The following is a 71809-nucleotide window of genomic DNA, read 5'->3' as shown; positions in this document are numbered from 1 at the left end:
TCAGGAGAGGAGACAGTGCGGTCAGGAGAGGAGACAGTACAGTCATGAGAGGAGAGGAGTCAGTACAGTCAGGAGAGGAGAGGAGTCAGTACAGTCATGAGAGGAGAGAGTACAGTCAGGAGAGGAGTCAGTACAGTCAGGAGAGGAGAGGAGTCAGTACAGTCAAGAGAGGAGAGAGTACAGTCAGGAGAGCAGACAGCACAGTCAGGAGACGAGAGGAGACAGTACAGTCAGGAGAGGAGACAGTAAGGTCAGTAGAGGAGAGAGTACAGCGAGGAGAGGAGCCGGTACAGTCAGGAGAGGAGAAAGTACAGTCAAGAAAGGAGAAAGTACAGTAAGGAGATGAGACCGCACAGTCAGGAAACGAGAGGAGACAGTACAGTCAGGAGAGGAGAGAGTGCAGTCAGGAGAGGAGACAGCACAGTCAGGAGACGAGAGGAGACAGTACAGTCAGGAGAGGAGAGAGTGCAGTCAGGAGAGGAGACAGTACAGTCAGGAGAGGAGACAGTACAGTCAGGAGAGGAGATAGTACAGTCAGGAGAGGAGACAGTACAGTCAGGAGAGGAGAGAGTGCAGTCAAGAGAGGAGACAGTACAGTCAGGAGAGGCGGCAGTACAGTCAGAAGAGGAGGCAGTACAGTCAGGAGAGGAAACAGTACAGTCAGGAGAGGAGACAGTACAGTCAGGAGTGGAGGCAGTACAGTCATGAGAGGAGCCAGTACAGTCAGGAGATGAGAGGAGACATTACAGTCAGGAGATGAGAGGAGACAGTACAGTCAGGAGAGGAGAGAGTGCAGTCAGGAGAGGAGACAGTACAGTCAGGAGAGGAAACAGTACAGTCAGGAGAGGAGAGAGTGCAGTCAGGAGAGGAGACAGCACAGTCAGGAGACGAGAGGAGACAGTACAGTCAGGAGAGGAGAGAGTCCAGTCAGGAGAGGAGACAGTACAGTCAGGCGAGGAGAGAGTGCAGTCAGGAGAGGAGACAGTACAGTCAGGAGTGGAGGCAGTAGAGTCAAGAGAGGAGAGAGTACAGTCAGGAGATTAGACAGTACAGTCAGGAGAGGAGACAGTTTAGTCAGGAGAGGAGAGGAGACAGTAGAGTAAGGAGTGGAGAGGAGGCAGTAAAGTCAGGAGAGGAGACAGTACAGTCAGGAGAGGAGAGGAGTCAGTACAGTCAGGAGAGGAGAGGAGTCAGTACAGTCATGAGAGGAGAGAGTACAGTCAGGAGAGGAGTCAGTACAGTCAGGAGAGGAGAGGAGTCAGTACAGTCATGAGAGGAGAGAGTACAGTCAGGAGAGGAGACAGCACAGTCAGGAGACGAGAGGAGACAGTTCAGTCAGGAGAGGAGAGAAGACAGTACAGTCAGGAAACGAGAGGAGACAGTACAGTCAGGAGATGAGAGGAGCCAGTACAGTCAGGAGATGAGAGGAGACATTACAGTCAGGAGACAAGAGGAGACAGTACAGTCAGGAGAGGAGAGAGTGCAGTCAGGAGAGGAGACAGTACAGTCATGAGAGGAGAGAGTGCAGTCAGGAGAGGAGGCAGTACAGTCAGGAGAGGAGACAGTACAGTCAGGAGTGGAGGCAGTACAGTCAAGAGAGGAGAGAGTACAGTCAGGAGATTAGACAGTACAGTCAGGAGAGGAGACCGTTTAGTCAGGAGAGGAGAGGAGACAGTAGAGTAAGGAGTTGAGAGGAGGCAGTAAAGTCAGGAGAGGAGACAGTGCAGTCAGGAGAGGAGTCAGTACAGTCAGGAGAGGAGAGGAGTCAGTACAGTCATGAGAGGAGAGAGTACAGTCAGGAGAGGAGAGAGTACAGTCAGGAGAGGAGACAGTACAGTCAGGAGAGGAGACAGTACAGTCAGGAGAGGAGAGAGCGCAGTCAGGAGAGGAGACAGTACAGTCAGGAGAGGAGGCAGTACAGTCAGGAGAGGAGGCAGTACAGTCAGGAGAGGAGACAGTACAGTCAGGAGTGGAGGCAGTACAGTCAAGAGAGGAGAGAGTACAGTCAGGAGATTAGACAGTACAGTCAGGAGAGGAGACCGTTTAGTCAGGAGAGGAGAGGAGACAGTAGAGTAAGGAGTGGAGAGGAGGCAGTAAAGTCAGGAGAGGAGACAGTACAATCAGGAGAGGAGAGGAGTCAGTACAGTCAGGAGAGGAGAGGAGTCAGTACAGTCATGAGAGGAGAGAGTACAGTCAGGAGAGGAGACAGCACAGTCAGGAGACGAGAGGAGACAGTTCAGTCAGGAGAGGAGAGAAGACAGTACAGTCAGGAAACGAGAGGAGACAGTACAGTCAGGAGATGAGAGGAGCCAGTACAGTCAGGAGATGAGAGGAGACATTACAGTCAGGAGACAAGAGGAGACAGTACAGTCAGGAGAGGAGAGAGTGCAGTCAGGAGAGGAGACAGTACAGTCATGAGAGGCGAGAGTGCAGTCAGGAGAGGAGGCAGTACAGTCAGGAGAGGAGACAGTACAGTCAGGAGTGGAGGCAGTACAGTCAGGAGAGGAGGCAGTACAGTCAGGAGAGGAGGCAGTACAGTCAGGAGAGGAGACAGTACAGTCAGGAGTGGAGGCAGTAGAGTCAAGAGAGGAGAGAGTACAGTCAGGAGATTAGACAGTACAGTCAGGAGAGGAGACCGTTTAGTCAGGAGAGGAGAGGAGACAGTAGAGTAAGGAGTGGAGAGGAGGCAGTAAAGTCAGGAGAGGAGACAGTACAATCAGGAGAGGAGAGGAGTCAGTACAGTCAGGAGAGGAGAGGAGTCAGTACAGTCATGAGAGGAGAGAGTACAGTCAGGAGAGGAGTCAGTACAGTCAGGAGAGTAGTCAGTACAGTCATCAGAGGAAAGGAGACGGTCAGGAGAGGAGAGAGTACAGTCAGGAGACGAGAGGAGACAGTACAGTCAGGAGAGGAGAGAGTGCAGTCAGGAGAGGAGACAGCACAGTCAGGAGAGGAGAGAGTGCAGTCAGGAGAGGAGACAGCACAGTCAGGAGACGAGAGGAGACAGTACAGTCAGGAGAGGAGAGAGTGCAGTCAGGAGAGGAGAGAGTACAGTCAGGAGAGGAGACAGTACAGTCAGGAGAGGAGAGAGTGCAGTCAGGAGAGGAGACAGCACAGTCAGGAGACGAGAGGAGACAGTACAGTCAGGAGAGGAGAGAGTGCAGTCAGGAGAGGAGACAGTACAGTCAGGAGAGGAGACAGCACAGTCAGGAGAGGAGACAGTAAAGTCAGTAGAGGAGAGAGCGCAGTCAAGAGAGGAGACAGTACAGTCAGGAGAGGAGGCAGTACAGTCAGGAGAGGAGGCAGTACAGTCAGGAGAGGAGACAGTACAGTCAGGAGTGGAGGCAGTAGAGTCAAGAGAGGAGAGAGTACAGTCAGGAGATTAGACAGTACAGTCAGGAGAGGAGACCGTTTAGTCAGGAGAGGAGAGGAGACAGTAGAGTAAGGAGTGGAGAGGAGGCAGTAAAGTCAGGAGAGGAGACAGTACAATCAGGAGAGGAGAGGAGTCAGTACAGTCAGGAGAGGAGAGGAGTCAGTACAGTCATGAGAGGAGAGAGTACAGTCAGGAGAGGAGTCAGTACAGTCAGGAGAGTAGTCAGTACAGTCATCAGAGGAAAGGAGACGGTCAGGAGAGGAGAGAGTACAGTCAGGAGATGAGAGGATACAATAAAGTCAGGAGAGGAGACAGTAAGGTCAGTAGAGGAGAGAGTACAGCGAGGAGAGGAGCCAGTACAGTCAGGAGAGGAGAAAGTACAGTCAAGAAAGGAGAAAGTACAGTCAGGAGATGAGACCGCACAGTCAGGAAACGAGAGGAGACAGTACAGTCAGGAGAGGAGAGAGTGCAGTCAGGAGAGGAGACAGCACAGTCAGGAGACGAGAGGAGACAGTACAGTCAGGAGAGGAGAGAGTGCAGTCAGGAGAGGGGACAGTACAGTCAGGAGAGGAGACAGTACAGTCAGGAGAGGAGACAGTACAGTCAGGAGAGGAGAGAGTGCAGTCAAGAGAGGAGACAGTACAGTCAGGAGAGGCGGCAGTACAGTCAGAAGAGGAGGCAGTACAGTCAGGAGAGGAAACAGTACAGTCAGGAGAGGAGACAGTACAATCAGGAGAGGAGGCAGTACAGTCAGGAGAGGAGACAGTACAGTCAGGATTTGAGACAGTACAGTCAGGAGTGGAGGCAGTACAGTCAAGAGAGGAGAGAGTACAGTCAGGAGATGAGACCGCACAGTCAGGAAACGAGAGGAGACAGTACAGTCAGGAGAGGAGAGAGTGCAGTCAGGAGAGGAGACAGCACAGTCAGGAGACGAGAGGAGACAGTACAGTCAGGAGAGGAGAGAGTGCAGTCAGGAGAGGAGACAGTACAGTCAGGAGAGGAGACAGTACAGTCAGAAGAGGAGAAAGTACAGTCAGGAGAGGAGACAGTACAGTCAGGAGAGGAGGCAGTACAGTCAGGAGAGGAGGCAGTACAGTCAGGAGAGGAAACAGTACAGTCAGGAGAGGAGACAGTACAGTCAGGAGTGGAGGCAGTACAGTCATGAGAGGAGCCAGTGCAGTCAGGAGATGAGAGGAGACATTACAGTCAGGAGACGAGAGGAGACAGTACAGTCAGGAGAGGAGAGAGTGCAGTCAGGAGAGGAGACAGCACAGTCAGGAGAGGAGAGAGTGCAGTCAGGAGAGGCGACAGTACAGTCAGGAGAGGAAACAGTACAGTCAGGAGAGGAGAGAGTGCAGTCAGGAGAGGAGACAGCACAGTCAGGAGACGAGAGGAGACAGTACAGTCAGGAGAGGAGAGAGTCCAGTCAGGAGAGGAGACAGTACAGTCAGGCGAGGAGAGAGTGCAGTCAGGAGAGGAGACAGTACAGTCAGGAGAGGAGGCAGTACAGTCAGGAGAGGAGGCAGTACAGTCAGGAGAGGAGGCAGTACAGTCAGGATTTGAGACAGTACAGTCAGGAGTGGAGGCAGTACAGTCAAGAGAGGAGAGAGTACAGTCAGGAGATTAGACAGTACAGTCAGGAGAGGAGACAGTTTAGTCAGGAGAGGAGAGGAGACAGTAGAGTAAGGAGTGGAGAGGAGGCAGTAAAGTCAGGAGAGGAGACAGTGCGGTCAGGAGAGGAGACAGTACAGTCATGAGAGGAGAGGAGTCAGTACAGTCAGGAGAGGAGAGGAGTCAGTACAGTCATGAGAGGAGAGAGTACAGTCAGGAGAGGAGTCAGTACAGTCAGGAGAGGAGAGGAGTCAGTACAGTCAAGAGAGGAGAGAGTACAGTCAGGAGAGCAGACAGCACAGTCAGGAGACGAGAGGAGACAGTACAGTCAGGAGAGGAGACAGTAAGGTCAGTAGAGGAGAGAGTACAGCGAGGAGAGGAGCCGGTACAGTCAGGAGAGGAGAAAGTACAGTCAAGAAAGGAGAAAGTACAGTCAGGAGATGAGACCGCACAGTCAGGAAACGAGAGGAGACAGTACAGTCAGGAGAGGAGAGAGTGCAGTCAGGAGAGGAGACAGCACAGTCAGGAGACGAGAGGAGACAGTACAGTCAGGAGAGGAGAGAGTGCAGTCAGGAGAGGAGACAGTACAGTCAGGAGAGGAGACAGTACAGTCAGGAGAGGAGACAGTACAGTCAGGAGAGGAGACAGTACAGTCAGGAGAGGAGAGAGTGCAGTCAAGAGAGGAGACAGTACAGTCAGGAGAGGCGGCAGTACAGTCAGAAGAGGAGGCAGTACAGTCAGGAGAGGAAACAGTACAGTCAGGAGAGGAGACAGTACAGTCAGGAGTGGAGGCAGTACAGTCATGAGAGGAGCCAGTACAGTCAGGAGATGAGAGGAGACATTACAGTCAGGAGATGAGAGGAGACAGTACAGTCAGGAGAGGAGAGAGTGCAGTCAGGAGAGGAGACAGTACAGTCAGGAGAGGAAACAGTACAGTCAGGAGAGGAGAGAGTGCAGTCAGGAGAGGAGACAGCACAGTCAGGAGACGAGAGGAGACAGTACAGTCAGGAGAGGAGAGAGTCCAGTCAGGAGAGGAGACAGTACAGTCAGGCGAGGAGAGAGTGCAGTCAGGAGAGGAGACAGTACAGTCAGGAGTGGAGGCAGTAGAGTCAAGAGAGGAGAGAGTACAGTCAGGAGATTAGACAGTACAGTCAGGAGAGGAGACAGTTTAGTCAGGAGAGGAGAGGAGACAGTAGAGTAAGGAGTGGAGAGGAGGCAGTAAAGTCAGGAGAGGAGACAGTACAGTCAGGAGAGGAGAGGAGTCAGTACAGTCAGGAGAGGAGAGGAGTCAGTACAGTCATGAGAGGAGAGAGTACAGTCAGGAGAGGAGTCAGTACAGTCAGGAGAGGAGAGGAGTCAGTACAGTCATGAGAGGAGAGAGTACAGTCAGGAGAGGAGACAGCACAGTCAGGAGACGAGAGGAGACAGTTCAGTCAGGAGAGGAGAGAAGACAGTACAGTCAGGAAACGAGAGGAGACAGTACAGTCAGGAGATGAGAGGAGCCAGTACAGTCAGGAGATGAGAGGAGACATTACAGTCAGGAGACAAGAGGAGACAGTACAGTCAGGAGAGGAGAGAGTGCAGTCAGGAGAGGAGACAGTACAGTCATGAGAGGAGAGAGTGCAGTCAGGAGAGGAGGCAGTACAGTCAGGAGAGGAGACAGTACAGTCAGGAGTGGAGGCAGTACAGTCAAGAGAGGAGAGAGTACAGTCAGGAGATTAGACAGTACAGTCAGGAGAGGAGACCGTTTAGTCAGGAGAGGAGAGGAGACAGTAGAGTAAGGAGTTGAGAGGAGGCAGTAAAGTCAGGAGAGGAGACAGTGCAGTCAGGAGAGGAGTCAGTACAGTCAGGAGAGGAGAGGAGTCAGTACAGTCATGAGAGGAGAGAGTACAGTCAGGAGAGGAGAGAGTACAGTCAGGAGAGGAGACAGTACAGTCAGGAGAGGAGACAGTACAGTCAGGAGAGGAGAGAGCGCAGTCAGGAGAGGAGACAGTACAGTCAGGAGAGGAGGCAGTACAGTCAGGAGAGGAGGCAGTACAGTCAGGAGAGGAGACAGTACAGTCAGGAGTGGAGGCAGTACAGTCAAGAGAGGAGAGAGTACAGTCAGGAGATTAGACAGTACAGTCAGGAGAGGAGACCGTTTAGTCAGGAGAGGAGAGGAGACAGTAGAGTAAGGAGTGGAGAGGAGGCAGTAAAGTCAGGAGAGGAGACAGTACAATCAGGAGAGGAGAGGAGTCAGTACAGTCAGGAGAGGAGAGGAGTCAGTACAGTCATGAGAGGAGAGAGTACAGTCAGGAGAGGAGACAGCACAGTCAGGAGACGAGAGGAGACAGTTCAGTCAGGAGAGGAGAGAAGACAGTACAGTCAGGAAACGAGAGGAGACAGTACAGTCAGTAGATGAGAGGAGCCAGTACAGTCAGGAGATGAGAGGAGACATTACAGTCAGGAGACAAGAGGAGACAGTACAGTCAGGAGAGGAGAGAGTGCAGTCAGGAGAGGAGACAGTACAGTCATGAGAGGAGAGAGTGCAGTCAGGAGAGGAGGCAGTACAGTCAGGAGAGGAGACAGTACAGTCAGGAGTGGAGGCAGTACAGTCAAGAGAGGAGAGAGTACAGTCAGGAGATTAGACAGTACAGTCAGGAGAGGAGACCGTTTAGTCAGGAGAGGAGAGGAGACAGTAGAGTAAGGAGTTGAGAGGAGGCAGTAAAGTCAGGAGAGGAGACAGTGCAGTCAGGAGAGGAGACAGTACAATCAGGAGAGGAGAGGAGTCAGTACAGTCAGGAGAGGAGAGGAGTCAGTACAGTCATGAGAGGAGAGAGTACAGTCAGGAGAGGAGAGAGTACAGTCAGGAGAGGAGACAGTACAGTCAGGAGAGGAGAGAGTGCAGTCAGGAGAGGAGACAGCACAGTCAGGAGACGAGAGGAGACAGTACAGTCAGGAGAGGAGAGAGTCCAGTCAGGAGAGGAGACAGTACAGTCAGGAGAGGAGGCAGTACAGTCAGGAGAGGAGGCAGTACAGTCAGGAGAGGAGACAGTACAGTCAGGAGTGGAGGCAGTACAGTCAAGAGAGGAGAGAGTACAGTCAGGAGATTAGACAGTACAGTCAGGAGAGGAGACCGTTTAGTCAGGAGAGGAGAGGAGACAGTAGAGTAAGGAGTGGAGAGGAGGCAGTAAAGTCAGGAGAGGAGACAGTACAATCAGGAGAGGAGAGGAGTCAGTACAGTCAGGAGAGGAGAGGAGTCAGTACAATCATGAGAGGAGAGAGTACAGTCAGGAGAGGAGTCAGTACAGTCAGGAGAGTAGTCAGTACAGTCATCAGAGGAAAGGAGACGGTCAGGAGAGGAGAGAGTACAGTCAGGAGATGAGAGGATACAATAAAGTCAGGAGAGGAGACAGTAAGGTCAGTAGAGGAGAGAGTACAGCGAGGAGAGGAGCCGGTACAGTCAGGAGAGGAGAAAGTACAGTCAAGAAAGGAGAAAGTACAGTCAGGAGATGAGACCGCACAGTCAGGAAACGAGAGGAGACAGTACAGTCAGGAGAGGAGAGAGTGCAGTCAGGAGAGGAGACAGCACAGTCAGGAGACGAGAGGAGACAGTACAGTCAGGAGAGGAGAGAGTGCAGTCAGGAGAGGAGACAGTACAGTCAGGAGAGGAGACAGTACAGTCAGAAGAGGAGACAGTACAGTCAGGAGAGGAGACAGTACAGTCAGGAGAAGAGAGAGCGCAGTCAAGAGAGGAGACAGTACAGTCAGGAGAGGAGGCAGTACAGTCAGGAGAGGAGGCAGTACAGTCAGGAGAGGAAACAGTACAGTTAGGAGAGGAGACAGTACAGTCAGGAGAGGAGACAGTACAGTCAGGAGTGGAGGCAGTACAGTCAAGAGAGGAGAGAGTACAGTCAGGAGATTAGACAGTACAGTCAGGAGAGGAGACAGTACAGTCAGGAGTGGAGGCAGTACAGTCAAGAGAGGAGAGAGTACAGTCAGGAGATTAGACAGTACAGTCAGGAGAGGAGACAGTACAGTCAGGAGTGGAGGCAGTACAGTCAAGAGAGGAGAGAGTACAGTCAGGAGATTAGACAGTACAGGAATGAGAGGAGAGGAGACAGTCCAGTCAGGAGAGGAGAGGAGACATTTAAGTCCAAAGTTACAGTAATTCTAGTTCTCCCATTTCCACTCCCAAACAGGTGTGCCAACCCAACACTCCTAGAGAAACATGGAGAGTTGTACAGACAGATACAAAGAAAGACAGAAAGGAAGACCAAAAAAGAGAAAGGCCCAATGGAAGAGAGAGGAAGAGGTAAGGACAGGAAAAGAAGAGGAGGGAGGAGGACCATCTGCCTCTGAGTTTCATAACAGAAAGACCTTGCCACCAAACCCTTTCTCTTTTTCCCTCTCTCCTGCTTTCTCTCCATCCCGCTCTCTCCCTTTCTGCTCTTTTTGGCCCAGGCTCGTCTCGGGTAGATGTCATCAGCCGGTCTGTCTTTCTGACACGCCTGCCTCCTCATCCTCTCCTCTTTCGTCTCATCATCCTACTTCCTCTCCTCATCTCAGACCCTCTCCTGTCCTCACTGTCACTCCATCACACCTCTCTCTCCCATTTTCAACCTCCTCCAGTCTCATCCACCCACCTAAAATCAATCAGAATATTATGTTGTGTGACAGCCTCTCAGACTGCTGGTAAAGGCTTCAACTAGTAGACAGAGCAGTCCTACCAACCCTCTCTGTTCAGTTGGTTCATCTTCACATGGATATGGCATGTGCTTGGTGATTTAAAGTTAGAAGAAGACTTCTCATAACAATGTTACCTCATACTAAGTGGTGCCACTCCCCGCGGCCGGGGGAAAGGCTGAGAGACAGAGGAGAATCAGCAGATTGTCATCATCTCTGTAGGATCAGGAAAGCTGTCCTTCTGCGTGTCTCAAACGACTGCTCTCAGATGAGGCCGACATTGTTTTAAAAAGACTAACCAGCTGCAGTTGCAATATAGCTCTACATCAGATAAAGGCAGGTCTGACCTGCAGGAGACAGGACAGGTTCAGTATGTCAGAGTGGACTACAGTATGTCTGTCAGAGAGATGAATGGTAGGGACAGCAGTCTCAGGGTTACTGTTACTGATAAGTGACCACCCTCTCTTCCCCTCTCCCCATCTAGTGTCCCCCCTGCAGATGTTGTTACGATCTTATCGCACTGATTCCCAGAAACACAACCCACGACCCAGAACCTCTCTCTCAACCTTTCCATCTTTTGCTGTCTTTATGTTTCTCCCTCTCTGTCCTTCCCTCTCAAAGCAGGGATCACTCATGATAGAAACAGGGATGAACACACACATACACATACATTCACAAACACAAACAGACAGCGACACGCCTGGGGTACTAGGTAGAAGTGGCCCATAGGGAACCCCTACAGGAAACTGTTTCCATTTACTATTTCCAGGATGTTTCCTATTGGACACAGTTCCTGATGACATCATGGTCGCTGACAGGGCTTTGATGTCTGGGGGTTATGGAGAGAAGAGGAGGAGGGGATGGCTGCATAGGGAAATCACTGGCTGATTAGCAATAGCATATGTGGGGACCAATAAGGAGGGGGGTGGGGGTGGGTGGGTAAAAACAGAACTGTAATTCTGTCATTTACCTTCTGAAACATCAGTCTTGTGTAAAACCAGCCCTTAGCATTTAGTGGAATGAAATGTGCTTTGACCATTGTGGTTGTACAATGTGCTAAAGCTATAAACTAAGAAAAGAAAGAACTAGAGATATGGCTGAGGCTGCTGGAGACGGTAATTGACTTTTTGTATTTCCTGTGGCTGACGGTGTTGTATTCTCACACCCATAGTGCACCTCTTTCCCCTGTAGAGCACTGGCCAATTGAACACAATTATTGACCCAGCGTGTTTAGGAATGCAGAAACTGTATAGCTGCATTATAGCTGCGTTACTGCAGTAGACTGTGTATGTGTGTGTGTGTGTGTGTGTGTGTGTGTGTGTGTGTGTGTGTGTGTGTGTGTGTGTGTGTGTGTGTGTGTGTGTGTGTGTGTGTGTGGGTGCGTGCGTGCGTTAAAGCCAGACCAGTGCAGTTATCTGTCCTTCATCAGGCCCCACCTCTGTCAATACTTCCTGTGTTTGTAATAAGCCCCGTAAGCTATGTGGGGTGAGAGCATGGTAATTAATCAACGTGCATGTGTGTGTTTGTGTGCCTGGAATATGGGACGTGCAGCAGATGGGGTACTGCTTTGACGGGTCACACACACACACACACACACACACACACACACACACACACACACTGGAGCAAGCGCTCACTTAAAGCCATGTTGCCAGTCACAGGCTGGGTCCCCTGTAAAGAGCATGATAATGCTGAACAGATGGGCCGCCTATCTCCCAATACAGCAACACATCATCACATCACTACACATCATATCACATCACAATATTTAACCACACGTATTCTCACAACTGCATACAAAGTCAAATCCCTAAAACCAACATACACACAAATACATACAGAGAGGGACTGAGAGGGATTTAGAGGGGAAAAGAGGAAGATGTTAGAGAACGAGAGAGAGAATCAGAGGGAGGAAGGTATTGATTGGAGGGCAGAGAGAGGTGGAGAGGGGAGAAAGGGATGTCTCTGAAAGTAGTAGAAACCCAGCGAAGCCACAGGGATTGTCGTGAGTTAGAACAGAAACTAAAGAAGAGAAACATGCACACACTAGGGTGAACTAGGGGTACAGAATGGAAGCTCTCCAGCTGAGTGTTTCAGTGGTCTAACCCTGGAGCATTATCACACAGGAATCATTTAGCCTGGACCAACACAGAGAGCTGTGCTAACTCCACCATCCTTACAACTATAAATTGACCGAAGATGTCCAATTTATTAGACAGTACTGACAAACTACAAGGCAACATATTCAGAAGCATTTAGCGCAATGTACTGCACCTATCTGGTGTGTGACAATAAAACGTACACATTTTTATGGAATGGACTGTATTTTATTGGAATAGTTCCACCAAACTAAGCTAGGGGGTTGGCTACACGCTGGGTACAGAGACACAGTCTTTCTTTCTTATCCCCCCTCCCCCTTTCTTACCTCTCTCTCCCCTTCAGGAGGACATGGTGTCAGCATTTCCACTGAGGTCAGGCCTTACGGTCGATTCTCAGAGTATAGACATGTCATCATTCCTCTGGTTAAAAGGGGACTGGGAGCAGGATGCAGTATATGGAGAAGCATAGGACAAATCATACAGTAGGGCTCTGGACAAAAGTCCTGCACTGTACTGTATAGGGAATAGGAAGCCGTAGCCAGAGGACAATAGACTAAGTGTAGTCATTTATACTGAGCCCCTCTGAAGTGCCAGAGTCCAGTAAGACACTACATGACTGAATGACTCCACCCAGGCACTGACTAAAAGCCATCTGTGTGGATTTGGCTGACTGTTGGGTTATTGACCATTTGGCAGAACATTTCTGAGTCCACAGCAGATTTTTGACTGAACACTCTCACTCCTGATGCCAGGGCAGACTGGGGAGGCAGGTGGAGGATGGGGGAGGGAGGGGAGATTAAGGGATGTTGGAAGATGGGTGGTGGGGGTGGGAAAAACAGAGGAGTCCAGGGGAGAGAGGATTGAGTGGAGTTTGGGTGAGTTGTCAGTATATCAGTTCAGGGCCAGAGATCCATATGGAAGCAGCCCTGTGTGAAATTACAACCATGAAACACTTTAGCTTAAACTTGCTCCATTATCCCAAACACTGGAACACTGCCCAAAAGCAAGGAAGACAAGTTATTCCATATAGTTAGTGTGTGTGTGTGTGTGTGTGTGTGTGTGTGTGTGTGTGTGTGTGTGTGTGTGTGTGTGTGTGTTTAGGCTTGCAGGCGGCATGGAAGCCATTGCTGTGGGTCTATCAGGCCTAAGTGGACTCCATCCATCCCTCTTTAGAACACATGGCATTTGGCATGATGGAGTTGTTTTGAAAGAGACAAACCGGTTTAACTGTCTGCAATTAAAAGCCTGTGTTCCCCTTGATCCTGTATCTGGTTTGGTCAAATCCATGTCTTAAAGCCAATCAAATGTTAATGTGATAGCCTTCAGTTGCTCTGCTATTGTTCAGTCACTCCTCCCATTCTACATTGATTACTTTACAAAACTCTGGTCTCTGACTCAAGCCAGAGTTACAGAGACCTTTAGAAGCCACAGTACTACTGAACTCTGCTGCCAAACATTTGTTTCTCACTGGAACGAACCCTATGCCTCATGCTCTGGATGTATGGAAGTGATTTAATTCCTGTGGCTCTCCTGCCACAGCCTATCTCGTTCTATAGAGCAGAGTTGGGAAACACACCAGTAAAGATGCTTTATGGTTTCAAGCCGTTAAAGGGCCAGTGACCTAAAAGACAGCAGATAGAACCAGTGTTTACAGTCGAGGTAGGCCGGTGCTGACCGAGGGGTTTCTTCCAGTCCAGGTCAGACTAGGCTAGAGAAATATGGACATGAAGCACTGAGTCACGCCGCTGGCCAGTGATCAGTTCTGCTAGGCTTGGCCCAATGACCACAGGGCTGATTCATGAACACAATGAGTGAAGATGACTGACCAGGGAGCAACAATAGGCAGGAGAAAGCCTGGCTGGCCAGAGACACAGAGACCCTAAAAATACCCTACAAGAGCCCTAGACTCGACAGGAGGCCTACACACTTCACTCTAACCATGTCTTCTAGTATAACTTCACAATGACTGTGGTCTGTTTATTTAGATAAGAGCAGTCGTGGCTGTGATTGAGGTAGAGAGCCATTCATGTCAGTGTGATTTAGAACACTCAAAGAATCCCGAAATTATAATTTAATATAGAACAGAGAATATCTTGAAGGATTAACAGAAGCGAGATGAGATTTTAATCGTATCAGAAGAAAAATATAATTGGTCTCCTGTCCTCACAGTAGAGTAGGATAAAACGTGTCAGTCACCACAACAATATCAGATGCACTGCCTCCATCACTTTCATAAAATACACACACCAATGACCAGTTGGAAGTCAGTGGGTCCACACATTACCACAGATGAAACATTATCCTTCCTACTGATTACTGTACAGCATGCACATTGTACTGACGTCTATGGTGCTGTTTGTCTCTGATACACGTGGCTGCAGTGCCACCTGGTGGTACTAAGATCCACCTACAGAGCATAGCTCTCAAAGCTCTCACGGGCCATAACCTTGGCCAACTCAGTAACCGTGGCCTGTAATAGTAAAGTTACTGTGATTCAGCGGATTGTTAGACACTCCAGACTACTGGGACCTAATCCTGCACAGTTCCAGGTAAACATAGACGCAGCTGAACTAGATGAAAAAAGGAGACCATACATGTACTGCAGCAGAAAGGAATGTTTATTCCAGGGAGCTGGCTCCACCATGTGGTGAAGAGCAGTAACTGACAGGAGCATACTGTACAGTTACAAACTTCAAAGAAGAAAAAAAACAGATTGTTCAGACAGTTTAGGTTATAAAAATACAAATCTATCAAAATCAATATTGCAAATTACAAGATTGGTCCAGATATCAAAACATAAATTATCTTTGAGCAAATTATTACCATCTTTCATATAGCTATGTACAATTGTCTAGACATCATTGAAAACTTAGTGTGAAAAATATTATAACATTTTTAAAAAGCAGTTGCTCCATTAAAAGTTCTTCATAGTTTTATGTTCTTCATCTTTCTCTTCACATTTCTCTGCCAGAGGTGTGTGTGTTAGGCCAGAGTAGATGTAGTGTTCTCCGTACAGCCACAGAAGGGGAATGTTCCACAGCATGGCTGCAGCCATGGACGCCACAGAATCTTTTCCCACGACAGCTGGTTGAGAACAGGCTCGGACTGAGGAGAGTGTGTGTCTGGTTGTGTGTGTGAGGGGTGTGAGTGTGTGAGGGTGGCCCGGTGCTGCTCCACGGCCCTGGCAGTTTGCTGTAGCACTTCCTGGTAGCGTGGCTCAGTGTCTGGGGTCAGGGGGTGGGACTCCGAGGGGTCAGTGTGAAGGTCAAAGACGATGGGGGGGCTGTGGTGTGTCACATAACTTCCATGACAGAAACAAATCTTGGTGTCATAGCAACCGCCAGCGCCCGGTGGGGAGAAGTTAGGGGTAAAGAAGTGGACCTTATAGACTGACTCACCTGGGGAGACACACATGTAATGAGACAGATGATGGTGTGTGTTGTAGTGTATAGTAGTGTGTGTGTGTGTGTGTGTGTGTGTACTCACTCCCAGGTCGGTGCCAGCGAACTGCGTTGAGGTAAGCACCACAATAGTGGAACATGAACTCATGCTGCGACCGCTCGGTCCTTCCTTCTAGCACAGGCATCAGATCATAGCCATCTAACAACCTGGAATATACAGACATGAGGATAGGCAGACACACACAACAAGTACACACAACAAGTACACACACACACACACACACACACGTACCTGTCGCTGTGTGTTGCGCCGGCCAGGTGTGTGAGTGTGGGGTAGAGGTCCATGAGACTGGTGGGTGTGTCAAACACTCTGCCTGCTGGCAGCCTGCCAGGCCACCGGAATATACCTGGCACCCTGATACCACCCTCCCATCCACCCATCGCCTTCCCACCTGTATGAGAGGAGGAAACAATCAATGTTTTTCACATCTGTTTTTTCTGATTGCTCAAATGGCTCTATTTGATTGGTTGTTACCTTTGTAGATTCCATTCCAGCCTCCTTTCTGTCCTCGTTCATCTGCGTCTTCAATATGGCCACCGTGGTCAGAGGTGAAATACATCATAGTGTTGTTGGCCAGACCCAACCTGTCCACTGTCTCAGTCATACGACCTGACAGAAGATCAATCATTAATACATATCAGAAACATAACTCATTCTAATCCAACAGAGTGTTGTTGGCCAGACCCAACCTGTCCACTGTCTCAGTCATACAACCTGAGAGCATATAAATCATAGTAAGATCATTAATACACATCGTAAACATAATAAACATTCTAATATATCAATGTGTTATTGGTCAGAGCTTTCACACACAAACCGCTCACCTATCATATAGTCCACCTCCTCTACGTTGTCTCCATAGAGACCATGGCGACTCTTCCCAGCAAAGCCAGGAGAGGAGAACAGAGGAGTGTGTACGTGGGCCAGAGACAAGAACAGGAGGAACGGTCTGTCAGCATTCCTATCCAACACACAAACAAGCTTTGAACTCTCATCCAATACTCACCCCTAGCCTTTATCCTGAACGTACTAGATTGGCTATACCTATGTGGGGAAAATCATGATTGATTGATTGACTGTTCTGACCTCTCTATGAAGCCTTGGGCCTCTCCCAGTAGTCTTTGTGATAACGTGTCTAGGTCCATCGGCTGCTCCACCACTTCCTGGTTCCTCATGATGATGCAGTTCCAGGTCATCAGGAGTTCAAAGGGCACGAACCACACACTGAACGCCAGTAGGCTCAGACAAGTCACCGCCACGATGACGGACACACTCACCTCAAGCAGACCACACACACGGACACACACCTACAGACAGGGAGAGAGGAGTTAGACACACCCACATAACTTTCAGAAAACCATGTGAATCATTATCATCAAGGCCAGTGAACTGTTTGAGGCACTCAGATAGAGATAGAGTATGTAGAACAGACATGATACTCTGTCATGTGGAATAAGGAGTCATTGGACCCTACCAGGCTGAGCAGGGCCAGGGCCCCCAGTAGTGTTAGCTGCCACAGTGTGTTCTGCAGGTCAGCTAGTACATCCTTCCCCTCCCCTGGTCTACAGTCATTGAACAGGGTGAAAGGCAGGCCGTAGAAGTAGCTGAAGCCGTGTGTGTTGGGGTGGTGGCAGTGGTCCCCTCGAAGCTCACAGTTCACACCCAGGTGCCATTTACCTACAGGTACACATCAGTGTGTTAGTGTGTGTGTGGGTTAGTGTGTGTGTGTGTGTCTCTCTCTCTCTCTTACCCACTAGTCCGGTGGTGTATCCCTGCTCCTGTAGTCTCTTAGCGAAGGTGGTCTCAGTGGGTGGTAGACCCCCAGAACCTCCCAGAAACAACAACACCTGCACACGCCCTGTACTGCCCAGACCTACACACACACACACACACAAACACACACACCATTAATTCCAATAACTCCTCTAATGCTTCCAATATTGTCTTTGTACATGTGTGTGTGTGTGTTACATGTACACTTGTGTGTGCTACCTGAGCGCAGTGCGTAGCGTCCTGTGTGGAAGGCAGCTCTACTGGGTGTACAGAGTGGAGCGGCAGCTATATGCTGAGTCAACTTCACTCCCTCTGCTGCTAAACGGTCGATATTAGGAGTCCTGAGAGAGAGAGCGAGAGAGCGAGCGAGAGAAAGCAAGTGTTATAAACTCAAAACTGTAGTTGTTTTTGGGAAGGCTGCAGATTGCCTGGTTGCCTCTGTTACCTGATGGTGTCATTGCCGTAACAACCGATGTCCCCAATGCCAAGGTCGTCCACCATCATCAGGACGAAGTTGGGCTTCCTGTCCTCCTCTGATGCTGTGACATCACTTCCTGTGTCCAGGAGCAGCAACAGGGCCAGCAAGCAGAGCCTGGGGGTCAGGTGTAAAGGTCAGGAAGAAGCAGTTTTACAGAATGTTCACCGATATGTAGTATGTATATTGTAGAACAGGTGTGATCATGTTAGTCAGCTAAATTAACTGTTTCTATCTGTAATGGTTCTAAACATTTCACCTCATGGAACAACAGAGGGACAGCCCGATGGAGAGATATAGATCATACCTTAGAGACAAATGGTGCTCTAACCTTCCTACTGTATCACAACCGGCTGTGATTGGGAGTCCCATAGGGCAGCGCACAATTGGCCCAGCGTCATCCAAGTTTGCCCGGTATAAGCCATCATTGTAAATAAGAAAGTGTTCTTAACTGACTTGCCTGGTTAACTAAAGGTTAAATAAATACAAAATGATCACCTATCTGTCGGGGGTGTGTGTGTGTGGTCACACTAACTTAACTCAGTGATCCATAGCATGAGGTATGTTCAGGAGGGTGAAACGTTATAGAACGTTAGTTTTGTCAACAACATATACCATTGTTCTCTTATCTTCCTCTGATTTACACTGGTAGCCGATCGACTGACTGATAGCTCCACGCAGATAAAGGCACAAAGTAGACTATGGCCTGCATAGCCCAATATAGTCTGAACAATTAGTTATTTCAGCTAAACGTGCACTTTCTTTGCGTAAGGAAACAGTCACGCATTAACTTCAGTGTTGTGTAACAGCGCTAGAACTTCCTTTAGAGTTTATGGGAGAACGTCTTAGTTTATGCCAGTTCAGAAGGTCAAACCATTCAGTAAAATAACCTGATAGAAACACCGGTTGAACGTTCGAAACAAAACCAAGCCATACGGTTAATCGAGTTGCATCTATACACTTATAGATCGCTAAAGGTTATAATCAATGCAACACACAAATTATGCTTTTCGAAATGTTGCGCTCAATCCATACCGTCTGCCACATCACCATCTCTTACCTCATTCTGAAACACAATAACGCGATTGATTCAAGTTGCGAAGACGTAACACCACTGTACAACTGTCCCCCATTTACCGTAGTTACAGGAGCATGTGCGATATTTCGTTTTACCGACATGTTGGTATTAAATGCGCAGTTGTGAGTCTGAGGGGGGCAGCCGCTCAGTTGCTTGCAGAACTACAGAATCTAAAGCCTTGTTCACACTGGCAGTTTGAAGTGACACAAATCCCATTTCTTTGCATATACTTTTCGAACCTGTTCTTTTTCTTGCAGCCTGAACATGGAATTAGATATTTCAAGCCAAAATCTGATTCCTGGCCATGCCATGGTCAAATCAGATGTATTATAAGTGATTTTTAGACTGATATCTGAATAGCTAAATTGTTAATTAGTGAATGTGATAGACATAAAAATAACTACTGTACCTAGATAGTAGTTGACTGCTGTGGTTAGCTGAAAAGGACTAGTTTTGAAAGTTGGATCATCTTATCTGTTGAGGCTTTTAAAGTGTTCTTAAACTACGCTCTTACAAAAAAAGAGTGATACTATATACAAAAGTATGTGGAGACCGCCTTTAAATTAGTGGATTCGGCTATTTCAGCCACACCCTTTGCTGACAGGTGTATAACATCGAGCACACACAAATGCAATCTCCATAGACAAGCATTGGCAATAGAATGACCTTACTGAAAAGCTCAGTGACGTTCAACGTGGCACCTTCATGGATGCCACCTTTCCAACAAGTCAGTTCATCAAATTTCTGCCCTGATAGAGATGCCCCGGTCAACTGTAAGTGCTGTTATTGTGAAGTGGAAACGTCTAGGAGCAACAATGACTCAGCCGTGAAGTGGTAGGCCACACAAGCTCACAGAACAGGACCGCAGAGTGCTGAAGCGCGTTGAGCATAAAAATCGTCTGTCCTCGGTTGCAATACTCACTACCGAGTTCCAAACTGACCTTGGAAGCAATATCAGCACAATTGTTCATAGGGAGCTTCATGAAATGGGTTTCCATGGCCGAGCAGCCGCACACAAGTCTAAGATCATAATGCGCAATGCCAAGCATCGGCTGGAGTGGTGCCAAGTTCGCCACCATTGGACTCTGGAGCAGTGGAAATGTTTTCTCTGCAGTGATGAAATACGCTTCACCATCTGGCAGTTCGATGGATGAATCTGAGTTTGGCAGATGCCAGGAGAACGCTACCTGCCCGAATGCACAGTGCCAACTAACATTTGGTGGAGGAACAATGGTCTGGGGCTGTTTTTCATGGTTCGGGCCAGGCCCCTTAGTTCCAGTGAAGGCAGTGCTTAATTTGTAAGTCTGGAGGTGTCGGAACAAAAAGTGAACGCTAGAGGGGTGTGACCTGAGGAGCTCTGAGGTACTGGGTCTGGCCAACAACACTATCATCATATCATTGCATTAGCATAGTGGTCGAGAATAGAGCAGTAGAGTAGATGTGCTTGCAGAATTTGTTTTGTAGCCAAGGGCCCGGAAAAAATTGATCCTTTTATTAATGCATTTCATGCAATTCTATGTAAATTTACATGACTGGAGACTTTAGCCTAATATTTTTTAATACTGCACCAATGATTTAAATGTCTTGCTGTTTTGATACCGACAAACTGAGAATGTGAGATCGTTAAACATGACCTCGTCTTGAATCCATCAATAGCCTAGGTCTAGGAGTGTGGAGGAGACACAAATATTGTACAATATGAGGAGGAAATTATAGTCCTAAAAAAGTTTTCCAGTTTCAATGACTCACCCAATGATCAAATCAAATTGTATTAGTCACATGCGCCGAATACAACAGGTGAAATAATTACTTACGAGCCCCTAAACAACAATGACGTTTAAAAAATACTGATAAGAAATAAAAGTAACAAGTAATTAAAAAGCAGCAGTAAAATAACAATAGCGAAACTATATACAGGGGGTACCTGTACAGAGTCAATGTGTGGGGGCACCGGTTAGTTGAGATAATATGTATATGTAGGTAGAGTTATTAAAGTGACTACGCATAGATGATAACAGAGAGTATCAGCGCTGTTAAAGGGGGGTGGGGCAATGCAAATAATCTGGGTAGCCATTTGATTAGATGTTCAGGAGTCTTATGACTTGGGGGTAGAAGCTGTTTAGAAGCCTCTTGGACCTAGGCTTGGCGCTCCGGTACCGCTTGCTGTGCGGTAGTAGAGAGAACAGTCTATGACTATTGTGGCTGGAGTCTTTGACAATTTTTAGGGCCTCCCTCTGATACCACCTGGTATAGAGGTCCTGGATGGCAGGGAGCTTGGCCCCAGTGATGTACTGGGTTGTACGCACTACCCTCTGTAGTGCCTTGCGGTGGGAGGACGAGCAGTTGCCATACCAGGCAGTGATGCAATCAGTCAGGATGCTCTCAATGGTGCAGCTGTAGAACCTTTTGAGGATCTGAGGACCCATGCCAAATCTTTTCAGTCTCCTGAGGGGGAATAGGTTTTGTCATGCCCTCTTCACGACTGTCTTGGTGTGCTTGGACCATGTAACCCCTTGGGTTGTGCCGTGGCGCAGATCTTTGTGGGCTATACTCGGCCTTGTCTCAGGATGGTAAGATGGTGGTTGAAGATATCCCTCTAGTGGTGTGGGGGCTGTGCTTTGGCAAAGTGGGTGGGGTTATATCCTTCCTGTTTGACCCTGTCCGGGGGTGTCCTCAGATGGGGCCACAGTGTCTCCTAACCCCTCCTGTCTCAGCCTCCAGTATTTATGCTGCAATAGTTTATGTGTCGGGGGGCTAGGGTCAGTCTGTTATATCTGGAGTACTTCTCCTGTCCTATTCGGTGTCCTGTGTGATTTAAGTGTGCTCTCTCTAATTCTCTCTTTCTCTCTTTCTCTCTCTCGGAGGACCTGAGCCCTAGGACCATGCCTCAGGACTACCTGACATGATGACTCCTTGCTGTTCCCAGTCCACCTGGCCGTGCTGCTGCTCCAGTTTCAACTGTTCTGCCTTATATTTATTCAACCATGCTGGTAATTTATGAACATTTGAACATCTTGGCCATGTTCTGTTATAATCTCCACCCGGCACAACCAGAAGAGGACTGGCCACCCCACATAGCCTGGTTCCTCTCTAGGTTTCTTCCTAGGTTTTGGCCTTTCTAGGGAGTTTTTCCTAGCCACCGTGCTTCTACACCTGCATTGCTTGCTGTTTGGGGTTTTAGGCTGGGTACAGCACTTTGAGATATCAGCAGGTCCTGGCAATATGACCGCAGAAACCCACCCACATCCTGATTTACTCTCTCCACCTGCCCATTACTCTCGGGGTGAAAACCTGAGGTAAGGCTGACCGAGACCCCCAGACATTCCATGAACGCTATCCAGACCCTGGACGTGAACTGGGGACCTTGATCAGAGACTATGTCCTCAGGCACCCCGTAGTGCCAGAAGACGTGAGTGAACAGGGACTCCGCAGTCTGTAGGGCTGTAGGGAGACTGGGCAAAGGGAGGAGACGGCAGGACTTAGAAAACCGATCCACAACGACCAGGATCGTGGTGTTGCCCTGTGAGGGAGGAAGATCCGTCAGGAAGTCCACCGACAGGTGCGACCACGGCCGTTGTGGAACGGGTAGGGGTTGTAATTTCCCTCCGGGCAGGTGCCTGGGAGTCTTGCACTGGGCGCACAACGAGCAGGAGGAAACATAAACCCTCACGTCCTTGGCCAAGGTGGGCCACCAGTACTTCCCACTAAGGCAACGCACCGTCCGACCGATGCCAGGATGACCAGAGGAGGGTGACGCATGGGCCCAATAGATCAAACAGTCGCGGACAGCAGACGGAACGTACAGGAGCCCAGCTGGACACTGGGGGGAGTGGGCTCTGTGCGTAACGCCCGCTCGATGTCCGCGTCCATCTCCCACACCACCGGTGCCACCAGGCAAGAGGCCGGAAGTATGGGAGTGTGATCCATGTACCGCTCCTCTGTGTCATACATCCGGGACAGTGCATCTGCCTTAGTGTTCTGGGAACCTGGTCTGTAGGATAGAGTGAAAACAAAACGGGTAAAGAACATAGCCCACCTTGCCTGGCGAGGGTTCAGTCTCCTCGCCGCCCAGATGTACTCCAGATTGAGGTGGTCAGTCCAGATGAGAAGCCAATGTCTCCACGCTTTCAGAGCCTTGACAACAGCCAACAGCTCCCGGTCCCCCACATCATAGTTTCGCTCCGCCGGGCTGAGCTTCTTCGAAAAGAAAGCACAAGGGCGGAGCTTTGGTGGCGTGCCCGAGCGTTGAGAGAGCACAGCTCCTATCCCAGCTTCAGACGCGTCCACCTCCACTATGAACGCTAAAGAGGGATCCGGATGAGCCAGCACAGGAGCCGAGGTAAACAGAGCCTTCAGGTGACCAAAAGCCCAGTCCGCCTCAGCCGACCACTGCAGCCGCACCGGTCCCCCCTTCAGCAGTGAGGTAATGGGTGCTGTTACCTGACCAAAACCCCGGATAAACCTCCGGTAGTAGTTGGAAAACCCTAGAAACCGCTGCACTTCCTTTACCATGGTGGGAGTCGACCAATTACAGACGGCTGAAATGCGGTCACTCTCCATCTCCACCCCTGACAAGGAGACGGACTGTTGGAAGAACAGACATTTCTCAGCCTTGTGATGTACAGGTCATGCTCCAACAGTCGACCAAGCACCCTGCGCACCAGAGACACATGCTCGGCGTGTGTAGCGGAGTATATCAGAATGTCATCGATTATACACCTCTACACCCTGCCAATGCAGGTCCCGGAAAATCTTGTCAACAAAGGCCTGGAAAACTGATGGAGCATTCGTCAACCCGTACGGCATGACGAGGTACTCATAGTGCCCTGAGGTTGTACTAAATGCCATCTTCCACTCGTCCCCTTCCCGGATACGCACCAGGTTGTAAGCGCTACTGAGATCCAATTTTGTGAAGAAGCGCGCCCCGTGCATTGACTTGATCGCACTGGCGATGAGAGGCAGCGGGTAGCTGTACCTTACAGTGATCTGATTGATCCCTCCATAGTCAATACACGGGCGCAGATCCCCACCCTTCTTCTTCACAAAAAATAAACTTAAGGAGGCAGGTGAAGTGGAGGGCCGAATTTATCCCTGCCACAGGCATTCGGAGACATATGTTTCCATAACCACCGTCTCCTCCTGTGACAGAGGATACACTTGACTCCTGGGAAGTGCATGTCTCCATAACCACTGTCTCCTCCTGTGACAGAGGATACACTTGACTCCTGGGAAGTGCTGCGTCTCCCAGGAGATTTATCGCACAATCCCCCAATCAATGAGGTGGTAATTTAGTCGCCCCCTTCTTACAGAAAGTGAGTGCCAAATCGGCATACTGGACTTTCCACCGTAGTCGCACCGATGGAAAACCCCACACACTTCCCTGAGCAGTCTCGTGACCACCCCTTGAGAACCCTCTGTTGCCACAAAATAGTGGGGTCATGACGGGCCAACCAGGGTAAGCCCTGCACCACAGGAAACGCAGGATAATCAATAAGGAAGAGACTGATTCTCTCCTTATGACCCTCCTGCGTAACCATGTCAAGTGGAGCGGTGGCCTCCCTAATCAGCCCTGACCCTAATGGTTGACTATCTAGGGTGTGCACAGGGAAGGGCATATCCACAGGAACAATGGGAATCCCTAAACTAAGAGCAAATGAACGGTCAATAAAATTCCCAGCTGCGCCTGAATCTACTAGCGCCTTATTTTATTTTATTTATTATCCGTTATTTTACCAGGTAAGTTGACTGAGAACACATTCTCATTTGCAGCAACGACCTGGGGAATAGTTACAGGGGAGAGGAGGGGGATGAATGAGCCAATTGTAAACTGGGGATTATTAGTGACCGTGATGGTTTGAGGGCCAGATTGGGAGTTTAGCCAGGACACCGGGGTTAACACCCCTACTCTTACGATAAGTGTCATGGGATCTTTAATGACCGCAGAGTCAGGACACCTGTTTAACGTCCCATCCGAAAGACAGCACCCTACACAGGGCAGTGTCCCCAATCACTGCCATGGGGTATTGGGACATTTTTTTAGACCAGAGGAAAGAGTATCTCCTACTGGCCCTCCAACACCACTTCCAGCAGCATCTGGTCTCCCATCCAGGAACTGACCAGGACCAACCCTGCTTAGCTTCAGAAGCAAGCCAGCAGTGGTATGCAGGGTGGTATGCTTTTAGCGCCTTATGCTGGGAATGCGGGGAAAACTCAGGAAATTAAATAAACACATACATGTGAGCAACAGAGGGCTCTGGGTGAGCCTGGTGCCGACTCACCTGGGGTGACACGATAGAGGCCTGCTGCCTCGACTCCCTGAGGAACCCCACCAGCACCGACCAGCAGTGTGCCGTCTGCGACCACAGATGGTGCAAGGAATGGCCCCTCCTCCGGTCGCATTAAGTGCAGCACCTCCCAGCTCCATGGGCGTCAGGGCGGAGGTGCTGGGGGATGGAACCGACAGGTCCTGATCCGGACGTTTGTGGGCAGTCAGCAGGTTGTCCAGCCGGATGGACATGTCCATCAGCTGGTCCAAGGTGAGGGACGGACGTCCTCGCGCAGACTGCACCTGTAGTGATCGATCAGGGCCCTGTCGTTCCATCCCGCGCTGGCGGCCAGGGTCCGGAAGTCCAAGGCAAAATCTTGCGAGCTCCTCGTCCACTGCCTCAGGTGGAACAGACGTTCACCCGCCTCTCGACCCTCAGGCGGGTGGTCGAACACTGCCCGAAAGTGGCGGGTGAACTCTGCGTAATAGTCCAACGGCGCGTCTCCCTCACTCCATACGGCGTTGGCCCACTCCAGTGCTTTGCCTGAGAAGCAGGAGACGAAGGCGGACACACTCTCACGCCCCGAAGGAGCCAGGTGGATGGTCGTCAGGTAGAGCTCCAGCTGTAGTAGAAACCCCTGGCATCCGGCAGCCGTCCCATCATACTCCCTCGGGAGCGCGAGTAGAATCCCGCTGGGACCAGGTGGAAGAGGGGTGGACAGTGGGACCTGTTGTCGTGGAACTGGTGGAGGCGCTGGATAACCTCTCTCACAACGATCCATCGTTTGCAGCACGCAATCCATAGCTGTGCCCAGACGTTGCAAAATGGTTGCGTGCTGCTGAATGCGCTCCTCCACTGCAACTGGGAGGGCGTCTGCTCCTGCTGACTCCATTCTTGAGGTGAGTCAGGCGCAGGACAGCAGATATGAGTAATAAAATACTTTACTCAAAATTTCAAACATAATACGTAATATACACGGCCACACAATACGGACCACAATACAATACAACAATCACTCACAAATACAACATGTAGACCAGGGGGTTAAATAATTAACAAGTAATTGATAAAGTGAAGCCAGGTGTGAAATGACAAAGACAGAACAAATGGAAAATTAAAAGTGGATCACGGTGGCTAGAAAGCTGGTGACGTTGACCACCAACGCTGCCCGAACAAGGAGAGGGACCAACTTCGGCGGAAGTCGTGATAGTGTGACTGTGAGTGAGTTGGCTCGGCCCTCCCTCACGCATCTTTGGTTCATTGGTTGACAATGCATGTCTGACAGGAACAACAGGTGAGGCTGTTTGTCTGAGCAGACAGTCAGAACGAATGTGTGTGCACTTGAGCATTTAGGCCTATATTATTTTACTTCTTTTTTTCGTTCTTTGAATTAGTTAATTCTATTTATTTAAATATTAGAGCCGACTCATTTGCGAATGACCCTTCACGATTAAGGAGCTGGCTAGCTATTTATTTTAATGAACTGAAGTTCAATTTCAATAGGCGAACAACAAGTGGCTACCTAGCTAATACTTACTTACAAGGATTCCTTAATCATTGCTAAGAATAATGAAAATGACTGCAGTTTTTACTGGTCATTGTTTTCAGGCTGGTTGTATTTGCGCTGGCGAGGTACCCCAGAAGTTCGGTCGAACAAATAATGCTTTATTACCAATGCTGTATTGTAAACACACCGTTCGTGGCCGGTGTTTGCTTGTTTGCAGAATTTGTTGTACAGCTTTGACAGTGCTACTGATACTGACAGTGTTATCTGACGGTCAAACAGTGTTATCTTATGTGTATTGTTTTTGACACGCAAAGACCCAAACGGCATTCCATAATCTCTCTCAGTTAAGTTTGTTAAAAAAATTCTGTTCACTCATAGGCCTATTTGGAAGATGATCAAATATTTTCATAGCCTACATAGAGAAGCATTGTTGTTTCAGCAGGAGCCATTTGCTTTCCAACTTGTGCTATCCCATGATTGTATTTGAAATATTGTGAAAGGCCTGTTTTGGGTGCATGCTGTTCACTGACAGATTTGCCACTTGTTCCCGACTGAATGCAATGGCTTGTGACTAGGCTAGAGTTCGGCTCTAGGCTACAATGTTGCGCAAATCATAAACCTGTGCTGGCCCAACCCAAATCAGTTCTTAGAATATCGGGCGCGGGCTGAAAATCTACCTCTTCACATAAAGAAGAGGCAACTCGAATTAACTCTGATCGCTTTTATTCAAATGTTTACATTGCAAACAGTGAAAATTATGTTTCATGCCTCGAGAGGTACCAGATCCTGGCAGATAGGTTCAGGAACGAAACACTCCAAAACTGAGAGGTGACTCAAATTAATCACTGGGTGAAAGGAAATCTTAATGCTACAGCATTCTAGAAGATTATGTGCTTTCAACTTTGTGGCAACAGTTTGGGGAAGGCCCTTTCCTGTTTCAGCATGACAATGCCCCTGAACACAAAAAAAGGGTTCTACAGAAATGGTTTGTCGAGATCGGTGTGGAAAAACTTGACTGGCATGCACAGAGCTCTGATCTCAACCCCAGCGAACACCTTTGGGATAAATTGGAAAGCTGACTGCGAGCCAGGCCTAATCACCCAACATCAGTGCCCGACCTCACTAATGCTCTTGTGGCTGAATGGAAGCAAGTCCCTGCAGCAATGTTTCCAACATTTAGTGGAAAGCCTCCCCAGAAGAGTGGAGGCTGTTATCGCAAAGGGGGGACCAACTCCATATTAATGCCCATGATTTTGGAATGAGATGTTCAATGAACAGGTGTCCACATACTTTTGGTCATGTCGTGTATCTAGAACCTAAAATGGTTATTTTGCTGTCCCTATAGGAGAACCCTTTGAAGAACCCTTTTTGGTTCTAGGTAGAACCTTTTTGGGTTCCATGTAGAACCCTTTCCCTTTCCATGTAGAACCCTTTCTACATGAAACCCAAAAGGGTTCTCCCTGGAACCAAAAAGGGTTCAGCCGAACACTCAAAGCAACTGAAAAACATCCATGGCAGGCATTGCTGTTACCAACCTTATCTTTTTACATGGCTTCTGAGTGATAGAAAGCACGAGCACCACCACCCATCATTACTATGACAACTAGCATAGCAATATCAGCAAATGATTGCTGTTTGGACCGTCAGTATTCCAAAACACATAAAAAATAAATTGATCGTTAAGGCCTGCAGTGTGAACAAGGCAAATGCTTTTAAAACCAAATTATCCCCCTCCTCGATTGATAATACCAAGTGAATCATTATCGTCAAGACCAGTGAACTGTTTGGCACTCCTTCACAGACAGACACACTTATTTATCATGTGGAATAGGGAATCTTGTCAGTTCTGCTGCAGAAAATTCCTCCAGCACCAAGGTCAATGCCATGTGCAAAGGAAGGATTACAGTTAGGATAGTTGACTACAAATATTCATACATACAATACACATAAATACATTTGAATAATATATATTAAGATGGCTGTGAGTCTAGCCAACAACACATTCTGACATTTCAGCTCTAATTCATTCATGAAATGGCCCAATTTAATACAATATCCTCGATATTCAATATTTATTACCAACACCTGTCTTGCCTTGAACTACTAAAGTTTATTAGTCTGTCGTGACACCAATAAATATATTTGTTTCTGCATTCCATGATCACAAGTTTGTTGTCTGTTTGACTTACAATCAAATATTACAAAACACCAATTATGCCAGTGTGCACTTCCTGATCTAATTAGCTGGTGAATGCTTATGGATGATATGATGATGATATGCACCCGTAAGGTGAGAAGTTATTCAGCGCAGGTTCCCACATATACCTGTAGTAATGCACCTGATGCTCCAGGCCTTGCTTTATGTATCTGTCACTATCAATCACTACAACCGTGTGTGTGTGTGTGTGTGTGTGTGTGTGTGTGTGTGTGTGTGTGTGTGTGTGTGTGTGTGTGTGTGTGTGTGTGTGTGTGTGTGTGTGTGTGTGTGTGTGTGTGTGTGTGTGTGTGTGTGGTGTGTGTGTGTGTGTCCGCCCTCTGATGATGAATACCTGACATATCAAGCTGTTCTGGTCATGTCTGATTCATACAGGCAGCTGTGTCTCAAATAGCACAGATCCATATGTTACTGACTGGGTTTGAACCAGACTTTGCCACACCCTTCACACACAACAGGCACATGACACATAGTTCCCCCTTAACAGCTCCTTTATTCAGGTCTCCAACATTATTCAAAGCAAAACAAATAAGTGCTAAAAGATTAAAATCACACAATTCTCAAACACAAGATAAAGACAGATTCCTTAAATAGAAGACCGTAGTATTCTGTATACCAACTTGTATCATCATTACTCAAAACATGATCAGATTGGTAAAGTGCTTCTCCAAAAGAGGCCTTGTCAAGACAATGATATTCAGAGCAGTTAGTTGGCTAAAGGACACACAGATCATGGGACCAAGCTAATCAGAAAGTGCTTCTCTGAAGTTTAAGTCTTCGACTGTGAAGCTGTACTGGGCTGGCCTGGTTACGCATCCACCATAGTTGCTGGAGCCTTGTTGGAAAGGACAATATGAAAAGAAAATATGATGGCCAGCACAGTACTGTTCGGGTCGGCCCTATAGTGTGACGCAGGTACTGGGTTCTCCAATTGTGATCTTGGAGAGCTGCTGGGTGTGCAGGCTTTTGTTCCAGACCTGCATTAACAGCACAGTTCACCCAGTAGCTCTCCAGGACGGGCGTTGGAGACCCCTGACAGTCTCCATGGTGAAGTGTGTGACAGTCCTGCCTAAGTCTAGAGCAGGGGTGGGCAAACCTTAATTGCTCGAGGGCCACATCGGGATTTTGAAATTCAACAATTGGGGGACCAATTGTTTGTTAAAATCAATTTGGGGGCCTCCTGCATTGCAGTGCTTGAGGCATCACTACAGACCCGGGTTTGATCCCAGGCTGTGTCACAGCTGGCCGTGACTGGGAGACCCATGAGGCGGTGTACAATTGACCCAGCGTTGTCCGGGTTAGGAGAGGGTTTGGCAGGCCGAGATTTCCTTGTCCCATTGTGCTCTAACAACTCCTGTGGCGGGCCGGGCGCATGACACAGTCGCCAGGTGTATGGTGTTTCCTCTGACACATTGGTGCAGCTGGCTTCCGGGTTAAGCGGGCATTGTGTCAAGAAGCAGTGCGGCTTGGCTGGGTCGTGTTTCGGATGACGCATGGCTCTCGACCTTCACCTCTCCCGAGTCCGTACGGGAGTTGCAGCAATGGGACAGGACTGTAACTACCAATTGGATACCATGAAATTGGGGAGAAAAGGGGGTATGTCTCACGGGCTGGATTGAAGTGTCCGGCGGGTCACTACTTTACCCCCCCCCCCCCAGCTATGTCCAAAATGGCACCCTATTCCTTTCATAGCAGGGCTCCAAAAGAATTCCACTATAGAGGGAACAGGGAGCCATTTCAGACTGGCACTAGTAGTGAGATAGAATCGTGATCAGGCCTGCCAGGTGAACCATCTACAGAGCAGTACCCTGCAATTATATCTGCGACCCTTTGCATGCAACAAATAAACTCTGATTTGATTTGATAAATGTTCACATTCATTGTTACATTTTAGACAACCCGCCGGTAAAGGTCTCCAAGCCCCCAAAAATACCAAGCAAACACACAACAGGGGCGACATCTTCTGTCCTCTTTGCCAGCTCTCATACAGCTTCCACTTGCCAGCTCTCATTCAGCTTCCTGAACAACACTACTAGCCAGGTGGTCCGGTCTGTTGCTGCTTTAGCCAACTCATCTCGGAGTTCCTTAATTGTTACCCCAAATGTGTATGGCTTGACAATGATAGAAGAGTTGGCTACATTCATTATGGAACCAGGCTAAAAGAGTTGGCTACAGCACAATCAACATGGGACCAGGCTAAATCAAGAAACCAACAACAAACAAAGGTACCATTTCAAATAGAGGAGCCATTTTGTCCAAAATAACCTAGGAAATAATAATCATGAGCTGTGCCTATACACATTGTTTACGATAGATCCATATAAATTGCGCTGCCTTCTCATAGACAACATAGAATGAGGTTCTGAGCTACAATACAGTACATCCCAGTACTAGTATTAGAAGAAATAGGCCTACATTGTTTCAGGTGCGGTTTAGTGGACAGAAAATGTCACCCCTTTAAACAGATTACAAATGTGATCATTAGAAGACACAGAGATACTACTGATTGGTCTCACACTCTAACGTGGTACTGAAGGTTCATAACCCCACACAACTATCTCACAGTTGTACAGCTATATCAGTTCAAGGCCTAAAGATTGAGACAAATCTGTGTTTGAGTGTATGCGTGTGTGTGTGTGTGTGTGCGTTGTGGGAAACTCTGCTGCTGGTCCTGGTTCTTTTCCAGTGGAATCTCAGATGATCTAGGATGAATTAGTCAGCAAATTGCTGAGAACTGCAACCAGAAAAGGACATGCTGGATTAACACCGGACAATCACAACACCGGACAAACACAACACCAGACAAACACAACACCACACCGCAGAATAGTGTTTTATTAGTTTGATTTATTAAGACATTACGTACTACGTACCCTGGGGATCGGACCGGGTCTCAGCCTTCTCCTTAGGGCCACTCACTACATCCCCTGATGGAGAGACAGGGAATTAATTTATCTCTCTCTCTCTCTAGTGGTAAATGTAGCTACATTAATAGACTGTACATTATGTAGTTAATGGTATCTCACCTCCACTGTTCTTGAAACAGAGCTTCTTCTTCTGATAGGCAAAGTATCCGGTGGCAGCTCCAACGATCGCCACGCCGATAGCACACAGAATGCTCACAACCGAGCCAGAGCTAGCCCCTATAGAGACAACAGTACACTGGTTATAACGGTGCCTTTAATGCAGCTTGTTGCGTGGTTCTATTAGGTGCTTCTGTACAGTATTTTCACAGCAGATTTATTTCATATCAGGTAGTGCAGTGTGATGCTGTTACATTCAGACAAACAGTATGTTGCATCCAGACACTGTAGGGCTCTGCTTGTGTCCAGAGCAGTGGCGTTCCTTGTGAAATGTGGCGAGGTTGTATGTGTGTGCATTATAATGCGTGTCTAAAACGCCAGAGAGTATTAATCCAATAATTACAGTCAGTACACTACCCTCCACACAACTGTCAGCAGGTACAACTACTAACTCTGTCAACACATCCAGTTCTTAACGCTGTCACTGCGTCAATCGAACTCTTCCCACATACAGTAAGACAATACGACGGAGCGGAATGCCATCACAACAGAGTCACTACACACAAGAAATAACAACCATAGTTTACAGTTTTTATCAATTGCTAAAACACTAAAACCCATTGGCTGAACAAAGTTCTCAGTTGCCTGGACTCATTTAGCTAATTATGCATTCTGTTGTCAATACCTTAAACCATTTCACATGATAAAACACAATTTGCAGATCTCAGTTAGACTTTTCAGCAAAACTCTAAACACATTCTCATTCTCAAAACACATTCTGCACTCTAATGCATATGTCATCCATACTGGTAAACACAAGTGGCAACAATCAAATACAAATAGAGAACATATGTCATTGATTGAACACAACCACTCAAAATTGATTTAACCTGTTTCAAATGATGCGACACAACCAATATAAGAGCGAGCAAACAGGTTGTTGAAGGTGGGAAGGAAAAAGTCTGAGAATGGATACTGTAGTACAGTGCATTGTAGGCTGTATACTGTACAATGGATGAATTGTATGGCCCTGAACATTGTGCTTTCCATTTATTAACAGTACTGACTGCTCAATAGATTTTGACTGGTTGCAGGTTCATATCAACAAAGAACAAGAATTACAGTATCACAGAGACAAAGGACAAGTTTGTGAGATGCAGGGTACAGTACTATAAAAATAGGGGTACAAGGAGGAGGAAGAACAAAATTGCACAGAGCAAAGCAGAGAAGTAATTTCTGATCAATTTTGAGCTACTATGATAGAACATGTTTTCGTTCATCAAAAGACAATGACGGAAAAATATTAATATTTTTTTAAATTAAAAATGTACTTCTCCCTGAGAATTGTATGTTCTGAACAATGTGTTTTCTATTTTTCGGTGTATTGTTTACTGACTGGTTGAGAGTGTATATCATTTTGATTACTTTGTTTATGATTTGAGAGCAGTGTTTGATTTTGAACACAGGTAAAACTGTTTTGAGGCGAATGTTTCATTTTGCAAGAGGAGTCAGAGGTTATGTAAATAGTGCTTGAAGATGAGGTTTTGTGTTTAATGTTTTCAGGAAATGGAGCAAGAGTTCAGAAATAGTGTTTTAGCAATTGAGAAAAACTGTAAATGAATGGAACCCCCCGCACACTTCACTTGCTAACTATCACTTAAGCGCCAAATTCAAATAAATTACTATAAAAATCAAACTTTCATTAAATCACACATGCAAGATAGTAAATTAAAACTACATTTGTTGTGAATCCAGCCAATATGTCAGATTTCAAAAAGGCTTTTCAGTGAAAGCAAACGATGCTATTATCTGAGGATCGCACCTCCGTAAACAAAAAGAGAAAAGCATATTTCAACCCTGCAGGCGACACAAAACGCAGAAATAAAAATATAATTCATGCCTTACCTTTGACGAGCTTCTTTTGTTGGCACTCCAATATGTCCCATCAACATCACAAATGTTCATTTAATTCCGTCAATATATATCCAAAATGTCCATTTATTTGGCGCGTTTGATCCAGAAAAACACCGGTTCCAATTTGCGAAACGTGACTAAGTTACCTGTAAACTTTGCCAAAACATTTCAAACTACTTTTGTAATATAACTTTAGGTATTTTCAAGGTAAATAATTGATACAATTGAAGACGGGATGATCTGTCTTCAATACAGGAGGAAAACAAACCGTAGCTAGCTTTCTGGTCACGCGCCTCTACACTTCAAGTGACCCTAGTTCAAGATGGCCTTATTTCTTCATTACACAAAGGAAAAACCTCAACCAATTTCTAAAGACTGGTGACATCCAGTGGAAGCGGTAGGAACTGGAAGAAGGTCCCTTAGAAATCTGGATTCCCAATGAAAAACCATTGAAAAGAGAGTGACCTCAAAAAAAAATCTGAATGGTTTGTCCTCTGGGTTTCGCCTGCTAAATATGTTCTGTTATACTCACAGACATGATTCAAACAGTTATTCAAACAGTTATTATCAAACAGTATTAATGATATGCATGTCTTATCTTCTGGGGATGAGTAGCAGGCAGTTGAATTTGGGCAAGCATTTCATCCGGACTTGAAAATACTGCCCCCTGTCACCAAGAAGTTGAAACCTTTATTTAACCAGGAAGCGCTCATTGAGATTCAAAATCTATTTTTCAAGAGCGTCCTGGCCAAGATAGGCAGCACCAAGTCGTTACAAAAATTATTACAGACAAACAACATGAAAACCTACAAGTACATAATCTAGTAAAAACCATAGAATTCACAAGAGTATAACAAAATCAAAAACAGCAAATTAAAAACATTGACAGGTCAGGGAATCAGTCTCAAGATCATTCATCAGTGATTTAAAAACACCAATCGGGACAAGTTCTTCCAGTTCAAAAGTATTTTCTAAGGTGTTCCAAGACGATGGCGCAGAACACATAAAAGCCCTTGTACCAAATTCAGTTGGGACATTTGGAACAGTTAGCAGGATAAAATCCAGCGAACGAAGAGAGTACCCACCACATTTCTGAACAATAAAATGCCCAAATAAAAAGGTAGTAAACCCAAAATGGTTTTGTAAATAAAAGTATACCAGTGCCTGAGCCTACAAGTGACTAGAGAAGGCCAGCCAACCCTGGTATACAAAGTGCAGTGGTGCGTAAGGGTTTTGCAGTTTAAAATAAATCTCAAAGTGCCATGGTAAAGAGTGTCAATTGATCTCAAACACTGAGCGGAAGCATTCATATATAAAATATCCCCATTGTCTAGTAAAGGCATAAATGTAGCTGATACTAGCCTCCTTCTGGCTTCAAAAGAAAAACAGGCCTTATTCCTAAAATTAAAATCCCAATTTCAGCTTCAATTTTTTTGTAAGTTGTTGAATATGCAATTCTAAAGAGAGGCCGTCATCAATTAAAATTCCAAGATATTTATATGAGGTTACAACCTCAATCTCCTTGCCCTGACAGGTAGTAATAGGTAAAAGGTTCAGAGGTCTATTTCTTGCTTTAGAAAACACCATTAGTTTAGTTTTGTCAGTATTGAGAAATAAGCTTCAATTGACACAAGGTATGTTGAACAGTATAAAAAGCAGTTTGCTAGTTCTGGAAAGCTTTTGTAAGAGACGAGTTACAACAGTAAATAACAGTTTCGTCAGCATAAAAATGAAGTTGCGCATTCTGGACAATTTTCTGGACAAAATAGTGAATAAGAGAGGACCAAGTACAGAGCCTTGGGGCACACCATTAAAGACAGACAATTTAACAGACATAAGCCCATCAAATTGAGTGCACTGAGTTCTATTAGACAGATAGTTAGCAAACCATGCAACTGCATGCTCTGAAAGGCCTACACTCGACAATCTCTGCCTTAGTATAGCATGATCGTCCTGTATCAAAAGCCTTAGAGAGATCAATAAAAAGTGAGACACAGTGCTGTTTTTTGTCAAGGGCTTCAGTGATATAATTTAAAACCTTCATGGCTGCTGTAATTGTGTTATGCTTCTTCCTGAAGCCCGATTGGTACTTTGATAAAATAGACTCTTTTAGCTGTTCACTCACAAGGGTTTCAAGTATTTTCACCAGGGGTGACAGCTTTGAGATTGGCCTATAATTATTTAAAAGAGTTGGATCTCCCCCTTTTAAAAGTGGTAGGACAAATGCTGATTTCCAGATTTTCGGAATTTCATTACACAGTAATAAACTGCACGGTGACAGTTATGTTTGAGAGGAACGTTCGCAGGTGGGCGGTTTAGGCAGGTACTATAGAAACTACACATCCCCCCATGCACACTGTCTGCACGTGCTCAGTAGTGTCTGAGAGAACCCTCTGAGACAAGAAGGGACAGGTAAAACACTTAGCCCCCATCACTGATCCCCGCTATCACAGTATGGAAACTAAAAGATATTCCACAGTATGGAAACTAAAAACCATTCCACTGTATGGAAACTAAAAACCATTCCACAGTATGGAAACTAAAAACCATTCCACAGTATGGAAACTAAAAACCATTCCACAGTATGGAAACTAAAAACCATTCCACTGTATGGAAACTAAAAACCATTCCACAGTATGGAAACTAAAAACCATTCCACAGTATGGAAACTAAAAACCATTCCACAGTATGGAAACTAAAAACCATTCCACAGTATGGAAACTAAAAACCATTCCACAGTATGGAAACTAAAAACCATTCCACTGTATGGAAACTAAAAACCATTCCACAGTATGGAAACTAAAAACCATTCCACAGTATGGAAACTAAAAACCATTCCACAGTATGGAAACTAAAAACCATTCCACAGTATGGAAACTAAAAACCATTCCACAGTATGGAAACTAAAAACCATTCCACAGTATGGAAACTAAAAACCATTCCACAGTATGGAAACTAAAAACCATTCCACAGTATGGAAACTAAAAACCATTCCACAGTATGGAAACTAAAAACCATTCCACAGTATGGACACAGAGAAAAAAGACAGAGAGGGAGGGAGAAGGACTTACCTTGAGCTTCCACTGTGCCTGTTCAGAAGAGAATAGAAAGAAACACACAATTATTAACATAACGCACACACAAATAAAACACACACACACTAACACATCCACAATAATTCACATATTATGAACTGGGTGGTTTGAGCCCTGAATGCTGATTGGCTGACAGCTGTGGTATAAATTACAAAACGTAAATTTTTTCTGCTCTAATTATGTTGGTAATTAGTTTATAATAGCAATAAGGCACAAGGGGGTGTGGTATATGGCCAATATACCACAGCTAAGGTCTGTATCCAGGCACTCCGCGTTGCGTTGTGCATAAGAACAGCCCATAACCGTGGTATATTGGCCACATACCACACCCCCTCGTGCCTTACCTTTTAACTGACTTGCCTAGTAAAGGTTAATATATATATATATATATATATATATATATATATATCATTAAGGGAAGCAAGGCTCTTGCGTTCTGCTTCTGTGGTATGGTCTGGAAGGAGTGTCTGTAATGTAGTTGATGCTCTGAGGCTAGTATAGAGTTTCTGCTCTAACCGGTTCGGAGAGGACCAGATCTACAGCAAACACACAAACTTAACTAACATTTATATTTGCATATGGATAGTAGTGACTATGAGCCATTAATGACTGGAGCAAGTGACTCATTCATTACTGTATATTAGTCACTTTATTGGTCATATGAGTCCTGAGTCCTGAGCTTTTAATATATTTTAATAGACTCCATATGTAGCTGCACATCAGAGTGTATTCAACAGGACACAGCATAATGATGTAGGAATGTTCACATTGAGTAGATCAAGTTCAAGTTTCAATTAACAGACATGTGTCTGGTTCCATACTGTGCTTTAGCCAGCTCTTCTAGCCTGCCTGGTTCTATATTGTGCTTTAGCCAGCTCTTCTAGCCTGCCTGGTTCTATATTGTGCTTTAGCCAGCTCTTCTAGCCTGCCTGGTTCTATATTGTGCTTTAGCCAGCTCTTCGAGCCTGCCTGGTTCTATATTGTGCTTTAGCCAGCTCTTCTAGCTTGCCTGGTTCCATACTGTGCTTTAGCCAGCTCTTCTAGCCTGCCTGGTTCTATATTGTGCTTTAGCCATCTCTTCTAGCTTGCCTGGTTCTATATTGTGCTTTAGCCATCTCTTCTAGCCTGCCTGGTTCTATATTGTGCATTAACTAGCTCTTTTAGCCTGGCTGGTTGCATACTGTATGTGTTGTAGCTAACTCTTCTTGCCTGCCTGGTTCCATACTGTGCTTTAGCTAGCTCTTTTAGCCTGGCTATTTGCATATTGTATGTGTCATAGCTAACTATTCTAGCCTGGCTGGTTGCATATTGTATGTGTTGTAGCCACCACCACCAGTATAAGATACTAACCAACTGAGCCCCCTCGGCGGCTCTTCCCTCCCATGGGTGTCTCCTTTGTGGGCTCGCTCTCCTCTTGTGCTTCAGGCTCAGCTTCTGTAAAGGAAGGGGGGAGGAGAGGTGAGACAGGAAGAAGAACAGAGACTCTTGTCCTTCAGTTGTTTTAACTCTCTCTCTCTCTCTCTCTCACTCTCTCTTTCTCTCTCTCTCTCTCTCTCTCACGGCGAGGCATGGCTTAACGTGCTGTAGGGTACAGCCGTAGGGCACTTCCGTTACTATTATGTGAAATGTTCTTCCTTTACTCATAATCCGTCAACGGCAATATTCATTTTTTTTATAATTCTAATTAAACATTTTGGATATGCTTGGTTAGTCTTTTAAAAAATGTGTTGATTCTATTGAAATTTTTTTTCAAACAATAGAAACCAAAACATACACATACAAAAAACAACACACAGACAAACACAAACATCAACAACATCACCCCTGCCCAGACCCACCTGTTCTCACCCCCATCTCCAGGGGCTGCACTACTCTCCGCCTCGTCCTCAAATTCCACCATTTTGTTCCTCTCTGTCTCTCACGCTCTTTCAATATTCAGATAATGAAGCATATGATTGTTCGATTGTCTTAATGAGGGAGAATTGGTTGATTTCCACTTTTTAGTATATGTTTTTTCAAGACAATTGACAAAAAGAGCATCAGCCAACCCATCGTGAAAGGTTGTTAGATCGAATCCCCGGGCTGACAAGGTAAAAATCTGTCGTTCTGCCCCTGAACAGGCAGTAGACCCACTGTTCCCAGGCCGTCATTGTAAATAAGAATTTGTTCTTAACTGACTTGCCTAGTTAAATAAAAAATAAATATGTGACCCGTTTCAGAGCTTTTTGAATTGTTTTATTTTTTATCAAAGTGCTTTTTTGTCAGAAACGCCTTCTGGATCATGTGAACTTTCATGTGCCTTAATAACAAACTTGCATGTGTGATGACCCTCCCACTCTGTCTGCCGAATTCTTTCTCTTTGCTCTTGTTTTCCTTAATAGGATGTCGGTGGGCGGAGCCGGGAGGGTCGTCAGTGAAATGGGACACACCTGGGCTCGGGTGTGTCCCAGGATAAATGCACCTTTCCCCGTTCATTGAGGAGACAATCTCCATGCAGACAGACAGATTTTGGTTGTGGCATTTTTGTGGTTATTTGGTTTCATTGCGTTGGCACCTTTCAAACCCCCATAATTATCACATGTATACATGCGACCACTCACTTACACTACTGACTAAACACACACCATTGTTAATTGTATTTACTTTACTTCAGTTAATACATTTATTTTGTTCTTTATCTCCACGTTGTCTCCCTTTTTGTTACGGGCTTCGAGCCAGTTCGTGACTCATGCCATCTGTAAATACGAATAAAATTGTTAAATTTACAAGCCTTCCCACTAGCCATGATTGGCTGAGATAATGAGTGGGCTGGACCTGCCGAGTTCGGAGTTTGGATTGGTCTGCCATATAGAGGGCTTCTGTCTATTTGAGCTGGTCAGTTGAGTTGGTTAAAAAAAAAAACGTATCGTGTAGTGGAGCTGCATAAGTGTTGCTTTCCACTTTCTGGAGGATTGAGTTTTAAAATTAGTGGAATTAGAATATGATAGCTAAAGATGGTGAAAACACCTGTCTCAGGATTACATCTTCAAACTAAGGGCAACCGTGGCATGGCATCTGTGACAGGGAGACACCTCCATCATGCATGATGTATATGGGTAAGAGTCTGGCTAGCTACATTTTCAGATATTACACGTTTCAATTTTTTTTAAAGGGGTTTTCATTTTGGGCTAACGTGTACTGTTAACTAGCTAACTTTAGCTGGCTGGCTTCCTAACTAATGTTACGTGTATGACCTTATTATTTGTATCCCAGAGCCGTATGCTTTGCTAGTTAGAGCCTAATGTTATCTAGCTAACATTGAACATGGTTGGTTAGCTCCTAGCAGAGTAGTAACAACATGATTTGGCATTATGTTCATTGATGTTTAACTAAGTAAAGTTAGGTGGCTGGCTTGTTATCGTTACATGTGTGTGATCTTACACATTGTTTACCTAGCTAGGTTCATTGTTTACCTAGCTAGTCTTAAGCTAAAGGGTACAACACCCGTTGAATATGGCCAGTGTCAGCAAAGCATGAGTGAGAGGCTGGCTGGCTGAATGACTGACTGGCTGGTTAGGCTGTTTTCATGTTATCCAGTACCGTTTTGTTTGAACAATAGTAGGGTTTTCTCTTCAGCTGGTTTCCGGCAAGATGAAAGGACATTTAGGCAAGCCAAAAATAATCAATTTTTCTATATACCTAGACCGTTCCAAGGGCAGGCAAAGGCTGGAAGTAGTTACGTGACGTGTCTAAGACTAGCAAATTAGATTGAGATTAACTTATCTCGCTAGCCAGCCAGCTAACGTCAGCTAACTTGCAAAAAATCTAACAAACTGTGAAGAAAGTATAATACGACAGCTTTACTAGCTTTACTGTCAGTGTTAGCAGGCCGGTTAACAAATTAGGAAGGCAGAATAAGTATAATGCAAATAATTTGTTGTAACAGTCAATTATGTTAATAACGATATGTGAGGCTGCTGAAAACTCGTGTCAGTAGTTTGCTTAGGATGACGCTAAAGCTAGGCTAATTGCATTGGATTAAGGCGAGTACCCTACTCTGGAGCATGGTCACACCTCGCGGGTGTATCTATTCTGATTGTTGACAGAACCCGGCTGTGGCAGTCATTATGGTAAAGAACAACATCCAGAACTGAAGAGAACAGGTGGAATGTCCACTGAGGATGAGAACATAGAGCACTGCCCTGGAATGGATGTCAGTACAGATAGGACTGCTGCAATAATGGCCAAGCTAAACACAGAGGACTACAGTAGCACTACAGACTGCACAGACTAGTGGTATCTGTGACTCCAATGTTGTAGGCCTAGCTGTAACTGCAGCAGTGGGAGGTGAGCTGGATTACCTAACATTAATAAATGCCACCTCACGAAAGTCTGATAACAGAGCTTCTGAAACACAGTAACTGTTTTTTTCTACTAGTTCTATAGTAAACCATCTTTACTGTCTCATCAGAAATCTGCAGTCTTATAAATGCAGAGGGGAATACTGCTATTTTTGGTATTGACAGTACCACAGTAAGTAAACCATCCTTACCTGGTTCAACAGCTTCAGACAGATCTAGTTCACCTGCAATGGAAACAGACACACAGAAACAGCCATAAACACAGATAAATATAAGCAGCACATGCAGGTTGATTGATGACTGTCTGAGATGCAGAGTTGTTTGTTCAGCATACCGGGGAAAACGCGTTGAAAACAGAGCAGGTACTACCTGAGCTATATATTTACATTTTTCCATTTCAAGTGTTTTGGGTTTTGGGCCTAATGAACACCACTCAGATGTCAATGTCTAACTGTAAATGTGTGCAGGTGAGAGGTGATGGTTAATAGATCAGGGGTTTAGAGGTAGGAGGGGTGTGAATGTGTTGAAGTGTTTTACCTCCGTCTTCTGGTGCAGGCGCCGCTTCCGACTCTGAGAAACAAACAGACCTTTATCAGATACCATGACTATACTGAGAGGACATCATTGGCAAATGTGATACTTATTACAGTAATACTATTTTAACCCGTCACTCTTATCACTCACAGACAACAGATCTAAACTGTGATTTAGGTCGGGATTTAATCTGATCGCCCCTTTCGGCTATGCACCTTCTAATGGGCAGCTGAACTCGAAAAACATCTTAACTGGTTGGAAACATCCTATATTTACACAAAGTGTAAATAGCATAATTCTGGTCATAAAGTCAGTATCTTCCAAAACCGAGATTTAAGAGATTTAGGGAATCTGTTACGTTCTGAGATACATTGGATATTTGAGGGTTGGGTTTTGATTTCAATGATGCCCACTAACACGGGGATGGTAACGCCTGGGGAGAATTGTCATGCACAGAGAAACAGCTGCGCTGATTGAACTCTTTCTAATAATAGCAGAACCTACAGACACCGAGACAGACCTGTCCATTATGCTGCGCCTCAGACTTGTTTACATAAGAAAACACGTTGCCATTGTTATGTTGAAAGGACACTTGGTCCCTAAGCCCTTTATCGAGTGGCCACTTGCTGATATGACAGTGATCACTCGAATCTGCACTCTGTTTTGGGCAAAATGAGAATTTAGACAGTGCACACTTGCATCCCAAATGCCAATTGTCATTATTCCAAAATTCAAAACCTATTTGCGAGCATCTTGTTTCCAATCACAACCTGTTCTGTAGCATGATTCCCTATGAAACACTGCCAACTAGATAGTAATAGATAGTGAGCAATTGTAAAACAAAACAGCACCGAAGCACACAGCTGATTTAGCTAACGTAGCCTGCTTGCTGAATGTGCCTGCTAGCTACTAGATAGCTTCATTGACAAAAATGGAACTTAGCTAGCTGTTGATTTTGGGCACTGTTAAACAGTGTGTAGCTTGTCCTTTATTAAGGATAGTTTAACAGCTTGCTGATGAAGTTGTAGACCTATTCTCAGAAATCAGTCCGTACTAACAGCATGTTTCTAAGCAATGGTGAGTTAGCAGCTGACTCGTTTTCATGCAAAAAAAAATGTACTTCAGAAATACTGCACAAAACACCTTAGCACAACGTAAAATTTCACGACTAAGACCTCCCCGACAGAAACATCAAAATGTATTACAGATTTATTGATTTACACTACATGACCAAAAGTACATGGAACCCTGCTCATCGAACATCTCATTCCAAAATCATGGGCATTAATATAGAGTTGGTCCCCATTTGCTGCTATAACAGTCTCCACTCTTCTGGGAAAGCTTTCCACTGGATATTACTGCAGGGGACTTGCTTCCATTCAGCCACAAGAGTGTTAGTGAGGTTGGGCACTGATGTTGGGCGATTAGGCCTGTCTCGCAGTCGGTGTTCCAATTCATCCCAAAGGTGATCGATGGGATTGAGATCAGGGCTCTGTGCAGGCCAGTTAAGTTCTTTCACACTGATCTCAACAAACCACTTCTGTATGGACCATTATTCCTCCTCCATCAAACTTTACAGTTGTCACTATGCATTCAGACAGGTAGCGTGCTCCTGGCATCCGCCAAACCCAGATTCATCCGTCGGACTGCCAGATGGTGAAGCGTGATTCATCACTCCAGAGAATGCATTTCCACTGCTCCAGAGTTCAATAGCGACAAGCTTTACACCACTCCAGATACACCTGTCAGCAACGGGTGTGACTGAAATAGCCGAATCTACTCATTTTAAGGGGTGTCCACATACTTTTGTATATATAGTGTATCTTCATTTAATAAACTATTTTGAGGGTGTGGTTGTGGCTATGTTGTTGCTGTGAGGATTCAAGAGGGACAAACAACAATAACTTCCAGGGTACGATATAGCGATCATAGCACACCCACACCCACATCGAACCACACCCCATTACGCAAATCACATTTTTAATCAGCAGCAGAAAATCTAGGAGCAAGCCCAGGCAAAAACTGTGAGTTCAGCCGCCCTTTAAAGGCTATGTTCCCATGTTCGACTGCATTGCAGCGTCTTCCGTGTATGCAGTCTCTGTGAACATGGGAATGTGGGGGCGGCTGAGCTCATTATGCCAGTTCAATCGTAAATGATCTTTAAATGTGAAGTGAGCCATGAAGTCGATCTTCCACGGTCTGGAGTGAATGTACTGTAGTTATAAGGGGTGTCTGACCTGCAGCTTCCTCTTCTACAGCAGGCTCCTCTGCTTCTGGTTCTGCAGCCTCCGCTTTGAAACACAACAATAACCATTAACAACTGTGTGTGTGTGTGTGTGTGTGTGTGTGTGTGTGTGTGTGTGTGTGTGCGTGTGTGCGTGTGCGTGTGGCTCACCTGGTTCTGTCTCAGCTTCAGGAGCCACCTCTACTTCCACCGCTGGTTCTTCTACTACTTCTGTGTCCTCTGTCGAAGCCTCTCCTTCTGCAGTTGCAGCCTCATCCTTTGTAGCCGGAGCCTCCTCTTCTGCAGCTGCAGCCTCTTGGTCTGTAGTCGGATCAACCTCAGAACTTGCAGCCTCTTGGTCTGTAGTCGGAGCAACCTCAGAACTTGCAGCCTCCTCTTCTGCAGCCTCCTCCTCTTCTGCAGCCTCCTCCTCTTCTGCAGCCTCCTCCACTTCTCCTGTCGTAGCCTCCTCAGCTGCTGGGGCCTCCTCTGTGGCTACTTCCTCTGCTTCTGCCTCGGGCTCTGCTGCTTCTTCTGCTTCCTTTGTTTCTGGCTCAGCAGCAGGGTCTTCTGGAGAGAGGAACATACTTTTCCTTTAGCAGGCAACAGGTATGGTGTCCCACATCACATTTTATAACATCATCAATAAATATTCAGACAGACGTTGACTTTCAGATGGCAGGACTACTCTAGTGTGTGTGTGTGTGTGTGTGTGTGTGTGTGTGTGTGTGTGTGTGTGTGTGTGTGTGTGTGTGTGTGTGTGTGTGTGTGTGTGTGTGTGTGTGTGTGTGTGTGCGTTGCAGTCATAGGGGGCAGTGATAACAGTTCATAGCTCACACCGAGAGAGAGGGTTATATAAATCCACATACCCAGTATGGAAGAAGATGGAGTATAGTGAAGGTGAGGGTTTTTGATTGTAACCTGGAGCAAGGGAAGTATTGCATAAAGGTACGAATTACCATTAAAAACGTAAAGAAAAGGACCTAGGGTTATGGTATGTTGGTTTTGACCAGGTTTCGGTTGACACTACGGTACCATTCCGGGTAACAGAGGATAGAGCTGGCGATAGTTCTGCAGCCATCCAAAATACCAGCAGTACCCCTGACGAAACGGACATTACCCGTGGAGTCGTATAGAGACAGGGACCAGTGCGGATAGTTCAGATGAAAGATCTGAAGGAAGTGATTGAGGTGGAAACTGGGGTTATGGGGATTCCAACCTATGGTTGGAATGGATTCAGTATACAGCCAGATCAGTAGCTAAAGAAGAATGTTAAGCCTGTGCCACAGCTAAACCTCAGTTGACAACCATCCCGTTTCCACTTGATGGAATTGATTCACCCAGGGGAACGGCCTGTATGGTAAAGCTGTTCATGAAGGCAGGGAAGCCAGACAATGACAGTTGCATTGATCTGTATTATCTGTATCCCCATGTGCCCATTACATCCAGACTTCCCCCTTTCACAGTTACAGGAGGGAATGACTATTGTATGGCTCGATACATCACACATGGGTGGGATGTAGGGGAAGTAAGAACATGCAATAGGACAGAGAACGTTACAACCGACAAGACAATGAGGGACCTGACTGGGTGGTTGAGTTCCGAGGACTTTAGTAAGATAAAAAGGCCTAGAGCGGATGTTTGATGGGGGTGTGGAGGTATGAAGCTGTGGCCTAACCTGCCTACAAATTGGACCGGTATTTGTGCACTAGTGCAGTTAGGCATGCCCTTCACCCTTATCCAACACAAAGACCAAGTGCCAAGTAGAAGAGAAAGAAGGAGTGCTCCTTCAGGGTCCTTTGACAATAGAGTTTACATCAATAGCATTGGGGTTCCAAGGGGGGTGCCTGATGAGTTCAAAGCTAGGAATCAGATATGGGCTGGATTGGAATCAAGCATCTTCTGGTGGTCAACCCTCAATAAAAATGTAGATTGGATAAATTATATCTACTATAACCAACAGCATTTCACCAACTATACTAGAGATGCGATAAAAGGGTTAGCAGATCAAACAGCTGCTACTAGTTTGATGGTATGGCAGAATAGAATAGCATTGGATATGTTACTGGCTGATAAGGGTGGGGTGTGTGGGATATTCGGATCAGAATGTTGTACTTTCATCCTCGATAACACAGCTCCAGACGGATCAGTGACCAAGGCCCTGGTTGGTTTAACCACATTAGCTCACAAATTAGCAGAGAACTCTGGGCTGGATAATTCTCTAACAAAGTGGTTTGACAGTATGTTTGGGAAATGGAAAAATGTCATAATCACTGTGTTGTGGGCAACTTTCACCTGTATGAGTGTTTTGGTTCTGTGTGGATGTTGTTTGGTCCCATGTGTGAGAGGTTTGATCACCAGGACTCTGGAGAGGTCAGTGACGCAACAGATGGTAAGATACGGACCGATTCCAAGCTCCGGCCAGTGGGATGACGAATACAAGCCTCCAGGCCTAGGAGAAGACTCCGTTTCTTTTAACTACGAGGAGCCAATGTTGGATGAGACTATTTTTAATGTTTAGACTGTTTTTTATGAAGATTGTAATAAAAATCCTAACAGGAAGAGTTATAATTGGATATATGCCTATAACAGTCACGGATGAATATTGAATGTACATGTACTGGTTTGGATAATTCTTGTATACCATTTATGTTTCCATCTAGTGTTTGATGTCTCAGTGTGTATTATTTAGTCATTAAGGGTGGATTGATAATGGAATTTATATGTTTAAATTAATGATTAGAATATTCCACCCTGAAACCATATAATTGTATGAAATTGATTAGAATCATAAAATTATTATTAATGATGTGTGAAGTTTTAGTGAGTAAAAGTATAATTAATGATGTGTGTAGTTTTAGTCAGAATTAGGGTAAAACAATATACTAGGAGGGAGGCTGTCTATTTAACACACATGGAATATAGGAGGGAGGCTGTCTATTTAAAACACATGGAATATAGGAGGGAGGCTGTCTATTTAACACACACATTAAATTCCATGTGTGTGTTAAATAGACAGCCTCCCTCCTATATTCCATGTGTGTGTTAGGTAGACAGCCTCCCTCCTATATTCCATGTGTGTGTTAGGTAGACAGCCTCCCTCCTATATTCCATGTGTGTGTTAGGTAGACAGCCTCCCTCCTATATTCCATGTGTGTGTTAGGTAGACAGCCTCCCTCCTATATTCCATGTGTGTGTTAGGTAGACAGCCTCCCTCCTATATTCCATGTGTGTGTTAGGTAGACAGCCTCCCTCCTATATTCCATGTGTGTGTTAGGTAGACAGCCTCCCTCCTATATTCCATGTGTGTGTTAGGTAGACAGCCTCCCACCTATATTCCATGTGTGTGTTAGGTAGACAGCCTCCCTCCTATATTCCATGTGTGTGTTAGGTAGACAGCCTCCCACCTATATTCCATGTGTGTGTTAAATAGACAGCCTCCCTCCTATAGTCCATGTGTGTGTTAAATAGACAGCCTCCTTCCTATATTCTGTGTGTGTGTTAAATAGACAGCCTCCTTCCTATATTCTGTGTGTGTTAAATAGACAACTTAGGGAAGAGAAGAGAACAGAATGTGTGTGTTTGGAGGCTCCACAACATTACAGAGCGAGGGCTTTACCTATAGGAACTATGGGAGGCTGGCTGATATTGGCAGAGTTACACCCCCCCCCCCCTAACCCTAACCCTACCCCCCCCCCCCCCCCCCCCCCCACACACACACACACATTCACACAAACACACAGAGTCAAGAGAATGAGAGAGAGAGCAGAGGGTCAAAGGTCAAAATTCCAGGTAGTCAAGGTCAGGGTGTTGACCCTCTCCTACACAGTGCTGTAATAAAAGCAGGGCAAACTACAACTCAAGGAGTTAAACTACATGGGCAGTTCTGACTCTGACATTCAGTAACAGACTGTAATATACTGTAACAGACTGTAATATACTGTAACTTGTCATTGTCATAGGAACCTAAAGAGAATACACAACATGGGCTCCATTTACACACGCAGCGCAGATTCAAGCAATCTCAGGCAGTTCACCTGTGACACAAGTCAGTATTCGACATCTATTCATGTCTGAGGACGTCGGGAGATGACTTGGAAACCGGCCAATAGGAGCAACAGTGAGCTCTATTACCTTCAAGTAGGTTTCAGTTTTGCATCTGCCTCCAAGGGTTGCATGTTCAAATTCAGCAAGAGAAAGTCATTTTTTATATTTTGGTTTTAAGCTTACCCAAAACCTTAACACTTAACCATTCAGAGTTAATGCCTAACCTTAAGAATTCATAGTTAATGCCTAAACTTAAGAATTCATAGTTAATGCCTAAACTTAAGAATTTTGAGTTAATGCCTAAACTTAAGAATTCTGAGTTAATGCCTAACCTTAAGAATTCAGAGTTAATGCCTAAACTTAAGAATTCTGAGTTAATGCCTAAACTTAAGAATTCTGAGTTAATGCCTAAACTTAAGAATTTTGAGTTAATACCTAACCTTAAGAATTCAGAGTTAATGCCTAACCTTAAGAATTCAGAGTTAATGCCTAAACTTAAGAATTCTGAGTTAATGCCTAACCTTAAGAATTTTGAGTTAATGCCTAACCTTAAGAATTCATAGTTAATGCCTAACCTTAAGAATTCAGAGTTAATGCCTAAACTTAAGAATTCAGAGTTAATGCCTAAACTTAAGAATTCAGAGTTAATGCCTAAACTTAACCTTAAACACTTTGTTTGGAACAACTTCAAAATTGGACATTTGAGAAACATGGATGAACGTCTAATTCTGACATGAGACTGTTAGAGCTTTTATGGAATCTATACTGTACAATAAGATGTGAGAGTTAATGAGTAATTGTGTGGGTAACCTTGCCAATGCGTGAGGTGATTGACAGGTAATGTTCAGGTGAGTTAGAACAGGGGTTTGGTCCGGCATGGGGCCCCCCCTGGATGCAGGTTTTTTTGTTGCCCTAGCACTACACGGCTGATTTATAATAAACAAAGCTTGATGATGAGTTGGTTATTTGAATCAGCTGTGTAGTCCTTGGGTAAAAACCAAAACGTGCCCCAGGACCAAGTTTGGGAAACCCTGAGTTGAAACAATGTATTGTCAGGCGTAGACCCCTGTTGTTGTTTCTCCCTGTAGAATAACACATTACTTTTGGCCAGACAGAGCACAATGGACAACAGGATAATGCACTGTGGGGAATAGCGTGCCGTTTCATATGTACCAGTTGTTTAGATTATCTGGAGGTTCACAGTAGAATCCAGGTGGTTCACAGAACTACTGATCTAGAAAATTCTACGGAACCACTGATCTAGAATAGTTACTGCTGCTCCTGTCTTTACATGAAGACATGTAGGAATGTAGGACATGTCTATGTAGGAATATCCATACCTGCGTTCTAAATAGAAGCCATTTTTGGCATGTAAAAACGGAAAGTTTTATAGTATGTGACATTTTAAAAATTTAGTATGCTTTAAATGCCAAGATGTCATACTAATTGCACCCTTTTATCTAGTAAAATTCGCTGCACAATATTCAGGAAGATAATAGTATTTTCAGATCCATGTGTGTTTGACAACAGCTGATAATCAGCTGATGATCAAAGAAGGGGATGGGATGTAGCAAAATGGCGGGAAACAACACATGTGTACTGACACATTCTCAGTACACTGTAAAAAATGATGTGTTGAATCTACTTTAAAAAGGCAACCATTTAGACACAATATTATTGAGTATATGTAATTTCCTATATTCAAATTTACACAATTAAAGTAAGTCCGGGGAAATAAAAATAATCCTAAAAATAATTTGGTTTAATAATATAAACATAGGCCTATAGGAGTTTTACTTAATCTCACGTTGATGAGTTACTTTTAGTGATCGTGTCTTAATGTTTAACATTTTTAAATGTATTTGTAAATTTGCTATTTACCAGCTTCAGCAGGCATTGTTGAGCGCGGGGCTCAAATGCACCTGCAGTAACTGGAGGTAGAACTGCGAGCATTGCAATGTGCTGCATTTGCCTCTGTCATTTGGAAATGGGCGGTCTCATCATTGAATGTAAATTTGCCTGTGAAATTGTGAAAATTATGATAATGCCCTTTTAGTGTAAGTGCTGTTTGACCGCCTGAAATGTTTGCCTTTTTTGGTGGGATGGATTTTGGCCTTCGATGGTGACATCACCATGGAGTAAATTTGTTAATAGACCGATAAGAAAGATAGTTCCAAACCTCTCTGCCAATAACAGTTTTCCTCTCCCCACTCAGACAACTCCCAGTCAGTCCAAGCAAAATGATTGCTTGAGAAATTGCTATTTTTTTCCATTTTAATTGAAAACAATCACAGTAAAGTACTTAATTGTTACCCAGAAATGATTTGATATCGAGATAAAATGGCTGCACTGAACCTTTAATGAACTGGCTTCAGATCCCAGCCAGAGTCTACCAAGGGGTGGGTGTGGCAGCCAAGAATAATATTAATAATCATGTAATGGGTGCTTATATTTGTACTATTTCACACATGTGTGTGTTAATAGCATGTGTGAATTGGAAATGTTTTTTTTTTTTTGCATATCTCAACTCTCCCTGACAACCCTCAGAGATTGAGGCCTCTCTCTGTGGAAAACAACACTTAACAACAACAACTATTATGTCACAACATTCACCAACATGACTAAAGCCAGGTGAGACTAATAACTCGTAAATCAACAGATTGTGACCAATACTGGTATTAGTTAATCATTCTTCAAGCCAGATGCCTGTGTCCCTGCTAGTTGTGGACTTGAGGCTGTTCAGAGGAAAACACAACGGCCTACTGGTGAGAGAGAGAGAAAAAAAAAGAGAGCGGGGGGAAGTGAGAGAAAGCGAGGGAAAGAGAGGAGACAGACACAGACAGTATAGGAGTAGAAAGAAAGAAAGAAAGAAAGAAAGAAAGAAAGAAAGAAAGAAAGAAAGAAAGAAAGAAAGAAAGAAAGAAAGAAAGAAAGAAAGAAAGAAAGAAAGAGCATGGACACAGCTAGACAGTACAAATTCACATGGTCCACACCCCACATAACATGTCCAGTAGGACACACCCTTAAGAGACTCAATCAAATGTATCTTATAAAGCCCTTTTTACATCAGCAGTTGTCACAAAATGTTTTATTAAACACATTTCTACCAGTGTCCACACGCTTATGAATAGACACATGCAGTAGGCCACAACCTATAGGACTATCTATATATACAGTAGAACACATCTACACACCAGCATCATTTCTTGGTAAATAACCTTTGACATAATATAATGATAAATCAGAGCGGGTTTATAAACATTTTTTTTTATTCTACATTTCAGCCTCAGGTACAGATAGACAGACAGGATGTCCTAGAAGTAGCAGGTGTGAAAGGATTGTACTTAAAGACAAAGTGAATTCCAAAACGTGATTTTCCTGTGTTTTATATACACTGAGTGTACAAAACCTTAGTAACACCTTCCTAATATTTGGTTGCACCCATTTTGCCATCAGAACAGCCTCAATTTTTCAGGGCATGGACTCTATAAGGTGTCGGAAGGGTTCGACAGGGATGCCAGCCCATGTTGACTCCAATGCTTCCCACAGTTGTGTCAAGTTGGCTGGATGTCCTTTGGGTGGTGGACCATTCTTGATACACACGGGAAACTGTTGTGCATGAAAAGCCCATCTACGTTGCAGTTCTTGACACACTCAAACCGGTGCGCCTTGCACATACTACCATACCACGTTCAAAGGCACTTAAATATTTTGTCTTGCCCATTCACCCTCTGACTGGCAAACATACACAATCCATGTCTCAATTGTCTCAAGGCTTAAAAGTCCTTCTTTAACGTGTCTCTGCCCCTTCATCTACACTATCTGAAGTGGATTTAACAAGTGACATCAATAAGGGATCATGGCTTTCACCTGTATTCACCTGGTCAGTCTATGTCATGGAATGAGCAGGTGTTCCTAATGTTTTGTACACTCAGTGTATATTTCCACACTATGAGGTTGGAATAATACTGTGAAATTGTGAACGTTATGATAACGCCCTTTTAGTGTAGGGGAGAGTAGGGTAATTTTGAGGAGGAAGGTAGCCTAGTGGTTAGAGTGTTGGGCCAGTAACCAAAAGGTTGCTAGATCAAATCCTCCCAGCTGAGAAGGTAAAAATCTGTCGTTCTGCCCCTGAACAAGGCAGTCAACCTACTGTTCCTAGGCCGTCATTGCAAATAAGAATATGTTCTTAACTGACTTGCCTAAAGGTTAAATAAAAAAGTTGAGCCCTCTTTTACATTCAGCGTCACTCCGTCAAGGGAAATATAGTATTCTTTCTAACAAAGATATCAACATATAATTAGAATTCAGTGGTCTAAAGTACTTAAGTAAAAAATACTTTAAAGTACTACATAAGTAGTGTTTTGGGGATATCTTTACTTTAATTTACTATTTATATTTTTGACAACTTTTACTTTAACTTCACTACATTCCCAAAGAAAATAATGTACTTTTTGCTCCATACATTTGACCTGACACCCAAAAGTACTCATTACATGGTGAATGCTTAGCAGGACAGGGAAATGGTCCAATTCACGCAAGATAACACATGGTCATCCCTACTGCCTCTGACCTGGCAGACTCACTAAACACAAATGCATAGTTTGTAAATGATATCTGATTGTTGGAGTGATCCCCTGGCTATCCGTATATTTTAAAGACATGAAATATATGGAATTTGAAATGATTTATACTTTTTATTTTGATACTTAGAGATAATGCTTTGCATTATGCCTGGGAAGAGAACACTTCAATTTGCTCAACTTGTCTTTGGCTCATCCATTGGCTCATTTTACCCCATGGCCATTGGCTCAACTTACCCCAAAGGCAAACATTTTGACTATATTAGACAACATTGCTACAAGGATGCATTTTCATGTTAGGTTTAGGACCTGATATTGAAGCTTATAGACCCCAACTGATTTATAGAACAATCTTTAAATGATCTACTTTGTTTTAGAAACAAGCATCATGAAACCTCCAACACAATAAATTAATTTGACTTGGTGAAAATCTTTTTTTGGAGCTAAATTGCTTGCCACTTTTTCCATATGGACCTCGTCTTAAATATTTTGTCAAATGATCAATTTTGTGTATGCTTTCCTAGAAACAAGGGTGGCTCAACTTACCCCACTCTCCCCTAAGAGCTTTTTTAAAAGATTGGCTGAAATTTTGGCCTGTTTTGGTGGGATGGCATTTTGGCCTGCCTGGTGACATCACCAGTTAATAGTTAATACGCATCTAATAAAGAGAGTTCCAAACCTCTGCCTATAACAGCTAGTTTTCAGTTTCCCCCTCCCCACTCAGACCACTCTCAGACAGTCCTAGCTAAATTCTTGCTTGAGAAATTGCTCATGGCTAAGAAACAATTTTTGAAATTTTTAATTGAAAACTATCACAGAAAGGTACTTAATTGTTACCCAGAAATGATTTGATATTGAGATAAAACGGCTGCATTGGGCCTTTAACCGACTTATCTCAAGTAGAAACAGAAACATAAAGCACCATAAAACTAGTTGTAAAAGTGCTTACCAAAGTACATTAGTGGATGTTAAAGTGCTTCCCAAAGTACATTAGTGGATGTTAAAGTGCTTACCTTGTGTCTTGGCTCCAATCACCAAACTGCCCAGCAGGAGAATCCACAGGTATGACATCATGGGAACAGAGTTCTGAATTACAAAACTGGAGTTTTAAACTTTTCTATTGAATAGGGAGAATAAAATAATAAAAGTAGTAATGATGAAGGTGATGATGTTTCTGGTAATGTTAACTAGCTATGTGTATGATGTGGTATGATGTGCGATGGCTATATTCTCATGTTGCCTTCTCCTCTGCTGCAGCTCCAATCTTCTCATGTATTCTTTTGTCTGTACATGGACCCAACTTTAGGGGGTGTGTCTTTGTCTGGGGTGTGGCTGGGACAGAGTAACTGATAGTTAAGTGGCAGGGTCGGGGAGTAACCGATTACATAGAATCAAATCAAATCAAATTGTATTTGTCACATGAGCCGAATACAACAGTGAAATGCTTATTTACAAGCCCTTAACCAACAATGCAGTTTTAAGGAAAATACCTACAAAAATAAGAAATAAAAGTAACAAATAATTAAGAGCAGCAGTAAAATAACAATAGCGAGGCTATATACAGGGGGTACCTGTACAGAGTCAATGTGCGGGGGCACCAATTAGTTGAAGTAATTGAGGTAATATATACATGTAGGTAGAGTAATTAAAGTGACTTATGCATAGATAATAACAGAGATTAGCAGCAGCATAAAATAGAGGGGGTGGGGGGGCAATGCAAATAGTCTGGGTAGCCATTTGATTAGATGTTCAGGCGTCTTATGGCTTGAGGGTAGAAGCTGTTTAGAAGCCTCTTGGACCTAGACTTGGCGCTACCGCTTGCTGTGCGGTAGCAGAGAGAACAGTCTATGACTAGGGTGGCTGGAGTCTTTGAGAATATGTAGGGCCTTCCTCTGACACCTCCTGGTATAGAGGTCCTGGATGGCAGGAAGATTTTCCCCAGTGATGTACTGTGCAGTACGCACTACCTTCTGCAGTGCCTTGCAGTCAGATGCCGAGAAGTTGCCATACCAGACAGTGATGCAACCAGTGCTCTCAATGGTGCAGCTGTAGAACCTTTTGAGGATCTGAGGACCCATGCCAAATCTTTTCAGTCTCCTGAGGGGGAATAGGTTTTGTTGTGCCCTCTTCACAACTGTCTTGGTGTGCTTGGACCATGTTAGTTTGCTCGTGATGTGGACACCAAGGAACTAGAAGCTCTCAACCTGCTCCACTACAGACCCGTCGATGAGAATGGGAGCGTGCTCGGTCCTCCTTTTCCTGTAGTCCACAATCATCTCCTTAGTCTTGATCACATTGTGGGAGAGGTTGTTGTCCTGGCACCACACGGCCAGGTCTCTGACCTCCTTGCTATATGCTGTCTCGTTGTTGTTGGTGATCAGGCCTACCACTGTTGTGTCATCGACAAACTTAATGTCCAGGATCCAGTTGCAGAGGGAGGTGTTTAGTCCCAGAGTCCTTAGCTTGGTGATGAGCTTTGAGGGCACTATGGTGTTGAACACTGAGCTGTAGTCAATGAATTGCATTCTCACATAGGTGTTCCTTTTGTCCAGGTGGGAAAGGGCAGTGTGGAGTGCAATTGAGATTGCATCATCTGTGGATCTGTTGTGGTATGCAAATTGGAGTGGGTTTAGGGATTCTGGGACAATGCTGTTGATGTGAGTCTTGACCAGCCTTTCAAAGCCCTTCATGGCTACAGGTGTAGTCATTTAGGTGGGTTACCTTAGTGGTCTTTGGCACAGGGACTATGGTGGTCTGCTTGAAACATGTTTGTATTACAGACTCAGACAGGGAGAGGTTGAAAATGTCAGTGAAGACACTTGCCAGTTGGTCAGCGCATGCTCGGAGTACACATCCTGGTAATCCATCTGGCTCAGCAGCCTTGTGAATGTTGACCTGTTTAAAGATCTTACTCACATCGGCTGCGGAGAGAGTGATCACACAGTCGTCCAGAACAGCTGATGCTCTCATGCACTCAATTAGCCATGTCGGCTAACAGTTTTTAGATTGATAAATTAGTCTAGCCAGTTATCTAAACTTGTAGTTATGATGGACGAATGCCGACCGGGCACGCAGGGGACGTGCCCATGGACCCTGACCTCCAGGGGGCCCCCATTGATTTTATTAGTTAGTCCCACCCAGATAACATTAACATAGCATAAGTCATGGTCAAATGTGTAGCATTGCAGGACATTTGCTTTAAAACGGCTACATTTTCTCTCTGCCCCATGACAAAACTAGTAGAATTGCATGAAATGTTTTAGAAAATGTCAAAATGTTCTCTCCGCTCCTTGCCAAAATTTGTAGAACTGCAAAAATATCTCTCTGCCCCATGGCAAAATGAGTAGAATTGCAGAAAACGTGCTTTAAAACTGAAACCTTTTCTCTTCGCCCAAATCAAGGCCCCCAAAAGGCTAGAACCATCCCTGTGTAGTACTACCTCAATGGTAGTGTGACAAGCGTAACTTTGAGAGGCTACTATATGGAAACAGCAGCCTGTTGTCGCCATCTGGTGCTTCATAAAAGTACTCACCGCTTTTATAATATAGGTAATTAAGAAGAATCACATTCTGATTCATTTCTACGCTCCACGAACCCTAAACAGGCACCATGCTGATCATTGTTTTATTTATATGGCTTTTCATTTTAATCTGTTTATACCAAATAAGATATCCTATTTAGATCATTATTGATGGTAGCCTAACCATTGGGCTATCAGCTTATCCGGGTAATGCTGATGACCGAAAAATTCATCTATAAATATAGGCCTATACTAATGATTTACATAGCTCTCTGAAATAAATCATAATCATGTTCAACTGAACGAATGTTGTTGCTAGCATGAAAAAAAGTATCCTAGCTGTGCGATCTGTTATAATACAATATCATAAACATACAACCCTGTTATGTTACTAGCTACTCACAGAGCGAATATATAGCCACAGCGATTTCTATAGCCTCGAGTCAAGACAGGACCGTGTTATTATTATCATTATTACCAAGCCCCTCACAGCGTGTGCTGCCTGCTGGTCGCCCTCGGGCACTTTTAACCGAGTTCACCACATGCACGCCTCACGGAGAGGATAGGAATACTAATCAACTGGTTTCCTACGCGACTTCCAAACAGAGCGCAGAAAACAGCAACAGCTCGCAACTTGGAGATCCTCCGATTCAAATGTGTTCTGGTTGATTTTAGATGTGTTATTTAGTCTTTATCCATCACTATGTTCATTGTTGGATTCATCAGTATTGTTGACTGTGAATTTCCTACATGGAGATACCGTTTTGTTTAATAGACAGAGACAGCGGATTCATAACGACTATGTAACAGAGCGGACTTCTGGTGGATTTCTGGATTTCTGCTCTCAGGAATTGGGAAGCCCGAGCTGCTTGCTTGTGTGTGTGTGGGGGTGTGTGGGTGTTTAGGTGACTGTGTGAATAATTGTGTGAGGATTCCGCACGTCCATCCTCAACAGTTAATGCTGTCAGAGAGCAGAGAAGTGTGTTATTGAGACACTTAGCGTGGAAACACACACACAGAACCCCCCCACAAACACACGCACAGTGCTGTCACACACTGTCTGCCGATGAGCTCTGTCATGCAGTCGTTTCTCTCTCCAGTGAACAAGGCTATTCTAGTAGCTCTGTTCATCTTCGCCATCCTCCTCATCCTCTATGTGATCCTCTGGTACATCTGTAGAGACGTGGACTGCGACCACGGTATCTGATCTGATTAACACCAGGAACACCACCGAATAACCTAACCGTGGATAGAGACCCGTCTGAAAGAGGGTCACCCTGGTAAGTCAACGCGTCTCCTCTGCTTCACGTTCCTGTGTTTGTGTGTATGTGTGTGGCTCCGTAGTGTCAGAACATGTGAAACAGACACAGTCCCGCGCATAACCTGGTTCCAGGTTGCGCCTCCAGGTTCCAGTCCGTTATGAAATGTATGTATAATCTTATTTACCAGATATCTCTTGAGGCTAAACATCTATTTTTGGAGCTAGAAACCTGGCAAGAAGGTCAGTTGGGAATTATATATATTATATATATATTTTGGCCATTCACAATACAAAACGAGGAGCATAAATGTGTCTTCGATTTGGTTTATTGGGGTCTTACTCGCCTGTAATGCCCCAAAATAACAGTATGTGGGCTGGCCACAGAGCCTAAGGTGACACAATGTCCCCCCAACAGGAATGTTCTGTTACCTTCTCCAGTTTGAGCGGAGAGGTAGCGGCTAGAATACCAGATGAGCGCACGAGGACAGGCAATGACACTGCGCGGGAACCGGCGCTGTCCCAGTGGGCAAGTTTGGGCTGTGGCGATACCATCGCTGTGTGTGTGTGTGTGTGTGTGTGTGTGTGTGTGTGCGTGTGTGCGTGTGCATGCGTGGGTTGAGCATATGAGCTGCATAGTCCTATACGATCTGACATTGGCATTAACATCGAACATTGTTACATTTAGCAGACGCTCTTATTCAGAGCAACGTTCACAAAGTCGGCTCGGTGTTTAGAACCAGTGACCTTTCGGTTACTGTCTCAACGCTTTTAACTACTAGGCTACCTGCCGCCTAACACGGTCAAACAAGAAGATACAAAAACAATATTGTTCTTCACCCTATTGAATCCAATTTCTTACCGGAGCTTTTCTTGTGTCATGCATTAATCATTTGATGATTGTCGCTGGTACTCTATACCCTGATGCTGACCAACTCGTTCGTTTGTGACTGCTGCTGCCCAATAAAAAAACTGTCTTTCAGTGTGGGATTAATCTCTTCTATCATATGCATTTACAACCCTGCACCCAAATACATTTGTTACAAGAATAGCAGTGAGCATGCCATTTATTCCTCTAATCATCATAGCCATGCTGAGTCAATGTTGCGTGGTTGTATTCAATACATAATACACCTTTAGGCATGTCGACCACTTGGCAGTGTGTGTGTCTGAGTGAGTGTGTCTGTGTGCATGTGTGTGAGAAGCACCTTTGGCAGTGATTACAGCATCCTAGTCTTCTTGGGTATGACGCTACAAGCTTGGCACACCTGTATTTGGGGAGATTCTCCCATTCTTCTCTGGAAGATCATATCAAGCTCTGTCAAGTTGGATGGGGAGTTTTGCTGCACATATATTTTCAGGTCTCTCCAGAAATGTTTGATCGCGTTCAGGTCTGGGCTCTGGTTGGGCCACTCGAGGACATTCAGAGACTTGTCCTGAAGCCACTCCTGTGTTGTCTTGTCTGTGTGCTTAGGGTTGTTGTCCTGTTGGAAGGTGAACCTTTGCCCCAGTCAGTTTCATCAGACTAGAGAATCTTGTTTCTCATGGTCTGAGAGTCTTTAGGTGCCTTTTGGCAAACTCCAAGGGGGCTGTCATGTGCATTTTACTGAGGAGTGGCTTCCATCTGGCCACTACCATAAAGCCTGATTGGTGGAGTGCTGCAGAGATGGTTGTCCTTCTGGAAGTTTATTTCATCTCCACAGAGGAACTCTGGAGCTCTGTCAGAGTGACCATCAGGTTCTTGGTCACCTCCCTGACCAAGGCCCTTCTCCCCCGATTGCTCAGTTTGGCTGGGCGGCCAGCTCTAGGAGGAGTCTTGGTGGTTCCAAACATCTTCCATTTAAGAATGATGGAGGCCACGGTGTTCTTGGGCACATTCAATGCTCAACATAAATCAACGTGTCTGTAGAAAATTCCTCACACACCCTTGAAATGTTTCATTGTATTTGTCCGTATACTTAAATAATAGGCCGACTTAAAGAAAGTATAAATAGATCAGCAGTCCGACAGTGTTCTGATCCAGCTGAACCTGTATAAACTGACTAACAGAATACGGCTTCTATCATGCCTGGAAGAAACAGATAAACCATCCAGAATAGCAACATGAGGGGCTGAAGGACATATGTGTGTGTGGATGCGTGTGTGCGTAAGCATGTGTGCACGCGTGTGTGTGTGTGTGTAAGATATAATTCTAGGTTGAGGGTCAGTGAAGCGGTCCATCCTTGTGTGTGTGGATATTTCATGGGCCGAGACTAAGTGTGAAGATGACAGTATAGGGAACAGATGTCTTTAGATTACTAACACTACAACTAGGTTATGGTATGTGAGACAGTCTGTGAAATCTGAAATATTTTTACACAAAAAAACATAGTTCATCAAGCCAACATGGAGCAGGCTCCATTATTTTATACAGATGAGCTTCCACATAGACAGTGTTCTGACTGGTCTACGAGTGATTGAAGTTGGTTCTCTAGGAGTCAGGCCGGTCAACCTATCATGGTCAACTATAAATTGTCTAGACACACACACACACAAACACACACACAAACCGTCTGTGTCATCATACTCGTACTCAGTAGTTATTATTATCAAACATTCAGTGGTAAAGCCAGAGTCCTGTACTGTGTGTGACTCATAGTATTTTTTGAGATGTCAGTATAAAGTGGCCCCCACGGTTTCCTCTTTGTCTGTGCTATGAGCTCATGGTCCCTGTGATGTGTCATTATCCTCTCCTTCTCTCCCCCTCTCTCCTTCTGTCACTCCATCTCCTTCTTTACTCCCTTCAAATCAAATCAAGTTGTATTTGTCACACATTCACAAACAACAGGTGTTGAATAACAGTAAAATGCTTAGTTATGGGCCCTTCCCAACAATGCAGAGAGAAACGATGTTAAATAATAGAAAAATAATAACACAAGGAGTAATGATAACTTGGCTATATACACTGGGTACTAGCAACAAGTCGATAGCAGGGGTAAGAGGTCATTGAGGTTAGATATTCCTTCCTCTCCCTCTGTCCTCCCCTCTCTTTCTCCCTCCTTTCTCCTTCCTTACAGACGCTACCTCCTTCTCAATCTCTTTAACCCAGGCTAAAACTGTCCCAGGGCTAGTTTACCCTCCTTGCACACAGGCATTTGTTAACCCAAGGATTAACGCTAAACCAGGGTTAAAGGTCGGCTCACACGTGTTCCCTGAAGAGGATGAAGAGAGTAGAAGCAGCCAGGTAATAGAAAGAGAAGGTTGTGTGTGGGAATAGCGGTGGGACGGGGATTCAATCCAACACTCGATCATATTGATGTCCCATACAACAAAGGCGTTGGCAGTAACCACTAGACCAAACCCCAGGGCCACACTGGCTGTCTTGGGTGATTTCCAGGGGGGGGGAATCTAAAAGTCGGTACTACTAACCCTAATCTGGAGCAGGTCCGGCTAAGCCCTGGGCTAAAAGTTGGGGTTATTCCACTTTCTGTTGGAGGGATGAAAAGCTCTCCAGACATCCGCATACCCCAGATCATCACAAATAGCTTTAAGTGACTTAGCTTGAGGAGAGAGTGGAGCTATACCGCTGGGAAACCTATCAATAAGGGGGTTCAACAAGCAGTTAAAATCTCCTCCAACCACTGCAGTGTCCGAGTTTAATTCTGAAAAGTCTAGAAATACCTTAGTGAGGAAATCAGGGGGGTGAGCAGGGGGGAAGTAAATATTCATTATAGAAATGTTCTGCCCTTGTAAAGTACCATTAATTATAACAAAGCGACCAAATGCACCCGCACGCCTGACCAGCATCACCACCCTGGATGGTTCCGACCTTGAATATGTGGACATCTATAAGTACCTAGGTGTCTGGCTAGACTCTAAACTCTCCTTCCAGACCCATATCAAACATCTCCAATCGAAAATCAAATCAAGAGTCGGCTTTCTATTCCGCAACAAAGCCTCCTTCACTCACGCCGCCAAACTTACCCTAGTAAAACTGACTATCCTACCGATCCTCGACTTCGGCGATGTCATCTACAAAATTGCTTCCAACACTCTACTCAGCAAACTGGATGCAGTTTATCACAGTGCCATCCGTTTTGTCACTAAAGCACCTTATACCACCCACCACTGCGACTTGTATGCTCTAGTCGGCTGGCCCTCGCTACATATTCGTCGCCAGACCCACTGGCTCCAGGTCATCTACAAGTCCATGCTAGGTAAAGCTCCGCCTTATCTCAGTTCACTGGTTACGATGGCAACACCCATCCGTAGCACGCGCTCCAGCAGGTGTATCTCACTGATCATCCCTAAAGCCAACACCTCATTTGGCCGCCTTTCATTCCAGTTCTCTGCTGCCTGTGACTGGAACGAATTGCAAAAATCGCTGAAGTTGGAGACTTTTATCTCCCTCACCAACTTCAAACATCTGCTATCTGAGCAGCTAACCGATCGCTGCAGCTGTACATAGTCTATTGGTAAATAGCCCACCCATTTTCACCTACCTCATCCCCATACTGTTTTTATTTATTTATTTTTCTGCTCTTTTGCACACCAATATCTCTACCTTTACATAACCATCTGATCATTTATCACTCCAGTGTTAATCTGCATAATTGTAATTATTTGCCTACCTTCTCATGCCTTTTGCACACAATGTATATATAGACTCCCATTTTTTCTACTGTGTTAGTGACTTGTTAATTGTTTACTCCATGTGTAACTCTGTGTTGTCTGTTCACACTGCTATGCCTTATCTTGGCCAGGTCGCAGTTGCAAATGAGAACTTGTTCTCAACTAGCCTACCTGGTTAAATAAAGGTGAAAATAAAAAATCAAAAAAAATGTATCTTTCACACAATTCAAGACCTTAAGTGGTAAGTTATTTTTCACCAGAATTGCTACACCTCTACTTCTGGATGTAAATGATGAGAAAAACACTTGACCAAACCCCCCTTGTTGTAATTTCAGGTGCTCCTTATCATCCAAATGAGTTTCTTGCAACAGGGCAATATCAATATTTTATTTTTTCAAAAAAGACAATACCTTCTTCCTTTTAATGGGGTTATGGCTCCCTCTAATGTTCCATGTACATACACGCAGTCCGTTACTTGCCATTGTGTCTTGACCATTCAATATCCAGACTGGATCCTACTGTAAAAGTGGGGTGGTACCTTTTTCCATGTGTTGAACTCTCCTCTATCTCACCGAGCATAAACAAACGATATGAACCCTGAACTCGAACTATACTAAACCCAAAAATTAAACATGTAACGATCCAAAAGGGGGTTTTCCCACTAGCTAACATGCAGGGGATTTCAACTCTCCAATGTAGACTCTTAAGTCCGCATTGCCGCTCAATAGCCTCATCCTTTATATATATGGAAATGAAAATCAATAGAAGAAGATTGAGGCTCTTCCACCTAAAACCAAGCCTGGGCACCAATATGGATTCACACATATCTCAGCCTGAGCTATAGCGGCTATTACTTTAGCAATAAAAATAATAAAGATACGAATATTACTGAGCCGGAGTACGTGAGGACTCACGTCACTGTTTCATGATCAGATTCAACTAAAAATAAACAAAGTTATCCAATGCTGCTGAGGTGCAGCTTAAAGTTATTTACCCGAGAGAGTCAATAAACGCAGCAGCCTCTTCAGGTGTGTAGAGCTTTTTAGGCGATCCGTTGACCATAATTTTCAATGTGGCCGGGTACAGCAGTGCGTAGTCCATCTTCATTCTCCTGAGTCGAGCCTTCGCCTCATCAAACGCTTTGCGTCTTCGTACAACCGCAGTGGAATAATCATTGAAGAATGAGACCTTTGGACTTTTACGTTGACTACCATCAGAGCCGATGTTTCTAGCCGCGTCCATGACGCGCTGCTTGTCGGTGAAGTTGTGGAACTTTATAACCACTGGCCGGCCGTGGGCACTGATTGGGACCGGGTATCGGTGCTTGAGAGCGATGGGCTCTGTCCAGCTTCACACGACCAGCCTTAGTGTCCATTTGTAGGTAGCCAGGGATCCATTCCTCAAAGAATTTTACTGAACGTGTCCCTTCAGAATTTTCCGGGAGTCCCACAACACAAATATTGCATCTGCGTCCTCGATTATCCAAGTCGTAAATGTGCTCCGCCATTTCGCACACCTGTTTCTCAAGTGCTTTTATCTTAGCGTCCATAGATGTAGTTGAAGTTTCCACTGCAGCAATTCTTCCGTACGCCTCAACAACACGTTTCACAACCCTCTGTAGTTCAGCTGAATGGACTGCTATTGCTTCCAAGACCGTTCTTATCTTAGCATCGATCACTTTAGTAATGTTATCAGTCATCTTTTGAATCACCAGGTCCATTGTGCCTGGATCCGCAAGGGTGTTAGATTCGCTAACGTTAGCTAGCTCCTCATGCACATCCACAGGGGTGGTGGTTTTGGTCGACTTCTTAGTAGTTCTGTTGGGCATGTTGTTGGAGATTTTTGCGAAATAGCCGTCAAGACTCATTATAGGATAACTTATTTAGCCAATTCTACCACTTTTTCAAGCTAGGAGATTAATGTAAAAATATAAATTTACGAATGCCACGGGAGCTCGCTGAAACACAGTGTTCTCTCTACGGCGCCATTTTGTCCCCCACCGGGTTGTTACACTTTCAAAACTCCCTTAGCCCTGGGCTTCAAGGCTCCATTAGCCTTTGGAAGTTCTTAGACCTGGGCTAAGCTGAATCTATTCTCTGTGCTGGATAGCACACATACCCTTGAGTCCTGTCATGCTCCATGTCCACTGTACTTATATTTGAGTTATGCAACATGTAGCACACACACACACACACACACACACACACACACACACACACACACACACACACACACACACACACACACACACACACACACACACACACACACACACACACACACACACACACACACAACAACACAGAGCTGTGATAAGTCTGTCTATGATCTTGTTAGTACACATTGCTGAATAACAATCACAATCCGAAGGGATGTGTGTGTTTCGTGTTCATTTGTGTGATTATGTGAGAATGTGGTTGTGTATGTATTCATGTGTGCATGTGTGTATGCGATAGTGTGTGTATGCAATAGTGTGTGTGTACACGCCCGCGAAGCTGTCACAATACTGTCCCATCATCCTAAATAATCCCACAGTCATGCGTGAGATGCGATTTCCAATACAGAGGGGTGGGCCACCTCACTGACCCTCAACCTAGAAGCCCACTCATTCACTCACTCACTCACTCACTCACACTCTCTCTCTCTCTCTCTTTCTCAATGTATGTAAATTGTAAAGTATTTTGTCTGTAATGTCTATTTTCGCTAATGTGGATCCTAATAAATAAAATACACCCACACAGGTTACGTCTTACATAGGAGGAACTTCTTGGTGCAATTAAAGCCTTTAAGTCTGGGAAAACTCCAGGGCTGAATGGCATACCAGTGGAGAAGGGTTGGGTATGTTACTTTCTAAATGTAATCCATTACAGTTACAAGTTACCTGTATAAAATTGTAATCAGTAACGTAACTTTTGGATTACCCAAACTCAGTAACGTAATCTGATTCAATTCCTTTACTTTTAGATTAGAAAGACATCTATTGAAGGATAAATCAATGTTAAAGTTTACATAGTGGCCGTATATGGATGTTACATTTTAATTTATGAGTTGGTTATATAGACTTCTTCTAACCCATCACTTTCTACTACATATAATAATACAATTAAATTATATCTTTATATTAAAAACCAAAGTCTATCAGAATTCCAGTCATTTCAATAAATGTTATACCCCTTGATCTTCAAGAATAGGACTTGGAAATATGAAAGTATAGATTAGCCAAATTGTTCTACCTGAGCATAACCCCAAAATTAAGGACTTATTAGCCAGCCCTACTCTGTTGTTTATGATTTTGTTGTCATGGAGGACTGATTGGGCTCATTGATTCAAGTTGAAAAATAAATGCTGCACTTATGGAATGGCATACTTTGCAAGATTGTGCAAAGCTTTCATCAAGGCAAACGGTGGCTACTCTAAAGAATCTAACATCTAAAATATATTTTGATTTGTGCAACACTTTTTTGGTTACTACATGATTCCTTATGTGTTATTTCCTAGTTTTAAGTTATTCACTATTATTCTACAATGTAGAATATATATAAATGCCTGGAATATTTTAATGTTGGAGAATCTCTTATAAAATGGGTTAAAGTTATGTATAGTAATCCTAGGTGTAAAATAGTAAATAATAGTTTGGACAAGTGCCGCGTTTACAAGCTAGTCATCGAGCCGAACGTCAACGCTAGCTGGCTATAGTGAGTGATGCTAAAGCTAACTGGCTATGGGACAGAAGCAGATTCGTAAGTAGCTAACATTTCATTCCACAAATAAATTGCTATGGAAAATGCACTGAAACCTCCAGGGGAAAAAATACTGATGATTGCAATTTAGCACTTACCTAGAAAAGATGAATAGAGGAATTAAATTTGTACATGGCTCTTACAATGGGAGAAAAACCTGATGACTACAAAGTGAAGCTACTGTATTATCTCATTGGGGAAAAAGCAGAGAGATTTGTGAGACCCGCTGTGTGGGCTATACAAAATACTTTCTCTTTGTTGAGGAGTAATTACAGCACTGGATGCATTTTGTGATCCCAAGAAAAATGAAAACAATTGGGAGATCTAATTTGTTCATGCGCAGTCATGGCCAAGATGAGAGTTTAGACAAATATCTCACTGAATTGAGTACTCTAGTGGCCACCTGCAACTTTGGAGTAATCACAGACTCTCTTATCAGGGACAGGATTGTGTGTGGCACGTGTGACCCACACTTAAGAGAGCACTTACTCAGAGAGACTGATCTCAGCTTAGAGAAATGCATGCAGATTGGAAGAGCTGCAGAACTGTCCAGACAGAGAGCTAAAGTCATAAATGTGTAGGGCCCTGTAGCAGTGCATGCAGTAACACACAGAGAGCCCGAGAGGGAGAGGAGACCCTACAGAGGGGCCGAGAGGGAGAGGAGACCCTACAGAGGGACAGAGGGAGAGGAGACCCTACAGAGGGACCGAGAGGGAGAGGAGACCCTACAGAGGGACAGAGGGAGAGGAGACCCTACAGAGGGACAGAGGGAGAGGAGACCCTACAGACGGACCAAGAGGGAGAGGAGACCCTACAGAGGGACAGAGGGAGAGGAGACCCTACAGAGGGACAGAGGGAGAGGAGACCCTACAGACGGACCAAGAGGGAGAGGAGACCCTACAGAGGGACAGAGGGAGAGGAGACCCTACAGAGGGACCGAGAGGGAGAGGAGACCCTACAGAGGGACAGAGGGAGAGGAGACCCTACAGAGGGACCAGGAGGGAGAGGAGACCCTACAGAGGGACCGAGAGGGAGAGGAGACCCTATAGAGGGACCGAGAGGGAGAGGAGACCCTACAGAGGGACAGAGGGAGAGGAGACCCTACAGAGGGACCGAGAGGGAGAGAAGACCCTACAGAGGGACAGAGGGAGAGGAGACCCTACAGAGGGACCGAGAGGGAGAGGAGACCCTACAGACGGACCAAGAGGGAGAGGAGACCCTACAGAGGGACAGAGGGAGAGGAGACCCTACAGAGGGACAGAGGGAGAGGAGAACCTACAGAGAGACAGAGGGAGAGGAGACCCTACAGAGGGACCGAGAGGGAGAGGAGACCCTACAGAGGGACCGAGAGGGAGAGGAGACCCTACAGAGAGACCGAGAGGGAGAGGAGACTCTACAGAGGGACCAAGAGGGAGAGGAGACCCTACAGAGGGACAGAAGGAGAGGAGACCCTACAGAGGGACAGAGCATTATACAATGCAGATACTGTGGACAGACACATGAGAAAAAATGAAAAATGCCCTGCATATGCATAAATTCTGTGATAAAACAATCTCTACAGTTTACAAAAATGCAAGAGAAACAGAGTCCTGGCAATGGAAAATGTGTCAGCTGACTCAGATAGCGGTGAGGATGTTCTCTGCATCACACTAGGGCCAAAGTCAGAGAGCATCAATGTGGTTCAGGAGAAAACCTCAGACCCCAATGCAGCTCTCTTAACAACCATGCTGGTCGACAAAAGTAAGTCAGATTTCAGCAAGATTGTGGTGCTAGTTGTAATGTTATCCCTGCAAACCTCACAAAAGACAGTCCCCTATAGCCCTGCAGGCAGGTATTGGTGATGTATAACAAGAGTACTCTGGGGAAGTGTACACTTACAGTGATCAATCCACGTAATAAGAAAACCTACAGAGTTGAGTTCATCGTAGTCAACAATAACGTGCACATGCCCATTCTAGGCATTAAGGCTATCCATACAATAGAGTTGATTACAGTGCAGCATCACAACATCCTGGCCATCGAGAAAACAACAGGATCCTGGAATAAAGAGCAAATAAAATAGGATTATGCTGATGTATTCCAGGGAGACGGCTGCTTACCCGGCAAACTGAAGCTGGAAATGGATGAGCGAGTGAGGCCTGTCCAGCTGCCAAAGAGAAGAGTGCCAGCAGCACTATATAAACCACCCGAAGAGGAGCTTGTTGGTCTAGAGAAAAGAAGGATGATCAAATCAGTTGAGAAAAGCACAGATTGGATTAGCAGCCTGATTGTAGTGCAGAAACCATCTGAAAAACTAAGAGTGTATATTGATCTAAAACCTCTCTAGGCGCTCTAGAGGAGCCATTACCCACTTCCCACTATTGAAGATGTGCTGCCAGACCTGAACAGAGCACCTTTGTTCTCTGTTTGTGATGTGAAAAACTGATTTTGGCATGTGGAACTGGAGTATGAATCCAGCTATCTCACCACGTTCTCTTCTCCCATGGGACGCTACAATTGGCTGCGCATAACAATGGAAATCAATCTAGCCCCAGAAATGTTTCAGAGGAAGTTGAACCAGGCAATGTAAGGTCTTCCAGGAGTCAAAATCATTGCAGATGACATCCTGATTGTGGGAGAAGGAAACAACGATGAAGCAGCGACTCTAGACCATGACAAGAACCTGAGAATGCTCCTGGACAGATGCAGGAAGCTCAATATCAAGCTGAATCCGGAGAAGCTGCAGCTCAGGCTGAAGGAAGTGCCCTACATTGCCCCCCTGCTAACATCAGAGGGGTTGAAAGTGGACCCAGGAAAAGTGACAGCCATCAGACAGATGCCTAGGCCTACAGATGTGCAGGGGGTGCAGCGCTTCCTGAGCATGGTACACTACCTAGCCAAGTTCTGCAGCCACGCCATGGAGATCTGTGAGCCACTGCTGCAGCTAACACATAAGGACTCACTGTGGGAGTGGTCAGAGAGACACAAGCTGGCTTTCAAGAAAATCAGGGATACCATTGCACAGACCCCTGTGCTGAAATGCTACAACCCAACAGAACAGCTTGTACTACAATGTGATGCTTCAGACAGTGGGTTAGGAGCAGCCTTGATGCAGGGAGGACAACCAATAGTATATGCCAGCAGAGCCCTGACCGACTGAAAAAGGGTATGCACAGATAGAGAAGGAGCTGTTTTCAGTGGTGTTTGGCATGAAGAGGTTCCAAAAATTCCCAGAGATGAGCCGAGTGTGCAAAATGTTGTTATCTTCAGAGGTGAACGAGTCCTTGTGCCTGCTGCCCTCAGGTCAGAGACAATGCAGAGAATCCATTCCTCACACAGGAATTGAGGGATGTCTGAGAAGAGCTCGCAAGTGTGTCTACTGGCCAGGCATGAATGGAACAATGTAGCACCTGCACTGCATGGGGTGTGAAGCAGCAGAAAGAGATGCTGAGGCCACACGAAGCACCAAAGCTCCCTGGGGAAAAGATAGGGATCGACCTGTTCCACTTCAACGACAGAGACTACATGGTCACAGTTGAATACCTCTCAAACTTTTGGGAAGTGGACCATTTGGAGAAAACACAGTCGAAAAAGGTCATTCCAAAACCTAAAACACACTTTGCACGCTATGGGATACGTGACATCCTTTACTCAGACAATGGCCCCCAGTACTCTTTCAGCAAGGCTTGCGACTTTAACCACAAAACACAATCTCCAGAATACACGCAAAGTAATGAGAAAGTGGAATTGACTGTGAAAATAGCCAAAAGACTAATGGCAAAAGGAAAGAGAGCACTGACCCATACCTGCCCATGTTGGATCACAGAAATACCCATCACAAGGAACATACAGCAGGCCTGTAATGGCGCTCATGGGGAGAGATACAAAGACACTACTGGTAATGAGTGAAAATCTACTTAGACCGGTGATGACAAACTGTCAGCAGGAGAAGTTCAAAGAAAGACAGCAGAGACAGGCAAAGCACTACGACACCTCTGCTAAGGAACTAACAGTGCTGCAACAAGATGACAGGGTGAGAGTTCAACCACTCACAGGACAGAAACAGTGGTGGCAGAGAGCCACAGTAGTCAGACCTGTGGCACAAAGGTCCTACGAGGTGAAGACAGGACAGGGACAAGTCTTCAGGAGAAACAGGAAACGCCTGAGGAAGAGCAGAGAAATAGAGGATTTCCTCACTGTTGAGGAGCCTGGCACATAGCCAGTAAACAGAGCACCAGCTGATGCCCAGCAGGGTGCAGAACACAACCTAGAGGTGGACGCTGCACCTCAACAATAAGATCCAAACATCTCAGGTCAAACACCTCTTGATGTAATCAACACTCCCCACACAAGGCCTGGTAGGGCCATCCGAAGACCTATTCACCTGAAAGACCTTGTGTGAACGTAACTAATATAAAAACATAATGTAATGGACATTCAGAGACATTAAACCTTTCTTGTAAAAAAAAAAAAAAGAGAACATGTAGCAATATTGATCAAATCACATTTTATTTGTCACATGCGCCGAATACAACAGGTAGATCTTACCGTGAACTGCTTACTTACAAGCACTTAACCGACAATGCCGTTTTAATAAAATAGAGTTAAGAAAATGTTTACAAAAGAAAAGAAAAGAAAACATTTAAACAATGTAATCAAATAACACAATAGAATAACAATAATGAGGCTATATACAGGGGGTACCAGTACCGAATCAATGTGCAGGGTACAGGTTAGTTGAGGTCATTTTACATGTACAGTAGGTAGGGGTAAAGTGACTGTGCTTAGATAATAAACAGTGAGTAGCGGCACTGTAAAAACTAATGGGAGGGGTGTCAATGCAAATAGTCCGGGTGACCATTTGATTAGTTGTTCAACAGTCTATGACTTAGGTGACTGGAGTCTTTGGCACTTCTTTGGGCCTTCCTCTGACACCGCCTAGTATGTAGGACTGGATGGCAGGAAGCTTGGCCCCATTGATGTATTGGGCCGTACGCATTAACATCTGTAGCACCTTACGGTCAGATGCTGAGCAGTTGCCATACCAGGCAGTGATGTTACTCATATTAATGTTACACAGGGAACTGCAATCAATTGTTACTTAGGATCTTGTTCTTGAGGTGCTGGTTAACAACATGCATAGAAAAGTTTGCTTAACTACAGTGCCTTGCGAAAGTATTCGGCCCCCTTGAACTTTGCGACCTTTTGCCACATTTCAGGCTTCAAACATAAAGATATAAAACTGTATTTTTTTTGTGAAGAATCAACAACAAGTGGGACACAATCATGAAGTGGAACGACATTTATTGGATATTTCAAACTTTTTTAACAAATCAAAAACTGAAAAATTGGGCGTGCAAAATTATTCAGCCCCTTTACTTTCAGTGCAGCAAACTCTCTCCAGAAGTTCAGTGAGGATCTCTGAATGATCCAATGTTGACCTAAATGACTAATGATGATAAATACAATCCTACAATCCACCTGTGTGTAATCAAGTCTCCGTATAAATGCACCTGCACTGTGATAGACTCAGAGGTCCGTTAAAAGCGCAGAGAGCATCATGAAGAACAAGGAACACACCAGGCAGGTCCGAGATACTGTTGTGAAGAAGTTTAAAGCCGGATTTGGATACAAAAATATTTCCCAAGCTTTAAACATCCCAAGGAGCACTGTGCAAGCGATAACATTGAAATGGAAGGAGTATCAGACCACTGCAAATCTACCAAGACCTGGCCGTCCCTCTAAACTTTCAGCTCATACAAGGAGAAGACTGATCAGAGATGCAGCCAAGAGGCCCATGATCACTCTGGATGAACTGCAGAGATCTACAGCTGAGGTGGGAGACTCTGTCCATAGGACAACAATCAGTCGTATATTGCACAAATCTGGCCAATATGGAAGAGTGGCAAGAAGAAAGCCATTTCTTAAAGATATCCATAAAAAGTGTTGTTTAAAGTTTGCCACAAGCCACCTGGGAGACACACCAAACATGTGGAAGAAGGTGCTCTGGTCAGATGAAACGAAAATTGAACTTTTTGGCAACAATGCAAAACGTTATGTTTGGCGTAAAAGCAACACAGCTGAACACACCATCCCCACTGTCAAACATGGTGGTGGCAGCATCATGGTTTGGGCCTGCTTTTCTTCAGCAGGGACAAGGAAGATGGTTAAAATTGATGGGAAGATGGATGGAGCCAAATACAGGGCCATTCTGGAAGAAAACCTGATGGAGTCTGCAAAAGACCTGAGACTGGGACGGAGATTTGTCTTCCAACAAGACAATGATCCAAAACATAAAGCAAAATCTACAATGGAATGGTTCAAAAATAAACATATCCGGGTGTTAGAATGGCCAAGTCAAAGTCCAGACCTGAATCCAATCGAGAATCTGTGGAAAGAACTGAAAACTGCTGTTCACAA

The 71809-nt window shown here is 45.0% G+C and overlaps 2 protein-coding genes across 4 annotated transcripts; both read right to left on the bottom strand.

Moving 5' to 3' along the window:
• Nucleotides 1–14345: 14345 nt before the first annotated feature.
• arsh (arylsulfatase H) lies at nt 14346–18623 on the bottom strand. 2 transcript variants are annotated; one of them, XM_021579471.2, is made up of 11 exons: nt 18516–18623; nt 17426–17572; nt 17200–17321; nt 16958–17080; nt 16682–16884; nt 16294–16514; nt 16032–16168; nt 15682–15816; nt 15439–15598; nt 15232–15353; nt 14346–15143 (listed from the first exon to the last, which is right to left on the bottom strand). In XM_021579471.2, the coding sequence occupies exons 1-11, from the start codon at nt 18518–18520 to the stop codon at nt 14728–14730; spliced, it is 1791 nt and encodes a 596-aa protein (XP_021435146.2). In that variant the 5' UTR covers nt 18521–18623; the 3' UTR covers nt 14346–14727. The 2 variants fall into 2 exon arrangements, with proteins under 2 accessions (XP_021435146.2, XP_036814988.1); XM_036959093.1 differs by lacking the exon at nt 18516–18623 and adding an exon at nt 17763–17842.
• Nucleotides 18624–28994: 10371 nt separating this feature from the next.
• Nucleotides 28995–53568, bottom strand: LOC110501723 (serine-aspartate repeat-containing protein I). 2 transcript variants are annotated; one of them, XM_021579470.2, is made up of 10 exons: nt 53295–53568; nt 43823–44221; nt 43665–43718; nt 41431–41463; nt 41085–41117; nt 37904–37987; nt 36530–36547; nt 31548–31664; nt 31388–31448; nt 28995–31255 (listed from the first exon to the last, which is right to left on the bottom strand). In XM_021579470.2, the coding sequence occupies exons 1-10, from the start codon at nt 53353–53355 to the stop codon at nt 31234–31236; spliced, it is 882 nt and encodes a 293-aa protein (XP_021435145.2). In that variant the 5' UTR covers nt 53356–53568; the 3' UTR covers nt 28995–31233. The 2 variants fall into 2 exon arrangements, with proteins under 2 accessions (XP_021435145.2, XP_021435144.2); XM_021579469.2 differs by having other exon boundaries at nt 31395–31448.
• Nucleotides 53569–71809: the final 18241 nt, after the last annotated feature.

The sequence above is a fragment of the Oncorhynchus mykiss genome, chromosome 22 (assembly GCF_013265735.2).
Source record: "Oncorhynchus mykiss isolate Arlee chromosome 22, USDA_OmykA_1.1, whole genome shotgun sequence".
NCBI classification, from domain to species: domain Eukaryota; kingdom Metazoa; phylum Chordata; class Actinopteri; order Salmoniformes; family Salmonidae; genus Oncorhynchus; species Oncorhynchus mykiss.
This window is presented reverse-complemented; position numbering and strand designations above follow the sequence as displayed.

Bases quoted from the DNA above. Each gene is read 5' to 3' on its own strand.
- arsh (XM_036959093.1), bottom strand. From the start codon at position 17,827: ATGGGACTCCCAATCACAGCCGGTTGTGATACAGTAGGAAGGTTAGAG. The intron at 16,169-16,293 runs GTCAGAACAGTC...TGTGTTGGATAG, and splicing joins GCCCAAGGCTTCATAGAGAG to GAATGCTGACAGACCGTTCC. The intron at 15,144-15,231 runs GTGAGTACACAC...GTGTCTCCCCAG, and splicing joins TCGCTGGCACCGACCTGGGA to GTGAGTCAGTCTATAAGGTC.
- LOC110501723 (XM_021579469.2), bottom strand. From the start codon at position 53,355: ATGATGTCATACCTGTGGATTCTCCTGCTGGGCAGTTTGGTGATTGGA. The intron at 41,118-41,430 runs GTAAAACACTTC...TTTCCATTGCAG, and splicing joins GCCTGCACCAGAAGACGGAG to GTGAACTAGATCTGTCTGAA. The intron at 31,449-31,547 runs GTGAGATACCAT...TCTCTCCATCAG, and splicing joins CTGTTTCAAGAACAGTGGAG to GGGATGTAGTGAGTGGCCCT.